Raw genomic sequence first — 72,089 nt, 5'->3', positions numbered from 1 at the left:
GAGGTGGGAACGTTAAGTTCGTTGATGCCGATGATTTTTCCTTCTTCATCAACGATCAATACAGGCTTGATCACGATGGAGGCTGGTGAGAATGGGTCGAAACTCTAGAATAAAGAGTATGTTGATTCTTTATGAGTTGGAGAGGAGAAGATGAATAAAAGAATGAAATGGTTCCTTTTATAATAAAAGCTGGCAGGCACTTTAGTATTTTTCCTTCATTTCTATTTTCGACGAAATCCTGACCATTGGACTCGAAAAATGATACTTGAGTATTCCATTTTGATTAATTTTTCGTTATGGAGCTCATGGTGTGGTTGAATTTTTCTGATTCTCCTTTATCGAAAATTCAATGTTTTGGATCCCACTTAACATGAAATTCAAGGATTTTATAACTTTCTCATCCGAACTCGAATTTGAACGTGCTTACAGGATAAAGTATATATTTTGATCATTTTGAACCTAATGGTGAAGTCGAAATTCATTAAAAATAAAATGACTAAAATTTGGGTACTCTACCCTAAGTCTTTCTTTTAGAACTTTATCAAAATTCACAATTAGATTTCCTTGAGATACAAATTAAAAACTTGGAGTGTTACATAGTGATAGAGAAAAAGTAGGAAAACTCACACGAGGACGCTCTCCGCCAACTCTAAGGGAATCAATTGTCGCAATCACTCGGGTAAATTAGGTTTGTATTTTATTTGTATTTTTTTAGGTCATTTTTAGCATTATAATAATTTTTGAGAAAATAGATACCAACGTTTGTTGGGCAGGACCAGTGCCTAACACTTTTTGATCCTGTAATGTGATCCCTAGACCTTTTCTTTTCGTAAATTAGTACATTTTTTCATTTTTGAGTCATATTTTGGTTCCCAAACCGTAAAACTTGGTGGCGACTCCAAACTCCAAAAAAGCGGATCTGCAACTCGCGGATCGATGGTGCTTTCAATTCCTCACTTCATTTTTATTTATTCACGTAACATGTGAGATTGAGCCACCATGTCCGTAACTATGTGATGATCTTGATTTCTCACAATTGAATTGTTAAGTTTCTTAAGTAACGTTGCTATTGGCTACGTGCTATAATTTTTTCTATAATATATACTAAAAAAAATGACTACAAGAAAGATTTGACAATTTATAAAATCTTTTCATATTACTACCAAATCTTTCACACATATGCTAGATTTAACAATATCCTTTGGTAGTTCACTTATCTTGATCATGCATCATTAAATTCTCAAACTTCGTAATAACGGACATGTCATAATTATATCACAGATTCATCTACTATTGTGAGGTTTGATTTTCTCACTAGACATTAACAATATCCAATATTAGTTGAAAATAGAGTAAATATTTATTAATTAATTGTCGCTTCATTTTCATTAGTTGATGCAACATGTGACATCAAGCTATAATGCCCCAAATTATTTGATGATTTTTATTTCTAACAACTGAATTATTGAGCTTCTTAAGTTATGTTTCTAATGATTACTCACATTAATTTCTTTTGTAGAGTATTGAAAGCGCTCTCGATCCGTGGGGTGTGCAGATCCGCTTTTGACCCTTGAGGTTTGGGAGTCGCCACCTAGTTATTATGGTCTAGGAACCAAACTGACTCTAAAACGGATAAACACTAATCTACCACAGAAAATCTGAATCCGGGGATCATGTTACGGGGTTGGAAGGTGTTAGGCACCAACCCCGCCCGGCCATTGCCGGTCTCTACCTATCCCAAATAAATCTACATCGCTAATGAAAAAACTAGATTAAAAAATAATAATAAAGAAAACTTCCCTTCGATCTGCAAAAGTGTTATTCCCTCAGATCTGGTGAAAACGGCTCCTTGTATCGTATTCCTTACTTCGTTCTATCTTCGGATCTGATTCCTGATCTTCGAGGTAAGGTATCTCCTTCTTGGATCTGGATGCTTTGAATTTGTTGTGGATTTTTGGGGTGTTTTTGAGAGGTTTTTGGGTGTTTTTTAGGCTAAAATCGGAGTAGGGGTGTTAGGGAAGGAGTTAGGGCTCCAAAATTAGGGTTTTGGGGAGGTTGTGGAGGCTTCTTCACCTACTTTTTCTAGGACTTTTTTCTTTGATACGAAAATAGGGTGTGGAGGCTCCTATTTATAAATTTTTTAGAAGCATTAGGGTTTGATTAGGGTTTCTTTTAGGGTTTCAATTAGGGTTTTGACTTAGTCTTTAGGGTTTTAGGGTTTTGACTTTAGTCTTATGAGATTGACTTGATTAGTTTAGATTAGGGTTTTGATTTAGGGTTTTGACCTTAGTCTTATGAGATCGACTTGATTAGTTTAGATTAGGGTTTTGATTTAAGGTTTTGACCTTAGTCTTATGAGATTGACTTTAATACTTGACTCTAGTCTTACTTAATTGACTTTAATTTTGACTTTAGCCTTATTTGATTGACTTTAATATCTTGACTTTAGTCTTGTTTGATTGACTTTAAATTTTTGGAGAACCCCCCTCTATTATATCTTTGATTCTTTGGACCCCCAAATGGAGGGGTCCTTAAATAAATATCTTGCGAACCATCCACAATTTTTCTTGAAAGCCTGATTGATCAATTTTTTGATTTAAATTTTATAATTAATTTTATTAATGTTTCACTTTACATTATTTAATGATTTATTTATTAATTTCAAAATTTTTAATTATTAAAATTGTGAAATTACCGTTTTGCCCTCGAAGAAGATTTTTTATGTTTTAAGTCGTTTTTCAATGTTCCAGGATGTTTTGGAATCAGTTTCTCGTAAGGAATTCAATGAAAAAGTTGATTTTTATCATTTATGAAATTTTTTGTGTGAAATGATCGTGAATTTTATGAGGGGTATTTTCGTAATTTTGTCGAATTTTGTGAAAATTGGTGAAATGATTTATTTGGTTTCGATTTGTTGTTTAATGTGTTTGAATGGGTTTTTCTAAGCGTAATGTAGGCTCTAGGGTTGTTTTGATGTTAGGGGTATTTTGGTAATTTGGTCATTTTTAGTGATTTTTATCGTGAAGCTTCTTTTTGATTTGCAAGATGATGATTTCTATTTTTCTGGGGTCGTATTTACCTAGCGTAGCGTGGTTTCTAAGTTTTGTCAGTTCGAAATACCTCATCCGGATTTCTGAAACAGATCTGGTAACAAAATGAAGCATTGGAATAAACATCCATCATTGGGAACCTTTGCGATCGGGTTGACGACTTGATTAATCAGGCGGATGCAAAAATGGGGTGTCTACAGATGCCCATCTTTGGCAGAGGGTTGAAGCAAACTAGATAGTAAATCTATTTTGGTAGATAGTGTGATATCCGAATGCCAAAGCTAGTGACAGTTCATTTTGCAGCCTGATTTAACAATTCGTCGGGGTATTCGGATCATTGAGCGTAAAACTCTCCCCAAACTAGAAAAATGTCAGGTTCTTGAGAGCGAGCTCTCACTGGCAGTATCAGATCCTTGAATTTTTAAAAAATTCTCCTTCATTGATGTAACAACTGTGCAAGTGTGTGGGCTCAAAATCTGAGATAGATTTCAAAGAGTTTGAGTTGGAAATGAGTCAAATCTGAGCATGAAGTAAATATAAACTAAGCATAATTCCAAGAAAACCCTTGGTGGCATCTGAGCATAATTCCGAGAAAACCCTCGGTGGTAACTGAGCATAGTTCCGAGAAAACTCTCGGCGGCATCTGAGCATAATTCCAAGAAAACCCTTGGCGGCATCTGAGCATAGTTCAGAGAAAACCCTCGGCGGCATCTGAGCATAATTCCAAGAAAACCCTTGGCGGCATCTGAGCATAATTCCAAGAAAACCCTTGGCGGCATCTGAGTATAGTTCCGAGAAAACCCTCGGCGATATCTGAGCATAATTCCAAGAAAACCCTTGGCGGCATCTGAGCATAGTTCCGAGAAAACCCTCGGCGGCATCAGAGCATAATTCCAAGAAAACCCTTGGCGGCATCTGAGCATAATTCCAAGAAAACCCTTGGCGGCATCTGAGCATAGTTCCGAGAAAACCCTCGACGGTATCTGAGCATAATTCAAGAAAACCCTTGGCGGCATCTGAGCATAGTTCCGAGAAAACCCTCGGCGGCATCTGAGCATAATTCCAAGAAAACCCTTGGCGGTATCTGAGCATAATTCCAAGAAAATCCTTGGCGGCATCTGAGCATAATTCTAAGAAAACCCTTGGCGGTATTTGAGCATAATTCCAAGAAAACCCTTGGCGGCAACTGAGCAAAATCCAAGATAACCTTTGGCGGAAACTGAGCAAAATCCAAGATAACCCTTGGCGGCATCTGAGCAAAATCCAAGATAACCCTTGGCGGCAACTGAGCATAATCCAAGATGACCCTTGGCCCCTTGGCGGAAACTGAGCAAAATCCAAGATAACCCTTGGCGGCATCTGAGCAAAATCCAAGATAACCCTTGGCGGCATTTGAGCAAAATCCAAGATAACCCTTGGCGACATCTGAGCAAAATCCAAGATAACCCTTGGGGGCAACTGAGCAAAATCCAAGATAACCCTTGGCGGCAACTGAGCAAAATCCAAGATAACCCTTGGTGGAAACTAAGCAAAATCCAAGATAACCCTTGGCAGCATCTGAGCAAAATCCAAGATAACCCTTGGCGAAAACTGTGCAAAATCCAAGATGACCCTTGGCGGTATCTGAGAAAAATCCAAGATGACCCTTGGCGGCAACTGAGCAAAATCCAAGATAACCCTTGGCGGCATCTGAGCAAAATTGGCGAAGGAATGAAAGACTTTTGGGAAAGAATGAATGAATTTGGGAAAGACTGATCAGAGTGAATTGAATAAATCTGGAAGATACTGAATCTTGAAGAGAAATGATCGAATCCAAGAATGATTAGATCTAGGAATGAAAAAATACCATATTAGTTGATCTTTGGGCACAGTCAAATGTGAGATCCGAAGTGCTTTTGTTTGAACCTCAAGGATTTATCCAAAAAATTTATGAATTTAAAACCTGAGTTTGAATCTCAAGAGTTTTTTTCGAAAAACTGTTATCAAGAGGGTAACCTTAAATTTGAAGTTCTCATTATTTATTTTAGGATTAACATTGCTCAAAAACAAAATGTCCCTAGTTTGACAATGGCATTGAAAATAATTGAACACATCATTAAAAAATGCCCCTGGTATAAGGGGGGAAATTACATATCTAGAGGAAAAAGAAAAAATGCCCCTTGTATGAAGGTTTGAAATATTTGATTACCACAAGCGTAATAAAGATCCAACTTTTAATTTTGATTAATTTTATTAAAGATTTTGAATCAGGCTCAAGAGAACAAAATATTTCCTTTTGAGACTCATCATAGAATTCACCATTCTCTCCATTGGTTCACTTGGGGAAGTAAGAATTTTCAAATCGATATTAGACAAGATACTTGTGGCTTCTGAATCTATGCCTGGTTTAAGCTGAGTATTGAACTTGATTATTCGGATTTCTGATGTTTCAGCTCGAACTGCTCTCAGCTTGGGATTTTCTTCTGTTTTTTTTTCTTTTGTATTGCTCTAACTTTTGCTTAGATCGCCTTTCAAGGTTTTCAATCTATCGAGCTTGCTCTAACTTTTGCCTAGATCGCCTTTTCAGGTTTTCGATCTAGGGAGCTTTTTCTTTTTTCTTGGCTCTGATTGTTGCCAAAGTTGTCTTTTCAGATTTTCAACTTTGCGAGCTTGCCTTAATTTTTGCCTAAGTTGCCCTTTATGGGTTTTTCAACTTAGCAGGCTTCATCATTTTTTTTTAATCTTTTTCTTCTCCTCTGAAGTTCTAGAATTACTGTTTGATCATGCTTCGCTACCCTCCTTGACTTTTTCACACGGTACTTAGGAGGACTTTTATAGGTAGGCTTGGGACTAGGCATAAAAAGAAAGGAATTTTGAGGCTCAAAAACCCAAATGCCCCTTGTGTGGCATTTCATTTAAAAAAAATTTCTTGAACTTTCTTCCCTATTTTGGATGATATTTCTTTTTCTTTTGATTTTTTTTTCTTTTTAGATTTTTCCTTTGTCGGGGAATCTATATATATTTTTTATTTTGATGTGGTCGGGCCTGAAGTAACTTCTCAGGTTGCCTACGTACCCCAAATTTTTGGGATCAGACCAAAACGTAGTTCAGATATTCCCTCCCTTAGGTTAGGTGATCGGGTTAAGAAATAAAAGGCACAATTTTTCTTTTTTTGAACAGGCTGCAAAAGGGGTTGAGAAAGGAGAATAAAGAACTAGGTAATAAGAAAATTGATTCGGCCAAAAATGACCTCCTTAAATGTAGTACCGTTTGATTTGGTCAAGGTTAGTTGGTTCTGATAACTCGATTCCATCATGATCTTGAAGTCTGACAGCTTTTCCTGACAGTATTTCCTTAATGAATGAATTTCTCCAATTGGGTTCAGACTTTCTCCTATAGTCGAGGAGGAGTGTTCAATTTTCTTTGAAGTCTGATAGTTAAATCCTTGACTTGTAAATGATGAGCTTTGACCTTTTTGTCAAATGCACAGGTGACTCTTCTTAGATAAGCTTGCACATGGTACAGGGCTTTAACTCGTTTTCTTCGATCAAGTTTAATTCTTCATACTGCTGTCGAACCCAATCTGTTTCTAACAAATGATTTTCCAACAAGACCCTGAGAGACGAAATTTCCATTTCAACTGGCAAGACTACTTCCATGCCATATACTAAGGAGTAGGGAGTAACTCCAGTAAAGGATCGAATTGAAGTTCGATATGTCCATAGCATGAATGATAATTTTTCTGACCAATCTCGATGTGATTGACATATTTTCTTGATGATAGTCTTGAGACTCTTAATAACTGCTTCAACCGTTCCATTGATCTGAGGATGGTAGGGGGATGATTTGTGCTTCCGGATCTTCAACTTTAAACATAGAGTAATGATTATGCTTTGAAGTACGACCCATTATCAGAGATCAGTTCAAAAGGTACCCCCATATCGACTGATAATATGTGATTTGAAACTCAAGATGTAGTAAGGATAGTGCTGATACATTTTATAACATCTTCTTTAATTCCATCGATATAGACGAGTATCTATTCCGTGTTGAACAACACCCAAGCTTGTACCTAACATACCATCATATGATCACACGAACAAGTCTTTTGAAATTTCTGAGTAAATTCATTATCCCCTCGTGTTCCTTTCGGGATAAGATGGTTTCTATTTGAATCTCTTTAGGAATTATTTTTTGTTTTGAGGTCAAAGACTTTTCCTTTCTCGATTAAAGGTTGAGCCCGACTCTTATCTTCTTGTTCAGAAATGAAATCTATCAAATTATTAGTTAATTCGTTAATGTGCTCGAGGTATTCAAAAATTTCTTTTATCCGATCAATTTTAGATGGGGCAACAAACACCTCTATAGACTCGATGAACTAACTTGACTCAATAGGAAAGAGTAGACTCAATCTAAGGAAGACATGACCTTGCTGGAAAAAAGGACTCGAGCTAACCCAAATGACTCATGAAAACTCAAGACAAGTACCCACACGAGTGTGATTAGGACTGAGGACTGAGATATTGCTTATAACCGGTAGGATTGAAGCACTATGATCTTCAAAGAACAACTGGACAATGTTGAAAATTTTTGAGGTCATTTCTGACTATTGATTTGATATTGACGTTTACTTTAACTGACCGGATTTACAACCCTAGCTAGACGATGGACGATTGAGCTTAGACACAATGATAACCCTTAAACCTCTTTGAAGGTGAATTTAACCAATTTCAGTGTTACCCCCTTGATAACATTTTAAATGAACCCTGAGATTTTACTGAATTTTATGCACCAATCCATTAAACAATTCATTAATGTAATGATTATTCAGAAAAATAATTTTATTGCACTCTTGAAAAATATTGACAAATAATGTTTTCATTGAATAAAAACTTCCACAAACATATTTCAATAATTTTTCATGCAAAAATAGATTTTTTGTAAACAATTTTTTTCTGAAAAATATTTTTCTTCCTTTTCTTTTTTTTAGAAAACATTTTCTTTTAGAAAACTTTTTGGGAAAGCATTTTCTTTTGGAAAATCTTATTCTTCCGGAAAATATTTTACTTTTGAAAAGCATTTCTCTTCTGGAAAATATTTTTCTTCTGGAAAACATTTTCCTTCTTTTAAAATGGGTTTAAAATCCGAATCAGAAAAAAGTTTGAATTTCATTTTGATTCAAATGGCTCGGCCCATAATGATCGTTGGATCGAGATGGACTGGGTCAAGTTTAAAATGGATTTTTTTATCGGGTTGGTGCACCCATTTTAATTTTCAAAAACATCATTATTGATCCTTGGGGACAATCATACACTCTTATCTCATCATCCACATCATTCACATACATTCATCAATCAACAGGCTCCATTTAATAAACAACCCGGGAACACTCACGATAAGTTCGAGTCGTGACCTACTGGAAAGGTTTCTAGACTCTAAGCTTACTACATGCAATGCATTTTTATTTGGCCACTCTTGCCCAAGCACACCTATATACCTTTCGATACGTGGTGACTTGGTTTGATATACCGTATAGGTGATAATCTAAAACCTCAATTCACTTCTCTGAAGCCAAAAACAGCCAGTTTGATCTCCAGTTGAGAGGTGGGGTACAATGCTGAGCAAGGGCCCACTTAAATACCTCTCATCTAGAATAGACGTAGTCTATCCCCCTCGTACAGTAGGGTACAGCGGGGCAAGATCTTGCTTAGGCACCGGTTTTGACCAAGAAGTGCAATTGATATACTTAGATTATCTTTTATACCTACAGGGTACAAGTCCAGAGTTGTAGCTTTCATAAATAATTTGGCAGGACTGACCACGTACTAGTACCACGTTGGTAATCGGGACATGTGACTGTGTGGCTCACAATAGGTCAAAGGCTCAGGTCACTCCAGCTTGGGTGCATCAATACATCTCTCAGAATCACCTGATTAGATGGTATTGATGCCCCAGTTTGATATACCCTAAGGTACGTGACTGGAGTTGTGGTTTTCATGAATGACGTCGCATCTCCGAAGAGATCGGGCCACGCACTAGTACCACGTTGACTATATAGGACGTGTAAGTGTGCAAAACAGTAAACGTGCACGTGGTGTGTGCAAAACAGGGTGGGGTGTGCCCGGGGCCTTTTTCAAACACATGGGCCAGATTATGTCATCACATATGGATATCAAATGAATATTGATCAAGAAAATAATACAAAACCCATCACATCGAAATTAAGATGAAAGCAAACACATCACAAATATATCTGTAGAGATCATGGCACATTATATGGGCATATAACACAAATAATAATTAATCTGATCCAACATTAAAAAAGCCCAAAAATTTGTTGTCTATGGTCTAATCAAGGATTATTTTTGGGTGATCCAAAATAAATCGAGATTCCAATAGATGTTACATTGATGATAGAATGACAATGGTTGAGATGAGCTCACTCTCAGGAACATTAATTGTGCTAACATTAGATAAATTCGAATTTTCTGTGAATTTGAAAAATACAATCTAAACTTACATCGATGATATCTAAGGCTCCCGATAACGAAATCGAGTGAACTCAAGTTTTAAATTAATCTACTCGATGAGGTCTACATTTTGTTAATATGTGCCTAGACTTAATTCTCAACAGAATGTTCTGTAAAAACGTTTTAACGTTGCTGTCCCAACCTTCATTCAAAAACAATTCCAGATTTACAGATTGAACTTGTATCGATGATATCTAAGGCTTATGATAACGAAATCGAGTGAACTCAGGTTCTAAATTAATCTACTCGATGAGATCTATGTTTTACTAAGAGGTTCCCAGACTTAATTCTCACTAGAATATTCTGTGAAAACGTTTTAACATTGCTGTCCCAACCTTCATTCAGCAACAATTCCAGATTTACAGATTGAACTTGCATCGATGATATCTAAGGCTTCCGATAATGAAATTGAGTGAACTCCTAAATTAATCTACTCGATGAGATCTACGTTTTATTAATAGGTTCCCAAACTTAATTCTCACTAGATTGTTTTATAAAAAAATTTTAACATTGCTGTCCCAACTTTCATTCAACAACAATTCCAGATTTACAGATTGAACTTGCATCGATGATATCTAAGGCTTCTGATAACGAAATTGAGTGAACTCAAGTTCTAAATTAATCTACTCGATGAGATCTACATTTTATTAAAGGTTCCCAGACTTAATTCTCACTAGAATATTTTGTAAAAACGTTTTAACATTACTGTCCCAACCTTCATTATTCCATCATTTTCATATGTCAATTTGAATCTTTCATTATTTAGGGGTCATCAAAAAGTGATCCTTAATTGGAAAAAAAATGCAATACCCAAAATTATCTACAATCAAGACAAAATAAATAAATAAACAAAAAAAATAAATAAAATAAATCCAACTAAATAAAAAAAAAAACTAGGTCATCTTGGCAATACTCCCATACTTGGGGTTTTTCAAGTTTGATCCACAATAGTTGCCAGTGGAGTCACCACTGAAAGCGCCCTCGATCCGTGGGGTGCGCAGATCCGTTTTTGACCCTTGAGGTTTAGGAGTCGCCACCTAGTTATTATGGTCTAGGAACCAAACTGACTCTAAAACGGATAAACACTAATCTACCACAGAAAATCTGAATCCGGGGATCATGTTACGGGGTTGGAAGGTGTTAGGCACCAACCCCACCCGGCCATTGCTGGACTCTACTTATCCCAAATAAATCTACATCGCTAATGACAAAACTAGATTAAAAAATAATAAATAAAAAACTTCCCTTCGATCTGCAAAAGTGTTATTCCCTCAGATCTGGTGAAAATGGCTCCTTGTACCGTATTCCTTACTTCGTTCTATCTCCGAATCTGATTCCTGATCTCCGAGGTAAAGTATCTCCTTCTTGGATCTGGATGCTTTAAATTTGTTGTAGATTTTTGGGGTGTTTTTGAGAGGTTTTTGGGTGTTTTTTAGGCTAAAATCGGAGTAGGGGTGTTAGGGAAGGAGTTAGGGCTCCAAAATTAGGATTTTGGGGAGGTTGTGGAGGCTTCTTCACCTACTTTTTCTAGGGCTTTTTTCTTTGATACGAAAATAGGGTGTGGAGGCTCCTATTTATAAATTTTTTAGAAGCATTAGGGTTTGATTAGGGTTTCTTTTAGGGTTTCAATTAGGGTTTTGACTTAGTCTTTAGGGTTTTAGGGTTTTGACTTTAGTCTTATGAGATTGACTTGATTAGTTTAGATTAGGGTTTTGATTTAGGGTTTTGACCTTAGTCTTATGAGATTGACTTGATTAGTTTAGATTAGGGTTTTGATTTAGGGTTTTGACCTTAGTCTTATGAGATCGACTTGATTAGTTTAGATTAGGGTTTTGATTTAAGGTTTTGACCTTAGTCTTATGAGATTGACTTTAATACTTGACTCTAGTCTTACTTAATTGACTTTAATTTTGACTTTAGCCTTATTTGATTGACTTTAATATCTTGACTTTAGTCTTGTTTGATTGACTTTAAATTTTTTGAGAACCCCCCTCTATTATATCTTTGATTCTTTGGACCCCCAAATGGAGGGGTCCTTAAAGAAATATCTTGCGAACCATCAACAATTTTTCTTGAAAGCCTGATTGATCAATTTTTTGGTTTAAATTTTATAATTAATTTTATTAATGTTTCACTTTACATTATTTAATGATTTATTTATTAATTTCAAAAATTTTAATTATTAAAATTGTGAAATTACCGTTTTGCCCTCGGAGAGGATTTTTACGTTTTAAGTCGTTTTTCAATGTTCCAGGATTTTTTGGAATCAGTTTCTCGTAAGGAATTCAATGAAAAAGTTGATTTTTATCATTTATGAAATTTGTTGTGTGAAATGATCGTGAATTTTATGAGGGGTATTTTCGTAATTTTATCGAATTTTGTGAAAATTGGTGAAATGATTTTTGGTTTTGATTTGTTTTGTTTTGTTGTTTTATGTGTTTGATGAGTTTTCCTAAGCGTAATGTAGGCTCTAGGGTTGTTTTGATGTTAGGGGTATTTTGGGAATTTGGTCATTTTTAGTGATTTTTATCGTGAAGCTTCTTTTTGATTTGCAAGATGATGATTTCTATGTTTCTGGGGTCATATTTACCTAACGTAACGTGGTTTCTAAGTTTTGTCAGTTCGAGATACCTCATCCGGATTTCTGAAACATATCTGGTAACAAAATGAAGCATTGGAATAAACATCCATCATTGGGAACCTTTGCGATCGGGTTGACGACTTGATTAATTAGGCGGATGCAAAAATGGGGTGTCTACAAGTATATTAAAAGAAGAATGACTACAAGAAAGATTTGAAAACTTATAGAATCTTTTAGCATTAATTACCAGATCTTTCCCACATCCTTAAATTTGATAATATTTTAAGATCAATTTTTTTTAATATAAACTAGACCATTTTACCACAAAATAAATTGTGAAATCATTTTTTTCTTCTTCAAATATGCAAAATCCTTTTCTATATTATTTCTCTGGTATTATTTTAGAATTGAGATATATTCCGAGTTATGATTGTATATCACTTATGAGATAGTAGATTTCATGTTGCCATGACCCCTCAAGTTCTCTCTCTTTCTCTCTCTCCCTTTCTCTTTTTCTGTGTGTGTGTGTGTGTATTTTATAACTGTACTCAAATCAAATGTTTATTTAGTCAAGTTTGAGTAAAAGAAAAAATCACTTATTGTTGGATTTATGTTTTCAATTTAGGAGTTCATTGGTCGTCCATTTTGAAAGAAAAGACTATATAAGAAACAAAATTAAAATTTTTTTTTCAAACTTAATCTGAACCATGAAATCTATAGGGCTGAGGTGCATTTTTTCCAATATTCAAGTCCACATGATCAAAATGGGGACCTTCATCTAGTCTTTACATGTTCCTTCAATCTATGATAGATTAAGATTGATATTTTTGTCAACATAACAAATATTTATTACAAAATAGAAGTCTATCGAGATTTTTATCAGACTCGATTGAATTAAGATCAAGATGAGTTAGTGAGTTGATCAAAATGATTAACTCTATGTTGAGTCAACTTGAAATTCAATTGAAGTCTGACTTGGTTTTAACTTCTAACCATATTTTTGATCCACACAGGAATTCTCAAATTGAGATGGGGTCTCCAAGCTTGTGAGCATAAAAGACAAATGTGGGTGGAAGATATTGAAAATATAAATATCTTAAAGTAAATATAAATATCTTAAAGTAAATACAAACTATCTAAATCAGACAATAAAGAAAATTTGAAAGAACTCATCGAATGAATTAAAAACTTTTCTAAACATATCTTGAAACCCATACTAGAATTCTCACCATCAAATCTGATCATTTTGAGATGACCCAATTGAAGATCAGGAACGGTACTTTTCTCAAGTCCTTATCATTGTTAATGCCCATAATGATCTCATCGTTGTCATCCTCACCATTGTTGGTGTTGTCCTCATCCACCACCTTCTCTTCCTTATCATCATCATATTGTATCACTTCCATTAATCAAACCTCAAAAATTATGGGTAGAGTCATACGATCCACATTAGAATTTTTCTCAGTTATTGGATGTGTGAAAGAAGAGATGTCAAATATCATTTTATTTTTTATTTTTATAGAGATGCTCATTCTAGAAAGCATATCAGATATAATCCATGGAGATGTGGAGCAAGGTGTTAGGAGCATAAAATTCAGTAAGTATGTTCGTATGATTAAGGAAATTTCTACCTCTTGAAGGATATTAGAAATTCCATCGTCTCTAGCTTAAAAGATGGAGCCCCTAATATATTTCAACAGGTAAAAATTCTCTTATTGTACAAACATACTTAGTGAATTCTATTCTCCTAGCATCTAACTTCATATTTTTGTACATCATATCTAATTTGCTTTCTGGATTGAGCATCTTTATAAAAATCAAAGAGGGAATGATAATGTACATCTCTTTTTTCACACGTTCAATGACTTAAATGGATTCTAACATAGGTCATATGATTTTACCCTTGGTTGGTGAGGTTTGTTTCATGATAATGATACCAAATGATTATGTTGATGAAGAGGTGCTAGTGGAGGAAAACAATTATGATGGCAACGATGAGATCTTTATGGACATTGATGAGAATGAGAATTTCATAGAAGTAACCATTGCCTAATCATCAATGAGTTATTTCAAAAGGTGATATTTGATGGTGAGAATTCTTGTATGGGTTGTTGGGTATATCAAGAAGAGTTTTTAAATCAATTGATTAGTTCTTTCTTATCCATTGATAGTTAGTTGAATCGAAAATGAATTTTGATATGAAATCAATGAATTGTTTCGATTCGTTGTTGCATACTATAAGATCTCTATGACATGCATGTTTGAATATGTGATAATCTGGATTAAATGGTTGTGTATTACCCTAAGTTTTTTATTCATATCTCGAGAAAAATAAATAGTGAAATTTTGAAACAATTCTAAAAGTGGGACTTAGGGAAATATTTTCAAAATTTTCTGTTATTTTTTGATGAAATATGACCTCACCATTAAATTCAAAATGTTTAAAAAAATACTTTAGCTTATAAGCACTCTCAAATTCGAGTTCAAACGAAAAAATTACAAAATCCTCAATTTTCAGGTCGGACCGAACTAAAAATTAAAATTTTTTCTAGAGCAAGAATTTTTAAAATTCAATTGCACCATTGGGTCCACAACAAAAAATTATAGAAAATAGAATATTTAATCATCATTTTCAGAGTCTATAAAGTTGAATTATCATAAAAATATAAACAATTTAGATTTTCGGATCGGACCGAGTTGAAAAAGTGAATTTTTGTTACAATTAAAATTTGTAAAATCTGATCATGTCATTAGATCTACAACAAAAAAAATTATGGAAAAAGAAGTATTCACTCGTTAATTTTAGAGTCTAGACGGTCAAGTCATCATCAAATGAAAGAACTTCGAAAATATCGATTTCGTTCCGTCAACTTATATAAAGAATTTTTAGATAAAAGTTACTATTCATTTTCTCTCTTAAATCAGTCCAAAACCAACCGAATGTGATTTAAAAGAATACATTAGTTTTCTACCAACTTAGCTCACAAATTCATCACGAATAGACTTTTGTCGACGCTCGACGAAGAAGAAAAAAACGTCCGCAACGTTGAACTCTAAAAATCCCACCCACCCACTTCTTTTTATTTTTCTCTTCTCTTTCTCTACATTTCGTCAAAAATCAGTTATATGAGATACAGGTTCTTCAACTCTTCAACCTCAGATTTCATCTACTTCGAGATCAAATCATCCCTCATCATAGAAGGAAAAAATGACAGCATCATCGAGATCTTCAAAACCACCGGGCATAATTAAAAAATCAATTGTCTCTACGTTAGATCCACTTCAATTTCTATGCTAATCACTTTGATTTTTGTGTATGTTTTCCAATTCTATCGCACAAAGATTAGTAGGGATGCTCATTTCCTATTGGTAATCGTGTAAATTGCATTTAGGATTTTTAAAGAAAATTTGTTATGTGACTCCATCGAAACATTTGCACAAAGTCCCAAGGTGGCACCTCAAAATTTCGACATAGTTTCCTCTGTTTATGTTAACATTTCAAAACACTAGATACATATTTTATATGAGAAACAATATACATAATATTCTACATATATATATATATATATATATATAATAATAGCAAAAGCCTATATATATCTAATAATGTATGATAAATAAAAGTGTGGAAAAAGAAATTAATTGTAACACCCCGAATTTTCAACTCATGTCTCGAGGAAATTAAATGGTGAGATTTAGAGGAAAATGTTTAAGGAGAGATTTAGAGTAAAATACTCGAATATTGCTATGATTAATTTTGAGGAAAATCGACTTCGCCATTAGATTCAAAAGGATCGGAATATATACATTAGCTTGTAAGCAAGTTCGAATTCGAGTTCGGAGGAAAAAGTTAACAAATCCTCGAATTTCGCGTTAAGTGGGATCCAAAATAGTGGAATTTCGTTAGAGTGAGAATCTAAAAGATTTGATGACACCATTAGATCCGAATCGAAAAATTATTCGAAATGGTATATTCGTTTGTCGTTTTCCGAGTCCGAATAGTTAAGTTACGATCGAAACTAGAAATAAGGGGGAAATTACAAGTATGCCCCTCAGCTTTATTATTAAAGGGATCTGATTTCTTTTATTTCATTCTTTCCTCTTCTTCTCTAAGAAAACCCCAAACGACAGCCACTTTTCCACCCTAGGGTTTCGACCCATTTCCGTCAAGTTTGTGCTCAAACGAAGCCGAGTTGAACCTCGACGAAGAAGACAAAGTTGTCGGCCACGACGAGGGCTACAACTTCACCACCTTTGGTTGTTCATTCTTGTTCGTTTTCTCCATCCTCCATCAAAAACCAGCAGGGTAGCTCGAGTAAACCTCCACATCTTCCGTCCGAGGGCTTCATCGAGTTAGGAGCTAGGTCTATACTTCATTTTAGAGGAGAAGGAAAACGTCATTGTCGGGTACCTTGCAAACCCTCGCTTGTTTCGCATCCAAGTCAGCCCAACCTCGACTCTTGAGCCATCCAACCTTGAGTTGTAGTGCTAGCTTGTATCCTTGGTGTCCACAACCAAGTAAGGGACTTCCAATTCTTATTGGTAGCTTTAGATTTATGAAATGTGCATTTAGGGTTTTGAAACAAAACTTATTGTTTGCATTTAAATCGTAGAAATTGGTGTTTGATTTCAAATTCATGGTAGAAGTAGGTGTTTTGATTAAGCTTTATCGAATTTTGATAACAAAATCGTGGGTGGGTCGAATGGAAGAAGAAATCGAAAAGGGGATCGAAAACTCGAAAGTTCGAGTGAGGTTCAGGCTGTAGGCGGGTAGGGTCGGTGCCACCGGCACCTACCGAAGGCATTCTGTCTGTCCCACCGACAGAATGAAGCTTCTGCCACCGACGAAGTTAAACAGCGCGAAAAATTTTACACTGTCGGCAGGACCGTCGGTCCCACCGACATCTGCCGATGTATATTCTGTCGGTTCCACCAACAGAATCCTGGTTCTGCCACCGACAGACACAGTTTTATTCAGAACAGTGTTCTGACTCTTGGCTTGACCTCCTCACACCTTATAAGTAAATGTCCTCTTTAATTTTTACTTTCCATTTACTTTAAGTTCTTTAATGAAATTAAGGTTTTACCCCCCATTTCGGAACAATGGGAATGGTTTTAAGATCCAAATCTCAAAGGATCAAAATCCAAATTTTGGTTTAAGAACAAAACGTAAATTTCGACGTTTTCGACAAGTTTTCAAAATATAATAATTTTCACATTACTTTGAATTAGATTACAAAAACTATATTGTGTCGAATCTCGTAAGTGAGACTTTCATTTCGAAAAACCCATTTTCAATTTTGAGAACTTTGAAAAATTGAGTTTCTGACACTTAGCCAAATTTTCACCAGCTTTCATTATTTTTAACAGCTTTTGCCCCGTGCGTCATCGGGACCTTGTTTGTGAATAAACTTTGAAGGTTTTCAATGGAAAGACCGAAATAATGACCTTGAAAGATTGGAAATGGATGGTTGATTTGAAAAGATGAAAAATGAGAATGTTGAAAGAATGGGAAAGGGATGAAACGGTAAATTATCAGAATCACACCCGAGGGGTGATGTCTGCCTTTTACATTGTATGTTGTGTGTAGGTTGGTGAAAGGATATCCAGGTTATTAATGAAAGGGTTGCATGTTTATTTTCGATTATGTTAGCGCGTGCGCTGAGTACTGTTATTTATTTTAGGCCGGGTGGCCACGGTTGCATGGTAGGAATTGGATATCCGTTCTCAACCCTGTTCTGTTAACTTCTCTTTTGTTTTAAATGAAAAATCATATATGTACGTGGCTATTTTGTGAGCTGTTAAAGGGTTTGTGAATGCCTGAAGGGATAGTGTGTCACATCATCCGGAGGGGTACACTATCCTGGGATGTACGGTAGGGACCACCAAACTCATACGTGGTATGGGACGCGTATGAGAGTGGAGTCACAACTGGAATCCGGGTCCATTCCTTTCTTATCTTTACCAGTGAACGTGTATTGTAAAGGTGGTCGTATACGAGTGGAGTGTCATTTGGGAATCACATGCACGCCTGATAGGCATAGACGAAGATGATTAGTCAGTGATCACTAACAATCTAGTAGTAGTCGAACGTTCTGACACATCGAAAAGAGACCCATTGCTTACGGTCACGTCAAACGGCCAGCCTGAGCCGGATAAATGGTCCCGCAAGCGTGGTAGACACGACCAACCACAAAATCAGGAACTACGATGTTATTGGGGAATATCATGTCCTGACTGGGAGCGATCCAGTCGTGAATCCCAACTCTTTAATTCCAATACTCCACCATTTGTATTATGTATCTGTTGTTATATTTCGAATTATAAACTAAGAAGCATGTCTATTATTTCAATGTTGTCAACATTATTTGCATAAAATGGAAAATGTATAATGAGTATGGATGATTGATGCTATGTGTTACTTTTAAACTATTTAGTTGCTCATCCCTGGCTATATATACCAGTTGATCGTATTTTATCTTGTAAAATCTTGTATGTATTAAAATGTTCAGTATGCTTTATTCGATCATGCTTAGGAAGGGTTATTAGTAGGAATTGGCTGTGGACTTACTGGGTAACCATTGTTACTCACCCTTTCCTTCTTATTTTTTTTAGTTTCAGCATTTACAGCTACCGAGGCAGGCGTAGAGTCAGTAATGGAGGAGTATCTGGTCGATCAGATCGACGATCAAAGTTTATTGCCTGGTGAGCACTAGGGCCACATCCCTTAGTGTTGTCGGTTTCACCCAGGATGTATGTAGTTTTTGGATTGAGAGTTTAGGCCTATGTTAGAGTGAGAGTGTTTTGGTAAGCCTGTATATTGATAAATCTTCCGCACTCTGATCTACTTACATGTTAGATGTAATTAGTCTTCCGCTGTTATTTTCCTGTATCTACATTTTTATATACAGGTTTTGTTATAAATTGGTTTATCAGGTTTGATTTCCGTGAAACGCTAACATAAACAGAGGAGACCATGCCGAAATTTCGAGGTGCCACCTAGTACCTTGGGATTTGGCCTTGGGATTTGTGTTAGCGTTTGGCGGGGCGCCACATTAATATACAGGATTGTATAGAAACTTTTCACTCTAACAAAAATTCTAATGCTTAACCCAAAATTTATAATACCACTTGGACGAACTAATGCTGCTAGGGGGTATAGTCCCAATATTCATCAGTAAAGGACTCTAGTCATCTATTTGACCTACCTAATAATCCTTGCTAACGCTACTCTACACCAGCCTCATCAAGCGCAAAACTTGAAACTAAAAACATAAAAGGGAAAAGTGAGTAACAATGGTTACCTAGTAGGGAAGTAAACAATTCCTATTAATAATCTCATCCTACCATGAATAAGTAAACATTCTGAATCATTTTAATATATGCAAAGTTTTACAGAATGAACTACAATTAACTGATTCATATAGCTAGGGATGAGCAACTAAATAGTTAAAACTCCAGATTACATCAATTAATAGTACTCACTAAAATATTTTCTTTTTTACACAAATCTAATTAATAAAATTGAAATAATAAACATGTTTTTCATTTTATAATCCAAAATAAGACAATATATACATAATACATAATGGTGGAGTAGTGAAATTAGAGAAATGAGATTCTATGACTAGATCACTCATAGTCGGGATATGATGTTCCATAATAAAAAATTAGTTCCTAATTTTGTGGTTGGTCATTGTTTACCACACTTGCGAGACCATTTATCCGACTTAGACTGGCCGTTTGGCATGACCGTAAGTAATGGGTCTCTTTTCGATGTATTAGAACGTTCAACTACTATAGATTTTTATTGATCACTGACTAACCATCGTCGTCTATGATTATCAGGCGTGCCTGCGATTCCCATTATACAATCATATTCGTGTATGACCACTTTTACATTTCAAGTTCATTAGTAAAGATAAAAAGAAATAAATCCATATTTCAATTATGAATCCACTCACATAAGTATCTCATACCACGTATAAACTTGGTTGTCCCTACTGTACATCCTAGGATAGTATATTACTCTGAATGATATGACAGGCTGTCCCTTCAAGCATTCTCAAGCTTTTTAACAGTTCATAAAATAATTACATACATAGATATCATTTTTTTTCTTTAAAAAAAAATAAAACTTATCATTATAGAGTTGAGAATGGATATCTAGTTTTCTACCATGCAATACTGGTCTACCGACCTAAAATAAATAACAGTACACAACGCATAATTATAAATAAATATGCAAGTCACCTTGTGATAATAGAAAGTAAAATAACCCTAAATATCCATTCATGAATCCACACATAGTATTATCATGTAAAATGCAGACATCACCTCCTAGGTGTGATTCTTATATTTTACCATTTTATCATCCTTCTCTTTTTAAAATTTTTTTTTTTTACTTTTTCTCTTTCAAGCACTGTAATAACTTTTTGAAATTCATTAAATTAACATGAGTTCATTGAATATTAAATCATTTTTTTCAAAATTTAAAATTTATTTATATTATTTAAATTGAAAAATTATAAAAATTAGATCAAAACGGGGTCTAAATAGTGTATAGGACCAAACTGGCAGAAATAACTCAGTGAAATGCCAACTCATATATAATTTGTTATAAAACACAATTAAACACATCAACATAAGGGTCCTTGTGAGAATTTGAAATAACGTAAAAAATTCTATATTTTTGAAGCACATCATAAATTTTCGTTAAAATCTTAAATGCAATTTTTACAATATACATTTAGTAATAAGAATCATAAGTCCCTGCTAGTCTCTGTGCAATAGAATTAAAGAATATACACAAAAATCAAATTGGATCTGACATAGAGATAGTTGATTTTTTAATCAAACCTAGTGGTTTGGAGATCTCGACGACGTTATTTTTTTTCTCTTCTTTGACAGAGGACGGTTTGGGCTCAAAGTATATGAAATCTAAGATTAAAAAGTTCAAATCCCCATGTATTCTACGACTAATTTTTGATGAAATAATGAGAAAGAAAAGAGAAAAATAAAAATAAATGGGTGGGGTTTATAGAGCTTGACACTGCGAACGATTTTTCTTTCTTCATCAAGCGTCGACAACGACCCGATCGCGATAAGTCTGTGATCTATGTTAGTAAAAAACCATCATTTTCATTTAAAACATTTGACTAATTGTTAGATTGATTTAAAAGAAAATGAATAAAAACTTTTATTTAAATTTTTTTATATAAGTTGATGGGACGAAATCGATATTTCGAAGTTTTTTCGTTTGATTATAACTCGACCGTCCAAATTTTAAAAGTCACAAATGAATACTTCATTTTTTATAATTTTTTTGTAGATCAAATGGCTAAATCAAATTCTATAAATTCTCATTCTGACAAAAATTCACTTTTTCAATCCAATTTGACTCAAAAATCGAAATTGTTTCCATTTTTTTTATGATAATTCAAATTTTTAGACTCCAAAAATGATGAGTAAATACTTCATTTTCTATAACTTTTCGTTGTGGACCCAATGGCGTGATCCAACTTTAAAAATTCTTATTCTAGCAAAAATTCATTTTTTTAGTCTGGTGTGACAAAAAACTTGAGAATTTTACAATTTTTTCATTTGGACTCGCAATTGAGCGTGCTTATAGCCTAAAATATATTTTTCAACGATTTTAAATCTAATGGTAAAATTAGATTTCATTAAAAATAATAAAAAAAATATCTCAAAAGTTTTACCTTAAGTTCCATTTTTAGACTTTTCTCAAAATTTCACTATTTATTTTTTCTCGAGATACGAATAAAAAACTTGGGGTATTATATTTTGTTATTCCAAATTTATGCAAAAACCATCATGTTTGATGTGTTTAATTGTGTTTTATAATAAATTATACTTGAGTGGGATATTTCATCGGATTATTTCCACTAGTTTGGTCTTGTTCACTACTTGGACCTCGTTTTGATTCAATTTTTATAATTGTTCAATTTAAATGATATAAGTAAATTTTAAAGTTTGAAAAAATATTTTAATATTTAATGAACTCGTGTTGAACTGATGAATATTGAAAAATAAGTTTTTGGTTTAAAAAGACAAAAGTAAAAAATATAATAAAAAGAAAAAATGGACAAAATGATAAAATGTTAAATCACACTCGAGGGTTAATGTCTACATTTTACATTCTGATGCTATGTGTGGGTTGCTGAATGAATTTTCAGGGTTGATTTATTTTTTATTGTCACGAGGTAACTTGCATGTTTATTTACAATTATGCACTGTGTACTTTTATTTATTTTAGGCCAATTAGCCACCGTTGTATAGTAGAAAACTAAATATCTATTCTCAACTCTGTAATGTTAATTTCTTATTTATTTTCAAAGAATAGAAATGATATGTATATGTAGCTATTTTGTGATTTGTTAAAGAGCTTGTGAATGTGTAACACCCCGTGTTTTTAACTTGTATCTCGAGGAGATCAGATAGTATTTATTCAAAGAATATTCTAAAAAGATAACTTTGAGTAAAGTACCTAGATTATGCTATGTTCATTTTTGTTGAAAATCGACTTCGCTATTAATTTCAAAATGATCAAAATATATACTTTAGCCTGTAAGCAAGTTTGAATTCTAGTTCTAGTGAAAAAGTTAATAAATCCTCGAATTTCGCGTTAAGTGGGATCCAAAATAGTAAATTTTCGTTAGAGTGAGAGTCAAGAAAATCTGATGACACCATTAGGTTCACAATGAAAAATTATTCGAAACGGTATACTCGTTTGTCATTTTTCGAGTCCGAATAGTTAAGTTACGGTCGAAACATAGGAAATAAATTACAAGTATGCCATCAACTTTTTATAAAAGAAAGTAAACTTTCTTTTATTCTCACTTGTTTCCATTCTCTCTAAAGAAACCAAACCTCAGCCATTTTCTCAACCTAGGATTTCTTCTCTTCACCTCAAGATTCATTGAGAAGGAAGGACCATTGAACCTCGACGAAGAAGACAAAGTTGTCGGCTACGACGAGAGCCACAACCTCACCCTCTTTGTTAGCCCATTCACGTCCGTTTCCTCACCTTCCATCATAAATCAACGAGTAGCTTAGGGTATCGTCATACTCAGAGCTTCACCTTGTTAGTGGAGGCTTGTCTTCTAGGGTAGAAGTGGAAGAGAGTGCCGTTGTCGAAGGAGTTTCAAACCCTCATCCTCTTTGTATCAAACTCAGCTCAACACCAACTTTGATCCTTGTACGAGTTCATCGCTTTCGAAGTCCACAAACAAGTAGGGCACTTTCAATTCCTATTGGTAACTTTAGATTTTCAAAATATGCATTTAGGTTATTTTAACAAAACTTATTGTTTGTTTTGAATCGTAGAAATCTTTGTTTGAATTGAAATTCATGTTAAAAATAAGGATTTGATGTGTTTAATCTATGTTTTAAACGTTGAATTCGTGTGTGGGTTGAAGGGTTTGAGGAACGAAACAAAGATCCAAAGACGGAATCGAAAAACCCAAAAATCACGAGTGAGGTTCAGGCTGTAGGCGAGAAGGGTCGATGCCACCGGCACCTGCCGAAGGCATTCTGTCGGTCCCACCGACGAAACCAAGAAGCCACCGAAAATTTTATTCTGTCGGCAGATGCCGTCAGTCCCACCGACACCTGCCGATGAGTATTCTGTTGGTTCCACCGACAGAACTATGTTTCTGCCACTGACAGAAGCAGTTCTTTTAAGAACTGTGTTCTGACTCTTGGCTGGACTTCCCCATTACCTATACACTATTTCTCACCCTCTTTAATTTTTACTTTCCATTTACTTTAAGTTTTTTAATGAAGTTAAGGTTTTACCCCCCCCCCCATTTCGAAACAATGGGAATGGTTTCGACATCTGAATCTCAAAGGATCAAAATCCAAATTTTGGTTTCAAGAATAAAATGTATTTTTCGACATTTTCGGCAAGTTTTCAAAATATAATAACTTTCGCAAAACTTTGAATTAGATTACAAAAACTATATGGTGTCGAATCTCATGATCGAGACTTTCATTCCGAAAAACCCGTTTTCAATTTCGAGAACTTTGAAAAATTGAGTTTCCGACACTTAGCCAAATTTTCACCAGCTTTATCTGTTTTTAACAGCTTTGGTCCCTTGCATCGTCGGGACCTTATTTTTTTTATAAACTTTAAAGGTTTTCAACAGAAAATCAAAAGAATGACTTTGAAAGATTGGAAATGGATGGTTGATTGGAAAAGATGAAAAGTGAGAATGTCGAGAGAATGGAAAAAGGGAATGAACGGTAAAATGTCAAAATCACACCCGAGGGGTGATGTCTGCATTTTACATTGTATGTTGTGTGTAGGTTGGTGAAAGGATATCCAGGTTATTAATGAAAGGGTTGTATGTTATTTTCGATTATGTTAGCGCATGCGCTGAGTACTGTTGTTTATTTTTAGGCCGGGTGGCCACGGTTGCATGGTAGGAACTAGATATTCATTCTCAATCCTGTTCTATTAATTTCTCTCTTATTTTAAATGAAAAACTATATGTATACGTAGCTATTTTGTGAGCTGTTAAAGGGTCTGTGAATGCCTAAAAGGATAGTGCGTCACATCATCCGTAGGGGTGCACTATCCTGGGATGTACGGTAGGGACTACCAAGCTTATACGTGGTATGGGATGCGTATGAGAGTGGAGTCACAACTGAAATCTGGATCCATTCCTTTCTTATCTTTACTAGTGAATGTGTATTGTAAAGGTGGTCGTATACGAGTGGAGTGTCATTTGGGAGTCACATGTACGCCTGATAGGCATAGACGAAGATGATTAGTCAGTGATCACTAACAATCTAGTAGTAGTCGAACGTTCTGACACATCGAAAAGAGACCAATTGTTTATGGTCACATCAAACGGCCAGCCTGAGCTGGATAAATGGTCACTCGTGTGGTAAGTGTAGCGACCGGCCACAAAATCAGGAACTAAAAGCCAGGTTTATGTTGTAACATCATGTCCCGATTGGGAGCGATCCAGTCGTGAATCCCAATACTCAACTTCCATTACTCCACCATTTGTATTATGTATCTGTTGTTATATTTCGAATTATAAATTGAAAAGCATGTCTATTATTTCAATATTGTCAACTGTATTTGCATAAATGAAAAATGTATAATGAGTATGGATGATTGATGCTATGTGTTATTTTTAAACTATTTAGTTGCTCATCCCTGGCTATATGTACCAGTTAATCGTAGATTTAATTGTAAAATTTACATGTTTTGAAATAATGTAGTATGATTATTCGCTCACGTTAGGTGAGGTTATTAGTATAAATTATTTGTGGACCTACTGGGAAACCATTGTTACTCACCCTTTCCTTCCATTTTTTTTTAATTGCAGAGCCTGTGCCTGGGGAAGCAAGTGTTGAGCCATCCGCTGAGGAGCATCTGGTTAGTCAAATCGACTACCAGTGTTCCTTACCCGGTGAGCGTCATGATTACTTCTACTAGGAGTCTGTTCGTCCTAGGAGGTGTACATAGTATTTTGGGGCCGAGTGCTAGGCCAATGTTAGAGTGAGGAAAATTATGTAATCCTATATAACTCTATCTCTTTTTGCGTAACTCTGACCTTACTTCTTTTGTTGTTCATAAAATCTATCATCTTCCGTTTCTTAGTCATTGTGGATTTGATGCCTTATACAAGATTGTTTGGAGTTGTTTATCAGGTTTGAGTTCCGTGAAACGCTAACACAAACAGAGGAGACCATGCCAAAATTTCGAAGTGCACTCTAGTGCCTCGAGGCAGCCTTGGGATTTGTGTTAGCGTTTGGCGGGGCGTCACAGAATGCCTGAAGGGATAATCTATCATATCATTCGGAGTGACACACTATCATGGTATGTACGGTAGGAACAACCAAGCTCATACATGGTATGGGACACGTATAAGAATGAAGTCACAACTGAAATCCATATTTATTCCTTTCTATATTTTTTAGTGAACTTATATTGTAAAAGTAGTCATACACGAATGGGGATGTATAATGGGAATCATATGCACGCTTGATAGGTATAGACAAAAATGATTAGTCATTGATCACTAATAATCTATAGTAGTCGAATGTTCTAACACATCGAAAAGAGATTCATTACTTATGGTCACATCAAATGATTAACCTAAGCCAGATAAATGGTCTGGTAAATGTGTTAATGTAATGATCGGCCACAAAATAAGGAACTAATACTTTATTATTGAAACATCATGTCCCTATTGAGAGTGAGCCAATCGTAGAATTTCAATTCTTTAATCTACCACTCCACCATTGTGTATTATGTATATGTTGCCCTATTTTGGATTATAAAATAAAAAAGTATGTTTTCAGTTTTGATTTTATGAATTAAATTCGTGTTAAAAGAAAATGTTATAATAAGTACTGTTAACAGATTTAATATAAATTTTTAACTGTTTAGTTACTCATCCCTGGCTATATGTACTAGTTAATCGTAGTTCATTCTGTAACACTTGCATGTATTGAAGTGATTCAGAATGCTTACTTATTCACGCTAGGATAAGGTTATTGGTAGGAATTATTTGCTTTCCTATTAGGTAACCATTGTTAGTCACCCTTTCCTTCTCCATTTTTTTAGTTTCAGATCTGATACTTAGCGAGGCAGGTGTAGAGCACGACTGAGGATTATCTGGTAAGTCAGATAGACAACTATAATCCTTTTCATGGTAAGTACTGGGCTATACCCTAGCAGCGTCAGTTTGTCCAAGTAGTATTATAAAGTTTGGGTTGAGTGTTAAGATTTTTGTTAAGTGAGGAGTTTCTATATAATCTTGTATATTAATTTTTTCTTCTATGCTCTGATTTATTGTACACTATTAGATGTATATATAGGCATCCGCTATTATTTTATTTTTGTGTATATATACGGGATATCATGTGTATGGCTTATCAGATGTTTGAGTGCCTTGGAATGCTAACCTAAATAGAGGAAATCATGTCAAAATTTCTAGGAGCCACCTAGTGCTTCGAAATTTGACATTGGGATTTTTGTTAGTGTTTCGAGGGCGTCATAGATGATATCAAACATATCATTAGATCCATATGGGATACGCTATGTTTCAAAGAATTGACTGATACAATAGAGAGCAAAATAATATTAGGAATCCGATATCCGAGCCCACTAATAGTTTCATATTAGGATTATGAGTTTTTCTATGCCTAGAAGTTTGTAAAGCCTCCTAAACCTAGGATAAGATTCTAGGTTCATTCTGTTAGTAATGGAAATGGTGTCCATTACTATGTTCTAGGTTACGGTAGCAATTCATAGTTATGTAAAAGTGATTTTGGTTTTATTTTGATAAGTGCTTTGTTGTGGATAAACATAAGCTAGATGAGTGGACAAAGCAAAGGCTGAGAGAGAGGCTGAACCGTAATAGAGACAATATAGGTTCTAGATCAGACTACTGACCCGATAACACAGCTAATGTCATTCATGGGACAGATGGTTGAGTCTCAGGCCAAATTCAGATAAGAGAGGATTAAGTCACATGCTAGGATAGCCGAGGAGGTGATTGAGTTGAGAAAGTACCATATTTCTTCACAAGGGGAAAATACTATTCCACCCCAAGTCCCACCATAAGGATCACGCCCATAAGTTGTGCCTTTGAGGAATGAGAGAATTCTCCAGCGCAAAGGATAGGCAGATTTGAAGATATAGTTGTAGAATTTCCAACAATTACATCCCTTAAGATTTGGGGTTTCTTCTTATCTGATTGAGGTCGAGGAGTGGATTTTGAAAACCCGAGAGATTCCAAATACCATGTAGCACCCGAGAGATCAGTGGATAATAGTGGCGACATTTCAGTTAGATGGGGATGCCAATCATTGGTGGTGTTCCGAGAGGAATGTTTAGGAAATGGACCGTTCGAGTGGGCCGACTTGGATAGGATGTTTTTTGATAGATTTATATTCGAGATGATTCGAGATATTAAGAACCAAGAGTTTTCAGGGTTGGTGCAAGGCAGCCTATTAGTTACCGACTATGAGTTGAAGTTCACCCGATTTTCGTGATATGTGACTGAGCTTATTCCGATAGATCTACACAAGACCTACATATTTTTCAGAGGATTACAACCCTACCTAAGGGCTAAGATGTCAGTGATAGAAACCACTAGTTATAGAGACACGGTGAGTTGAGATCAAAGGACTGAGTGAGAGGAGATGGAGTTGCAAACTTCGAAGGGGTTGACCAGTCGACCATAAGCTTCTTTTCCTCCCAGATCTGATCTGACAAAGAGGACGATGTATTCAAGGTTGAGTGACTCTAGGTCAACATATCTATAGTACCAAGTTCCTCTACCACCGAATTATAACTCAACCGGGGCTCTAATAATACCATCAGGGCCAAGGGAACCAACAAGGAAGGTTCAAAGACCGCAGGTTCCAATTTACCAACTGCCTATTTCATAAAAACCTACGAATACAAGATTATCGACGTGTTACGAGTGTGCTCAGGTGGGACATATCAGGAGAGAATGCCCTCTATCACAGTCACTAACAAGAGTTATGACCTAGGAGGAGGTACATGTTCCTGATGAAGTTTTAGAAGGTATGATTTTAATTTATAATGCTAAAATTCTAGTTTTGTTCGATACTGATTCCTCTAGATCATACATTTCTACTAAGATTGCATGGTTACTAAAACTAGAAATTATTGATATAGGCCAACTAATGAAATTAACCACACGATTGGGAGACCATCAGGTAGAACTAAAAATTATTGATATAGCCCAAGTAATGAAACTAACCTGTAAAACCTCGAGTTTTCGATTTGTTTCTCGAGGAAAATAAATAATGAAATTTTAAAAAATTCTGAAAGTGAAACTTAGGGGTAAGACTTTAGGATGTTTCTGATCATTTTTAATAGAATCTGACCTCACCATTGGAATCAAAATGATCGAAAAACATATTTTAGCCTATAAGCACGCTTAAATACGAGTCCAAACAGAAAAGTTGCAAAATCCTCGATTATCGAGTCGGATAAGACTAAAATAATGACTTTTTACTAGAGATAGAATCATTAATATTTGATTATACAATTGGGTTCGTAACAAAAAATTATTGAACATGGACTACTTAGTTGTCATTTTTAGAATCAGAGAGTCGAATTATCGTCAAAAATGAAAACAAAGTCAATTTTAGGGTCCCATTAGGCCAAAAATGTAAATTTTTGTTAGAGATAGAATTTATATAATTTGATCACACCATTAGATCCAGAATGAAAATTAGATAAGATAGAGTATTCATTCATCATTTTTGGAGTCCAGATGGTCAAGTTATTTTCAAACGAAACAGTAGGTAAAATACTGATTTCGTCTCAAAAATTTATATAAATAAAATTTTAAAATTTTTCACTATTCATCTTTGTTAAAAACAACCCAACAACCAATCAATGGATTTTTTTTTTAATTATTTTTTGCCAAAATTTAAACTCAGATCCGTCGCGACCGGACTATCATTGACTTTTGTCGTAGAAGGAAAAAAGGTTCGTAGTCTCGACATCTACAAAACCCACCCAACTTCTTCTCATTTTCTCTTCTCTTTCGCCTCGTATCATCAAAAATCAGTTGTATATATATACGAGATTTTCATAACTCGACCTCGAATTTCATCTGTTTTGGGGTCAAACCATCCTCTGTTACAGAAGGAAGAAAGAAAGACGACATCGAGATCTTCGAAACCATGGGGTCAGATTAAAAAATCAATCACCTCAAAATTTGATTTGTTTCAATTTTCGTGCTAATCGTCTCGATTTCTGTGCATGCACTTCGATCATCTTGCACAGAGATTGTAAGGACTCTCAATCTCGATTGATAACCATAGATTTATGAAAATTGCATTTAGGATTTTATCTAAAATTTGTTATATTTTTTCAAAATATAGAATTCTTTTTCGTTATTTCAAATTCACGTCAGAACTTTTATATTTGATATGTTTAATTGTATTTTATAACAAATTATACGTGGGTAGGATATTTGTAACACCCCGAATTTTTAATTCGTATCTCGAGGAAAAAAATAGTGGAATTTTAAGAAAATCTTGAAAGTAGGACTTAGGGTAAAACTGTAGGACCTTATTCTGATCATTTTTAATGGAATCTGACCTCACCATTAGATTCAAAATGATCGAAAAACATAGTTTAGCCTGTAAGCATGCTCAAATGCGAGTCCGAATATAAAAGTTGCAAAATCCTCGATTACCGGGTCGGACCAGGCTAAAATAGTGACTTTTTGTTAGAAAAATAATTTTTAAAATTCGATTATACCATTGGGTTCATAACGAAAAATTATTCAACATGGACTATTTATTTGTCAAATTTGGAGACCAGAAAGTTGAATTATCGTCAAAAACGAAAACGACATCAAGTTTATGAGTCACCTCAGGCCAAAAATGTAAAATTTTGATAGAGATATAATTTGTAGAAATTGACTATACCATTAGATCCGGAACGAAAAATTAGATGAAATGGAGTATTCATTTGTCAGTTTTGGATTCCGGATGATCAAGTTATTATCGATCAAAACAATAGGCGAAATACCGATTTCGTCCTAACTTTTATAAAAAAAAAAAAAAAAAAAAAATTTAATTTTTTATATAACTCATCTTCCCCAACTCGTCCTTACAGCATAATAAACGAAAAAATAAAAAAATAAAAAAAAAATTGTTTTTCCTCCGATTCTTCCACCTCAGATCTTTCACAAACGGCTCGCCGTCGACGATCGACGCAGAAGGGAGAAACGTCCGTCGTCTCATTCTCTACATAACCCACTTAAATTCCTTCCGTTTTCTCGTCTTTTTCACCCCGTATAATCAAAAATCAGCCGTATTTTTATACGGAGATTTTCGTAACTTCGACCTTGATTTTCATCGATTTCGGGGTCAAATTGTCTTTCGCCGTAGAAGGGAGAAGAGACGAGCACATCGAGATCTTCAAAACCACCGGGCCGGTTTCGAAAATCAGCCGCTTCGAAGTTCGGTCCATCTCAATTTCCGTACCGTTCGCATCGATTTTCGCGCACGTGCTTCAATTCCGTCGCCTAGTGATTGTAAGGAACTCTCAATTTCTATTAGTAATCATAGATTGTGAAAATTGTATTTAGGATTTTATTGGAAAAATTTGGATGTATTTCCGAAATATAGAATTCTTTGTTTATTTCAAATTCACGCCAGAAATTGCATGTTTGATATGTTTAATTGTATTTTTAACAAATTATACGTGGGTAGAGTATTATAACGGGTTATTTCCATAAATTGGGTCTTGTGCACTGTTTGGACCCCGTTTTGATATAAAAATTGTATTCTTTTTCAATATTATTGATAGAAATAAATTCTATAGTTGGAAAATGTGATTTAATATTCAATGAACTCATTTTGAGTTGATGAATATCAGAAAATGGATATTTTATTGAAGAGATTGAAAACTGTAAAAATTGGAAAAAAAAGGGAAAAAGGGTATGAAACGGTAAAATGTCAGAGTCACACCCGAGGGGTGATGTCTGCATTTTACGTTGTTGTGTTGTGTGTAGGTTGGTGAACAGATATCCAGGGATAATATTATTGGTTGCATGTTTATTTCCTTTCTGTTAGCGCGAGGCGCTGTTTACGTTTCCGTTATGTTATTTATGTTAGGCCAGGTGGCCACACTTGCATGGTAGGAAACTGGATATCTATTCTCAACCTTGTATTTGTTAATTTCTCTTTTATTTTCAAATGAAAATAATATACATATGTAACTATTTTGTGAGCTGTTAAAGAGTTTGTGAATGCCTGAAGGGATAGTGCGTCATATCATCCGGAGTGGTGTACTATCCTGGGATGTACGGTAGGGACCACCAAACTCATACGTGGTATGGGACGCGTATGAGAATGGAGTCACAACTGGAATCCGGGTTTATTCCTCTCTATCTTTACCAGTGAACTTGTAATGTAAAGGTGGTCGTATACGAATGGTTTGTATATTTGGGAATCACATGTACGCCTGATAGGCATAGACGAAGATGATTGGTCAGTGATCACTAACAATCTATAGTAGTCGAACGTTCTGACACATCGAAAAGAGACCCATTGCTTACGGTCACGTCAAACGGCCAGCCTGAGCCGGATAAATGGTCAACCAAACGTGGTAAGGGCAGCGACCGGCCACAAAATCAGGAACTAAAAGCCAGAAAGGAATTGTAACATCATGTCCCGACTGGGAGCGATCTAGTCGTGAATCCCAACACTCTAATTCCAATACTCCACCATTGTGTATTATGTATCTGTTGTTTATTTTGATATATAAAATGAAATGCATGTTTATTATTTCCATTTGATCAATTAGATTTGTATAAAAAGAGAATGTTATAGTGAGTACTGCTGATCGATGTAATGTGAGTTTTAAAATGTTTAGTTGCTCATCCCTGGCTATATATACCAGTTAATTGTAGGTTTCTTCTGTAAAATTTTATTTATTTTAAAATGATTCAGTATGTTTATTCGTTCATGTTAGGAGAGGTTATTGGCAGAAATTGTTGCTTCCTTACTGGGTAACCATTGTTACTCACCCTTTCATTCTCCATTTTTTTTTTAGTTTCAGATCTGAAGCTTGGCGAAACAAGTGTAGAACAAGAGCGAGGATCATCTGGTTGGTCAGATAGACAACCAGAGTCCGTCACCTGGTAAGTATTAGGGCTATACCCCCTAGTGGTGTCAGTTTCTCCAGGTAGTCTTATGGATTCTGTCTTGAGTGTTAGGAATTATGTTAGAGTGAGGAATTTTGTATAATCCTGTATATAATTTTTCTTCTTCCGCACTCTGATCTATCGGACATTATTAGACGTATATAGGCTTCCGCTAGTATTATATTTTGTTTGTTATATGCAGGATTGTATGTCGTTTATCAGGTGCAGGTTGAATCGCCTTGGAATGCTAACATAAACAAAGGAGACCATGCCGAAATTTCGAGGTGCCACTTAGTACCTCGAGATCTGACATGGGGATTTGTGTTAGCGTCAGCGCGGGGCGCCACAATATTTCACCCGGTTATTTCTGTCAGTTGGGTCCTATGCACCGCTTGGACCCCATTTTGATATAAGTTTTGTATTTTTTCAATGTTATTGATAAAAATGAATTTCATAGTTGAAAAATGATTTAATATTCAATGAACTCATATTGAGTTAATGAATACCAGAAAGTGGATTTTTTGTTTGAGAGATTGAAAATTGTAGAAATCGAAAAAAGAAAAAAAGAATATGAAACGATAAAATGTCAGAGTCACACTCGAGGGGTGATGTTTGCATTTTACATTGTTGTATTGTGTGCAGGTTGGTGAACGGACATCTAGAGATAATGTTACTGGTTGCATGTTTATTTACTTTCTATTAGCGCGAGGCGCTGTTTACTTTTCATAAAAAAAATAGCCAAAGGATACACGAGAGTTTCAAAACTTCGACTTTATATTTCATCTACTTCGAACCCAAATCGTCCTCCAACAAAAGAGAAAAAAGATGACGACATCGAGATCTTCAAATTCACCTAGCCTGATTCAAAAATCAACCGCCTCGACGTTCAATCTTCCTCGATTTTCATGTCGATCATCTCGATTTTTGTGCACGTACTTCAATTCTACCGCATAGATATTGGTAGGGACTCTCAATTTCTATTAGTAACCGTAGATTGTGAAAATTGCATTTAGAATTTTGAAGAAAATTTGTTATGTCTTTCAAAAACATATAATTCTTTTCGTTATTTCAAATTCACATCAAAACCTTCATATTTGATATGTTTAATTGTGTTTCATAACAAATTATACGAGGGAATGACGTTTCACTGGGTTATTTCTACCAGTTTGGTCTTGTGCACTGTTCGAATCCCATTTTGATCCAAATTTTTTAATTTTTTAATTTAATTGATAAAAAATGAATTTTAAAGTTTAAAAATTACTTTAACATTCAATGAACTCATATTGAGTTGATGAATATCGAAAAATAAATATTGTGTAAGAAAGACTGAAAACTACAAAAATCAGAAAATAAAAAAAGGGTATGAAACAGTAAAATATCAGTTACACCTAAGAGGTGATGTCTGCATTTTACATTGTGATACTATGTGTGGGTTGATGAATAGAAATCCAAGATTAATTTACTTTCTATTGTCACGAGGTGACGTATATGTTTATTTACTTTTTGTTAGCGCGAGGTGCTAATTTACTTTTTTGTACTGTTATTTATTTTAAGCTACATGGTCATAGTTGCATGGTAGGAAACTGGATATCCATTCTCAATTCTACACTGCTAATTTCTTATTTGTTTTGAAAGAAAATTTCTAATTTGTTTTCAAAGAAAAGAAATGATATGTATATGTAGCTATTTTGTGAAATGTTAAAGAATTTGTGAATGCCTGAAGGGATAGCTATTATATCATTTAGAATGATTGACTATCTTAGGAAATAAGATAGGAACAACTAAACTCATACGTGGTATGGGACGTGTATGACAGTGGAGTCACAACTAGAATCTGGATTTATTCCTTTCTATCTTTTTTAGTGAACTTATACTGTAAAAGTGGTCTTACACAAATGAAAATGTATAATGAATCACATGCACACTTGATAGGTATAAACGAATATGATTTGTCAATGAGTACTAACAATCTATAGTATTCGAACGTTCTGACACATCGAAAAGAAACCCATTACTTACGATCAGCCACAAAATCAGGAATTAATACTTTATTATGGAACATCATATCCTGATTGGGTGCGATCCAATCATGAATCCCAACTCTCTAATTCTACTACTCCACCATTGCATATTATGTATCTGTTGTTTTATTTTGGAATATAAAATGAAATGCATGTTTAATATTTTCATTTGATCAATTAGATTTGTATAAAAAGAAAATATTATAGTGAGCACTGTTGATTGATGTAATGTGAGTATTAAAATATTTAGTTGCTCATTCTTAGTTATATGTACAAGCTAATCGTAGTTTATTTTGTAAAACTTTGCATATGTTAAAATGATTTAGTTTGTTTATTCATTCATGTTAGGAGAGATTATTGACAGGAATTATTTACTTTCTTACTGTGTAACCATTGTTACTCACTCTTTCTTTCTTCATTTTTTTAATTTTAAATTCGAAACTTGGCGAGGCAGGTGTAGGATACGAATGAGAATTATCTGGTGGGTCAGATAAACGACCAGAGTCCGTTACTTGGTAAGTATTAGGGATATACCCCATAGTGGTGTCAGTTCATCCAGGAAGATTATAGATTTTGGCAAAGTGTTTGGACTTTTGTTAGAGTGAGGATTTTTTGTATAATCTTGTATTTTATTTATCTTTCTACACTCTGATATATCGTACATTATTAAATGTATATAAGCTTCCGCTAGTATTATATTTTGTATAAATATATACAAGATATAATGTATATTATTTATCAAGTGAAGTAAGTATTTAGTGCCATGGAATGCTAACATAAATATAAGAAACCATGTTAAAATTTTAAGTTACCACCTAGTACCTCGAGATTTGATATGGGACTTTGTGTTAGTGTTTCGAGGATGCCAAATTGGTCAATGACTAGTCTGAACCGGATAAAAGGTTCCAAAATTGTGGTATGTCAATCGACTAAAAATTAGAATTTTACGATGGGATTCCATATCCAATTTGAAATTTGGAATATCAAATTACCATGCCAAGGCAGTTGTATCGACATGTTCCTCTACTTTCTGATTGACTACATTGTTAGGTTCTTATTATGTATCTTTTCTTTATTTTGTAATGTTGATAGATGTTTTCTATTTGAAAATTATATATGTTACTTTAAATGATATATTGAAATCAATTACAACTGTTTACTGAGTATGCTTAGATATTTATCGTATGACATTTATCCTACAAAGTAACATTTTCCTACTATTCACCCCATATTTCCCCTTCAGATGCTACAACTTTTGGAGAGTCTGCCTACGAGGAATCATTCGAGGAGGTTCCTGTAGAGGATTATGTCATGGATCTGTAACCTTCGTTAGCTTGAGGATTATTTTAGTAGTTTAGCAAGTGTGTGAAAATTTCAAATTGTGAGACATGATGTAAATTCTGAGAAGTTATGTTTCGAAGATGGTTTTGATGTTAAGGATTGTTATAAATTATATTTAACTGTTTAGCTTCTACTACTTTGATTTGAAATTATACGGTCTATATTCCACTACATATGTTTCATTTTGTAGTATTATTGTCTATGATTGTTCTGCTAGGTTGTGTGTATATTTATCTCACACCTCAAAACTTTGACTGATGAATCCTCAGGATTCATGTTATGTAACACCCCGGATTTTCAACTCATATCTCGAGGAAAGTAAATGGTGAGATTTGGAGGAAAATATCGAATGAGAGACTTAGAGTAAAATACTCAAATATTACTATGATTAATTTCAAGGAAAACTGACTTTGCCATTAGTTTCAGAACGATCGTAATATATACATTAGCCTGTAAGCAAGTTCGAATTCGAGTTCGAGGGAAAAAGTTAACAAATCCTCGAATTTCGAGTTAAGTGGGACCCAAAATAGTGGAATTTCGTTAGAGCGATAATCAAAAATATTTGATGACACCATTAGGTCCGTAGTGAAAAATTATTCGAAGTGGCGTACTCGTTTGTCATTTTTCGAGTCCGAATAATCGAGTTATCGCAAAAATTATAATCCATGAAGGGAAATTACAAATTTACCCTCAAGTCTATTATTTAAAGGAAAGTGGAGTTTCTTTTATTTCATTTCTCTTCTCCTCCAAAGGACCAAACGACAGCCACTTCTCCACCCTAGGGTTTCGACCCATTGCCATCAAGTTTGTGCTCGAACGAAGCCAAGTTGAACCTCGACGAAGAAGGCAAAGTTGTCGGTCACGACGAGGGCTACAACTTCACCACCTTTGGTTGTTCATTCTCGTTCGTTTTCTCCATCCTCCATCAAAATCAGTCGGGTAGCTCGAGTAAACCTCAACACATTCCATCCGAGGGCTTCATCGAGTTAAGAGCTAGGTCTATACTTCATTATAAAGGAGAAGGAGAATGTCATTGTCGGATACCTTGCAAACCCTCGCTCGTTTCGCATCCAAGTCAGCCCAACCTCAACTCTCTAGCCATCCAACCTTGATTTGTAGTGCTAGCTTGTATCCTAGGCGTCCACAACCAAGTAAGGGACTTCCAATTCTTATTAGTAACTTTAGATTTCCAAAATATGCATTTAGGTTATTTTAACAAAACTTATTGTTTGTTTTGAATCGTAGAAATCTTTGTTTGAATTGAAATTCATGTTAGAAATAAGGATTTGATGTGTTTAATCTATGTTTTAAATGTTGAATTCGTGGGTGGATTGAGGGATTTGAAGAATAGAACAAAGATCCAAAGAAGGGATCAAAAAACTCAAAAACCGCGTGTGAGGTTCAGGCTGTAGGCGGGAAGGGTCGGTGCCACCAGGCTCAAGAAAACAAAATATTTCCTTTTGAAATTCATTGTAGAATCCATCATTTTTCCTCTTGGTTCACTTGGAGACGTAAAAAAATTTCAAATCAATCATAGACGATGCTCGTGACTTCTGAGTCTTTGTTTGGTTTAAGTTGGGTATTGAACTTGATTATTCGGATTTCAAATGTTTCGGCTCGAACCGCCTTTTAACTTTTCAACTTTATGGAGATTTTCTTCTATTTTTCTTTGTTGCTCTAACTTTTGCATAGATTGCCCTTTCGGATTTTCAAACTAGCGAATATGCTCTAGCTTTTGCCTAGATCGCATTTTCAGGGTTTCAATCTAGCGAGTTTTCTTTTCTTTTTCCTTTACTCTGATTGTTGCCAAGACCGTCCTATCGGATTTTCAACCTTGCGAGCTTTCCTTAACTTTTGCCTATGTCGCCTTTTTTAGGTTTTCAACTTAGCAGGCTTTTTATCTTATTTTTTTATTTTCCTTCCCTTCTGAAGTTTTGGAATTACTGTCTGATCATGCTTTACTACCTTCCTTAACTTTTTCGCACGGTACTTAGGAAGACTTTTATGGGTAGGCTTAGGACTAAGCATAAAAAGAAAGGAAATTTGAGGCTCAAAAACCCAAATGCCCCTTGTGTATCATTTCCTTTTAAATGGTTTTATTTTTCCTTGAATTTTCTTCCCTATTTTGGGAGATATTTTTTTTTCTTTTGAATTTTTTTTTCTTTTTAGATTTTTTCTTTTTCGGGGAATCTATTTTTTTATTTTGATGTGGTCGGGCCTGAAGTAACTTCTCAAGTTGCTTACGTACCCTAGAATTTTGGGATTAGACCAAGACGTAGTTCGAATTCTTCCCTCCCTTAGGTTAGGTGATCGGGCTGAGAAATAAAAAGGCATAATTTTTTTTTTTGAAAAGGCTGCAAAGAGGTTGAGAAAGGATATATTGAACTGGGTAATAGGAGAATTGATTCGGCCAAAAATGACCTCCTTAAATGTAATACCATTTGATTTGGTCAAGGTTGGTTGGTTCTAGTAATTAGATTCAATCATGATCTTGAAGTCTGACAGCTTTTCCTGGTAATATTTCCTTGGTGATGAATGGACCACCCCAATTTGGTTTGAACTTCCCTCTAGGGTCAAAAATAAGTACTCGATTCTTTGAAATCTGATGGTTTTCAAAGTAGTGTTTCCTTGCTAATAGATGAATCTCTCCAATTAAGTTCAGACTTCCTCCTATGGTCAAGGAGGGGTGGTCAATTTTCTTTGAAGTTTGATGATTAAATCCTTAACTTGTAAGTGGTGAACTTTGACTTTCGCGCGGGTGACTCTTCTTCAATAAGTTTGCACGTGGTACAAAACTCTAAGTTATTTTTCTGCAATCAAGTTTAGCTCTTCATACCCAATGATGAACCTAATCTGTTTCTAGCAATTGATTTTCCATCAAGACCTTGAGATATGGGACTTCTATTTCAACTGGTAAGACTACTTCCATATGAAAAACTAGGGGTGTCAATGAATAGTCGAAATCCGAATTCGAATTCAAAAAATCGGATATTATCCGAAATTTTCAGATTTCAGATTTGGATTCAGATGTCATTTGAAAATTCAAATGCGTTTCGGATACGAATTCGGATATCGCGATATCCGATTCGATAATATCCGCTCCGATATAATATATATATCATGTATTTATGTTTTACAACAAAATTTTTACATATGTATATATGGTGATGCGTATTCGTGTTATACAACGAAATGTTATCTTTTAAACTTTATCTTCTCTAACCAGAGAATACAAGACAAACCAGTGATGGATTCGGAATGATGAATTTCAATCGAACTTCGCAACACTCTCTTCTCCTGCCGGCGAGCATCAGGTACCTCTCTTTCTCTCTATCTCTCTCTCGCTCTCTTTCCGATCTGATTCGAACCAGTCGTGATTTTTTAGGAGGAAATCTGAGGGTTTGGAGTTTCGATTGTGCGAACTCCACAGGTACATATTCACTCACACACACACACACACTCTCTCTCTCTCTCTCTTTCTCTCTCTCTCTCTCTGAACCAGTAGGAGTAATTTTTCGGGGTTTTCGACTGTGCGAACTCTGACAGATCGAAGACGATGGTATTTTGCAGGATTTTTTTTCGAATCGGATATTATCGGTGTATCCGATATATTTTTCAGATTCGAATTCGAATGTTTGTTAGGGATATCCGATCGGATTCGAATTCGAATTCGGATAGTATTGTTTTTGTTCGGATTCGAATTCAGATATAGTAGTATCCAATCGGATACATATCCGTTGACAGGCCTATGAAAAATTGTATTGAAGTATGATACACCTAAAGTGTGAATGATAGCTTCTCTGACCAATTCCGGTACGATTGGCACATTTTCACGATGATTGTTTTGAGATTCTTATTGGCTGCTTCAACCTTTCCATTAATCTGAGGACGGTAGAAAGATGATATCGAATCTTAAACTTTGAACATAGAGTAATAATCTCGACTTTAAAATGTGACCCGTTATCAAATATCAATTCCAATGGTACCCTGTATTGACTTATAATAGATGCAGTGAGGACAACATTGATATGCTTTATCGATATTTTCATCTCATCGAGCGAGTATCTTTTCTGTGTTGAACAACACCCAAGCTTGCACCTACCCTATCCTCATCAGACCACGCGAACAAGTCTTTTGAAATTTCTGAGTAAATTCATTGCCCTTCACATTTCTCAAGGGATTAGATGGTTTCTATTTGAATCTCTTAAGGAATTATTTTCTATTCCGAGGTCAATGACCTTTGCTTTCTCAATTAAAAGTCGAGCCCAACCCTTATCTTCTTGTTCAAGAGAGAAATCTATCCTTGAAGTTAATCTGTTAATGCGTTCGAGGTATTCAAAAATTTCCTTTATCCAATCAAATTCATATGGAACGACAAATACCTATATAGACTCAATAAACTAACTCGGCTCAACAAGGAAGGAGTAGACTCGATCTAAAGAAAACATGACATTGATGGATTAATAAAAAAAAGTAGATTCAGACTAACCCACATGACTCATGAAAACTCAAGACAAGTACCCACAACGGGCTTGATTACGGACTGCAGACTCGAAATATTGCTTTCAACCGGTAGGACTGAGGCACTATGATCTTTAAGGAACAACTGGGCAATGTTGAAAAATTTTGAAGCCATTTTTGACTATTGACTTGATATTGACGTTTGCTCTAACTGACCGGATTTACAACCCTAACTAGATGATGGACTGATTGAGCTTAGGTACAATGATAACCTTGTAACCCTATCAAATGTGGATTATCAATTTCAGTGTTACCCCCTTGATAACATTTTAAATGAGCCCTGAGATTTTATTGAATTTTGTGCACCAATCCATTAAACAACTCATTGCAATGATTATTTTTAAAAATAAAAATGATTCTTTTGAATTATTGAAAATCATTGACAAATAATATTTTCATTGAATAACAACTTTCAACAAATTTGATTTAAACTATTTTTTTTTTTTGCAAATCATTTTTTCATTTTTCTAGAAAAATATATTTTAATAATTTTCTAAGGTCAATGCAAAAATAGATTTTTTGTAAGTCATTTTCTATGAAAGAATAAATCATTTTGTAAATTATTTGTCCCTTATTTTCTTTTTGAAAAACATTTTCTGAAAAACATTTTTCTTTTGTTCTTATAGAAAACATTTTCTGCAAAACATTTTTTCTAGAGAATACTTCTTTTGGAAAACACTTCTTCTAAAAAATACTTTCCTTTTGTAAACCATTTTTTTCTTAGAAAATGGGTCAGAACCCGAATTTAGAAAAGAATTTGATTTCCATTTTGATCTAAATGGCCTGACCCATTATGATTGTTGGATCGAGATGGACCGGGTCCTTATGAATTACTGCAACAAATGGATTCGTTATTGGGTCGGTGCACCCATTTTATTCAAGTAAAAAAAAACTTTAATCCTTGAGGACAACCATACATTTTGATCTCATCATCCACATCATTCACATACATTCATCATTCACAAGGTCTCATTCAATAAACAACTTGGGAACACTCATGATAAGTTCGGGTCGTGACCTATAGAGGAGGTTTCTAGACTCTAAGCTTACTATGTGCAATACATTTTTATTTGGCCACCCTTGCCCAAGTACACCTATATACCTCTCGAGTGAACTCCATCAGACGGTACGTGGTGACTTGGTTTAATATACCGTATAGGTGATAATCTAAAACTCCAAGTCACTTCTCTAAAGTCAAAAATAGCCAGTTTGATCCCCAGTTGAGAGGTGGCTCACGACACTGAGTAAGGGCCCACTAAAATACCTATCATCTAAAATAGATGTAGTCTATCCCCCTCGTACAGTAGGGTACAGCGGGGCAGGATCTCGCTTAGGCACCGATTTTGACCAAGAAGTGCAATTGATGTACTTGGATTATCTTTGATATACCTATGGGTACTTTAGTTTGAAGTAAATAAGAACGAAATTTATCTAAAGCGAAAATCACAGCAAGAAGCTCTTTTTCAGTTGTGGAATAGTTCAGTTGTCCATTATTGAGCGTCCTAGAGGCATAGTAGATAGCATATGGCTTCTTGTCTATTCTTTGTCCCAACACAACCCCAATAGCGTAATCTGAGGCGTCACACATCAATTCAAAAGGTAAGGACCAATTAGGTGAAAACATAATTGGAGCAATAATCAATAACTCCTTCAACTTATCAAAAACCTTCTTGCACTCCTCATCAAACTCAAAGGGAGTGTTCTTTTGGAGCAACCGGCACAAGGGCCTTGATGCTTTGGAAAAATCCTTGATAAATCTCCTGTAAAATCCTGCATGACCAAGAAATGACTGAACCTCTCTCACACAAGTGGGAGAGGGTAAGTAACGCACAAGATCTACCTTAGATTTATCAACCTCAATCCCCCTAGTAGATATAATATGTCCTAAAACAATCCCTTAAGTCACCATGAAGTGACACTTTTCCCAATTCAGAACCCAATTCAGAACCAAGTTAGTTTCAACACAACGTTTTAAAATAAGTTCCAAATTTCCTAAGCATGCATCAAAATCTCTACCAAAGATACTAAAATCATCCATAAACACCTCAATGATATTCTCAATGTATTCAGAAAAAATGGAAAGCATACAACGTTAAAACGTACCTAGTGCATTGCACAATCCAAATGGCATACGTTTATAGGCATAAGTGCCAAAAGGGCAAGTGAAGGTGGTCTTCTCTTGATCCTCTTGGGCTATAAAGATCTGGTTGTACCCACTATATCCATCCAAAAAGCAATAAAAAGGGTAACCAACTAACCTCTCAAGCATCTGATTGATGAAGGGTAGAGGGAAATGGTCCTTCCTTGTTGACGCATTGAGCTTCCTATAATCTATGCAAACTCGATAACCAGTCACAACTCGTTGAAGTACCAGCTCATTCTCCTCATTCTTTACTACAGTAACTCCAGACTTCTTTAGCACAACTTGAACAGAGACACCCACTTGCTATATGAAATAGGATAAATAACACCACAATCAAGTAATTTTATTATCTCATCTTGCACTACCTTCATCATGGATGGATGTAGGCATTTCTGGGCTTCTCTGGTGGGTTTGGCACCATCTTTCAATAAGATTCTATGGACGCACATGGTTAGGCTGATTCCCTTGATATCTGGCAAAGTCCAACCAATGGCGGTCTCGTACTTCTTAAGAATGTCCACAAGCTTCTTCTCTTGTTCTTCTTCCAACTTCGAGGATATAATAACAGGCAACGTCTCTTTATCCCCCCAAAACACATACTTCAAGTGATCTGGCAAAACCTTAAGCTCAAGTATAGGGGCCTGTATCACTGAAGGTAACATCTTGTTAGTAGAAATAGGAAGGGACAAAAGAGGAATAGACCTTAGTAAAATGGGTTGGGACTCAAGGGAGGCCACGGTTCTGATCACAATGGGCTCTTCAACCTTCTCCAACTCAACTTTAGAAATGGAATCTCTATTCTTAGTATAACCAACTCCTTGAGAAAGTGTTACTTTCAACTCATCCTCTTCCATTGCTTCCATAAACCTCTGCGCAAATGAATCAATAATATCAATAGAAAAACAGGGTTTAATGTCAGTCGATGGATACCTCATAGCTTCAAAGATGTTGAAGCGTATAATTTCATTATCAAATTCCATGGTCAATGTTCCTCCATAAACATCGATCTTTGTTCTTACAGTCCTCATGAATGGGTGCCCTAAAAGTAATGGAGTGGAATTTAGGGGCGTCTCTTCCATATCAAGGACATAGAAGTCAGCAGGAAAAATGAGTTGATTTACCTGCACAAAAACATCATCAACATATCCTTTAGAATACTTGTTAGATCGATCAACCAATTGAATAACAACATTATCACTTTTAAGTTTACCCAGATCTAAAGAAGCATAAAGACTATAAGGCATCACATTAATTGAAGCTCTTAAGTCTAACATGACATTATCAAATTTATTGGTACCAATCACACAAGGAATAGAAAAACTCCTTGGATCCTTAAGCTTTGGTGGCAATTTCCTTTGAATGACAGCAGAGACTGTCTTATTCATCTTTATTACCTCTTTCTCACGAGTTTGCCTCCTTGTAGTGCAAAGCTCTTTCAGAAATTTGGCATATTTTGGCACTTGCTTCAAACACTCAATCAAAGGCATGTTGACTTGTACCTTCTTAAAAATTTCCAAGATGGCTTGATTAGATTCATCCTTCTTGGTTTTGGCAAACCTACTAGGAAAAGGCACACGAGCAAAAGGATTAGAATCGAAAGAATTTTTAGGGTTTTGCTCATTACCTCCAGGTTTTAAAGCAGTCTCATATGATGAAGAACCAATCACCTCTATCTTTGATGTGGCAGGATCTTTCTCTTTGTCATTTTCCTCATTGTAGGTCACTTGGGCCTTCTTTAGGATTTTGGGAACATCCACAAGGGTCTTACCACTCCTTGTGGTAATAGCTTTAGCTTGTTCGATATTTGGGTTAGGAACAATGTTGCTAGGCAATTTTTTGCTCTCGGTTATCTTTCCCATGAAGTGTACCACTTGTCCCAACTATTTTTTCAACTCTACAATGTCTTTAGTGTGAGCCTACTGACCTGTAATAAGAGCTTAAGTAGTAGTAGTTAAATTATGTTGCCCTTGAGCAAGGGACTTAAAAATCTCATCATAATTAGGAGTAGTAGAATTTGTAGGCACATGAGGATTAGATACAAGGTTTTGAGGTACCTGAGGTGAGACAAAGTTTTGAGGTACCTGAGGTCTCATCAGAAAACCTGGAGGTCGTGGAAACACTTGCCCTTGTCCTTGAGGGTTCTGAATATTATCATTGTTGGCTCAACGTAAATTGGGGTGATCTTTAAGTCCAGGGTTATATGTGTTAGAGAAAGGGATGTACCTTTGTCCGCCTTTATTACCTTGGAACCCAATAGCGTTAAGAGACTCCTATCCACCATTATTGATCAGTTGGGGACATTGGTCAGTTGGATGCCCTTGAGTGCAGCACATACCACAGATTTGAGCAACTTGTTGTACTTGTGCTCCATTCACGTTCAATACCTGAGACAGAAGAGTAGACATTTTATTAAGTTTTTCCTCAAGAGTTGAGTTAGAAGATACCTCATTCACCCCACGAGTGGAGTTTAACACTCCCTCATATTGTTGATAATTAAGAGCACGATAAGCGAGCAACTCCTTAGTAATTTCAGGTGTCTTATCCACAAAAGAACCTCCAACAGTAGCATCTAACAATTGACATTCAAAAGGGAGGAGTCCCTCATAAAAGTAAGTAAGTAGATTTCCTTCCTTCATCCCATGTGAAGGACATGATGCAACTAAGCTCTTGAATCTCTCATAGTAGGCATAAAATGCCTCATCCTTCCTTTGCTCAATTCTAGTTATTTGCTTTCTCAAGATAGTAATCCTTGAGGCGGGGAAGTACTTAGTCAGAAACTCAGTCATCAACTTCTCCCATGTGTTGATATAGCCTGAAGGTAGATCAAACAACTAAGTCTTTGCCCTATCTTCAAGTGAGAAAGGAAATGACTTCAGCTTCAAAATGTTGAGATCCGCATTCTATGGGCACATACTTGAAAATACAAATTGAAACTCCTTGAGATGCTTATGAGGATCTTCATTAGTAAGCCCATGGAATTTGGGCAAATGGTGTAAAAACTCACTCTTCAGTTCAAACTCAGCTACTTTGTCGATTGCTGGTTCTGGATAAGTAATACAAGTTGGCGCGGTTCCCCCATCAGTTGAAGAAGACATTTTTCTAATGGTTTCAGCCATTGGAAATTCTTCTTCTTCACTTTCTTCTTTTAAATCAGGTATGTTTTCTTCCTCGTCTGACAAGGGATAGGAAGAGTTATCTGACTCTTCTGAATCTTCCCTCTCCTCTTGGTGAGGTAGGGGTTGATGTGCAACTTCTTTTAGCAAGGCCAAGAGTTTTGCAAATTCTTGAGTCTTTCTTCTAACTGCGGACATTCATGGACCTGAACCCAAAAGTAAAGACAACAATATATAAGTTAGAGTTGAAAGAATAATAATAAATTTCCCTTCCTAAAAACATCACAACGTGATCGCCGTAGTGATAAGAAAGATTCATGCTAAAATTTTAATAAGTGTAACATAAGATATATTACATGCAAGCTTAACAAGTAAAATAGAATATTAACAAGTTAAATGACACCAAAACATAGGGATTTTGCAATCCCCGGTAACGGCCATTTGATAGACCATATTTTTAGTAATCAATAAATCCTGTAGAAGATTGTAGTAAAGTGATTTGTAAGGTATCGTTATTGGCCGGGGATTCCGGGTACTCCTATTCTAAAGAGTCATAATAAATTTTAGTTAGTTTAATTAACAATTTGGAAACAAACATATTACACAATTTTAAGGGAGTTTCAATTGTGGCGATTCGGATTTAAAAAAATAATAATAATAAAAATAAAAATTAAAGAAATAAATATTTACAATTGATCATCTTCTCTCACAATTCAAAAAACCAAATTCATTAAATGACTAATCAAATTGCTTCAACATAGACAACGAATTTCATGCCTTAATTACATATCCGAATTGAATCAAAGTGCAAGCCTAAAGAGATCATGCATTTTATAAATTCCTTCTTAGATAAACCCTAGGATTTTGGAAGAGTCCATCACCTAGTTATTTTGATTAAGGAATCAAGTTAATACTCAGTGTATCCTTACAACTTCTTAAACAAATCATTAAGACTAAAAGGAATTATGATTCAATAACCTACTCCTCAAACCTATGGAAAAGTCCATGGCTAAAGAACATGCAATTTTCAGATCACAACTATTGTTCATAGTTTTTACCACTTTTAAATCATACCCAAATCAATTAGGTGATTAGAGATACAACTATGGTTTCAATGACAATTAATATCAAAGTTTTCAACATAACCGAACTAAAAATTCGACATACATAATTAAGATCACCAATTCATGTGTCTATATCTCACCAATCCGAAAACATCAATTAACAAATCTAAAAGTTATTAACTCATTGAATTAACAAATTTCAATATAAAAATCCAATAAAACAATCTTTAATCTAATAAAAATCATGGTTGAAACAAATAAAAAGACTAGTCATAAGGGTTACACTTTTTAATACAACCAAATAAGATTGTGATGTGTAGGTGGTGATTTTCGCAACTTGTTAATTTCAGCAACTCTTCCTTATGATAGAAATTTATCTTCTTTTTGACAACTAGTTCACAAAAATTCAGCAACTCTTCTTCTTATGGCCGCTAGTTCCCCAAGTTTTAGTCACTTCTTTCCTAAAGAAAAGATTAAAATAAAATAATAGAGAGAAAGAGAGATCAAAGAGATATCCTCTTCTCCTAAAAATATTATAAATCTTATCCTAAAATAACAATATTAAAATCTGACTAATTAAGAAAAAATTATTAAAAATAAAATAAAGTCCTAATATAATTAGAAAAGTGGTGTTTTCAATTGGAATTTTCGTGCACCAAATTTGGAGACTTTCGAAAATAAATCGCGTCAAATCCGTGTCAAATTCATGTCAAATTTGGGTCAATAGTGTACGTGCAGCAACTTCAAGTCTGATTTTGACCATGATACAGCCACTATCTCTCAAAACTCAAAACACGAAAGTCCATGTCAAATTCGCGTCAATAGTGTACATGCAGTAACTTCAAGTCCAATTTTGACCTTGATACAGCTAGTATTTCTCAACAATCAAAACACAAAAGTTGTATATATTTTTCTCAACGTTCCACAGCATTTTAAATCATCTCAATCAGAGTTTAGATGAGAGAGTTATGCCCAAATTACGAAGTGATGTCAAAACTATCCAAAATCGCCTAACGTTTTGCACTTAACACCTCCATTTACATTCTAAATCAAAATAAAAGAATAATCAGTATATTTAGACACTAAATATATATAAAGGACTAAATATTAAAAGAGAAAAATATGACATTTTGCATTCTTATCAGGTCTTGTTCCCTCAGATCTGGTAGAATAGTTCTTCGTATAACACTCCTCATTTCGTTTTGTCACCAGATTCGTTTCGGATCTCCAAAATAAAGTATCTCCTTTTGAATTTTTCTAATTTTTTATAGATTTGTGGGATGTTTTGGAAGGATTTCTAGGTATTTTTTGAGTTAAAGTTGGGGTATGGATGTTAGGTAAGGAGTTGGGACTTCAAAATTAACGTTTATGGGAGGCTAGGGGAGCTTTTTGACCTATTTTTTCTAGAGTTTATTTTTTGATACGAAAATAGGTTGTAAGGACCCCTATTTATAGATTTTTTTAAGTGCTTGTTTTGATAGAGTTAATGTTTAATTAGAATTGTTTTAGGTAGAGTTATATTTTAATTAGAATTACATTAGATAGTTTTAGAGTTTAATTAGAATTCTATTAGATAGTTTTAGAGTTTAATTAGGTTTCTTTTATATAGTTTTAGAGTTTAATTATAATTGTTTTAGATAAAGTTATATTTTAATTAGAATTATTTTAGGTAGAGTTATATTTTAATTAAAATTCTATTAGGGTTTTGACTTTTAGTCTCACTTGATTGACTTTAAGATTTTGACTTGAGTCTTACTTGATTGACTTTTATTTTGATTTTAGTCTTACTTGATTGACTTTTATTTTTTGACTTTAGTCTTACTTGATTTACTTTTATTTTGACTTTAGTCTTACTTGATTAACTTTAATTTTAATTTTAGTCTTACTTGATTGACTTTAATTTTTTGGAGAACCCCCCTCTATTATATCTTTAATTCTTTGGACCCCCAAATGGAGGGGTCCATGAATAAATATCTTGGCAACCAAAACAATTTTGCCTGAGAGCCTAATTGATCGATTTTTTTTGTTTAAATTTTTAATTAATTTTGTTAATGTTTCACTTTAATTATTTAATTTTTTATTTATTAATTTTAAAATTTTAATTATAAAAATTGTAAAATTATCGTTTTGCCCTCGGAGAGGACTTTTTGAGTTTCAAGTCGATTTTTGATGTTCTGGGATGTTTTAGAATTGATTTTTCGTAATAAATTCAATGTAAATATTGGTTTGTGTCATTTATGAAATTTTTTATGTGGAATGGTCGTGACCTTTATGAGGGCTATTTTTGTAATTTTGTCGAATTTATGAAAATTGACGAAATGATTTATTTGGTTTCGATTTGTTATTTTATGTGTTTGAATGGATTTTCCTAAGCGTAACGTAGGCTCTAGGGATGTTTTAAGGTTAGGGGTATTTTTGTAATTTGATAATTTTTTAGTGATTTTTATCGTGAAGCTTCTTTTATGTCTGAAAAATGATGATTTCTATGTTTTTGGGGTTATATTTTCATAGTGTAGTGTGGTTTCTACAGTTTTGTTAGTTTGAGATACATCATCCGGATTTCTAAAACATATATGGTAACAAAATAATACATTGGAATAAGCATCCATCATTGGGAACCGTTACAATCGAGTTGACGAGTTGATTAATTAGGCGACTGCAAAAATGGGGTTCTACACAAGGCTTGACAACTTTTGAGAAAGAATGTAGGAATTTTGAGGAACTAGAGTTTGGTTCATCTACCTAGGAAAATGGCACTCTCTAAGTTCATCCAAATTTAGAGCTCTGTTCTACTCTATGCTAAGGTGGTTTCTTTTAGTTGTTCGATCTTAAAGAAACCCTATAGCAAAAACACCCAAATTTCTTATTGAAAATGATAAAAAAAGAGAATAAAAATAAAGAGTATCTAGGATATCTAAATAGTAAGAAAGAAAGAGAAAGAGATAGAATATAAATAATCGAATGGTGAACCTTCATCCATTGTTTTTGTTAAAAGAGAACATGAACCTCGAAAAATTAGGTGAGCTTTTTGTTGCCTCATATTTTTTATTCCCTCGTTCATTTTTTAAAACATTATGACGTTTTGCATTTAAGTGTTATTATATTTATAGAGTTTAAATAAATAAATGTAAATATAGAACATGCATAGCATTTTTAAAAACCAACGTTATTAATCATTCTTGAACATCATGCCTAAAATGTTACATAAAACCATTGCATAAAGGAAAGGTTACCTTCTCTTAAAAAATATAGAAAAATTGATCTCATCTTTCTATTCTTATCTATAAAAATCGATTGGAGATGTATTTTGCGGATTTTTCTTATTGGTAACATTTTCTTCTATTAGGCATATAAATATTATTTATTTATTGGATTGCAAATCATCAAAGAGTTTGCAAATCCATCACCTAGCAGTGCCTATTAGTGATAGATAGATCATTGGATCTTGGGAAGTGATTATGATTTCTTAATAATTTCTTCCTCATGAGTGAATCTGAATTAAAGGAAAATGAGCAAAGCACATGCCTCTATCTTCATAACCGATAAGCTTTCTACTATCTTTTGTTTACATATTGGAGAAATTGATTGGATAGAATATAAATTGACATTCAAGATATGAAAATTGACATTCAAGATATTGCTTTCTTAAACCTAGGTTCTATGGTTCTTACTCAATTTATCAATTTATTTTAGACCAAATTTCTAACATACTCTTCAATCACATATATTCAAAAATTTAGAAAAAAAAGGATGACTTCCATAATCCAAAATATCCTACTTTCAATTTGTCTTGATGTTGGTCGGTCACCTCATAGACTTTAATGTGTCAAACTAACTCCATTCAATGATCCAGAGTCATGTACAGAAATCTCTCACCATTAAAACCTTTGCTAAGACGTTATGACTTTTGGTTTAATTGTCACAAGAGTACATTTGGTACGAAACAATTTCAACCCTTTGATGAGTTATCTACATTCGGCTTTATTTCTTGATATTTTTCCAAAACAATCATTTTGAAATAAATCACCATTTTCCTATTTAAATTTCTAACAGTTCCACTAGGTGCAAGATCACTACTATCTATTTCATCAATGTCGAACTTAATCCAATGAATCGTATTTTTGTTCCAATAGGTTATTTTAAGTTATGGAATAGTGATTTATGCAACATCAATTTTCCTCGAAACCCGAAGGATTGGGCTTGATTAGGGTATTGATCTCATATATCCAAGAAAAGATTTTAAATTCTCTTCTGTCTCGAAATATCTCTGGATTTTGAGCCAACTAGAATCTCATACATGAACTAGCAGACATTAGACGTACAAGAGCCGTGATATTCACTTTTGTAACTGCACCATTTTTTAATAAATCAGTGAATCACCAAATTTTAGTCATTTGATTTGATCTATATCAAATGTCAAAAATGGCATTTAAACTTAGTTTATGAAATAAAGTTATACTCAACAAATCAATAATAATGAGCATCAACATAGGAGGCTAAAATCTTTCTTTTTTCTGAGCTCATCCCCACAACATGCATGCTCCAACATAAAGCTTTTATTGTACACTTTAAGACTTTTCACTTGATCTATTTTGGAAGGTCGCTTCTCTTGATCTTTCATCATTAAATCTTCAAACTACGTAGCAATTGACACGTTATTATTCTATCTCATATTCGTTTATGATCGTGTGGTTTGATTCTCTCATTAGATAATAATAATTTTCTAACTAAGCTTAAAATAGATTAAATATTTATTAATTATTCGTCATTTCATTTACATTAGTTTACGCACCATGTGATATCGAGTTGTCATGTCCATAATTGTTAGATGATTTGTATTTCTCACAATTGAATTGTTGAGCTTCTTAAGTTATGTTGCTATTGGTTACACATTATAATTTCTTCTGTAATATGTACTAAAAATGAATGACTATAAAAGAGACTTCACAACTTATAAAATCTTTTGGCATTAATTATCAAATCTTTCACACGTCAGCTAAATTTAACAATATTTTTAAAAAGATCCGTTTCTCTTGATTTTGCATCATTAGATCCTCAAGTTTCACAATAATTAGTATGTCATGCATCTATCGCATATTCATCTACGGCTGTGAGATTTGATTTTCTCATTAAATATTAATAATTTTTTAAATCATTTTAAAATTGAGAAAATATTTATAAATTATTCATCACTTCATTTTAATTAGCTCACACAACTGTAACATCAAGCCGCCAATGCCCGTAATTGTTCGATGATCTTAATTTCTTATAATGGAATTACTGTACTACTTAATTTATGTTACTATTGGTTACGTACTATAATTTCTTCTCTAATGTATACTAGAAAAGGATATTTACAAGAATCATTTGACAACTTATATAATCTTTTGGCATTAACTATCAAATTTTTAACATATCAGCTAGATTTAGCAATATTCTTTTAAGGTCGCTTCTCTATATCTTGCATCATTAGATCCTCAAGCTTCGTAATAATTGACATGTCATGATTATACCACATATTCATCTACAATCATGAGGTTTGATTTTCTCATCAGAAATTAATAATTTCCTAGATTAATTAGTTTAAAATGGCGTAAATATTTATTAATTTTTCGTCGCTTCATTTTCATTAGTTCACGTAACATGTGGCGGCTCCATAACTATTTGATGATCTTGATTTCTGACAAGTGAATTATTGGACTTCTTAAGTTATGTTGCTATTGGTTACGTGCTATAATTTTTTCTATACTACATATCAAAAAAAGAATGACTACAAGAAAATTTTGATAATTAATAAAATATTTTCGCATTAAATACCAAATCTTTCACACATCTGCTAGATTTAACAATATCTTTTGGAAGTTCACTTCTCTTGATCATGCATCATTAGATTCTCAAACTTCGCAATAACATAATTCTATCGCATATTCATTTACTATTGTATCATTTGATTTTCTCATTAGACATTAACAATATCCTAGATTAGTTGAAAATAGAGTAAATATTTATTAATTATTTGTTTCTTCATTTTCATTAGTTCGCACAACATGTGCATCGAGCCATAATGTCTGTAATTGTTTGTTGATCTTTATTTCTAACAATTCAATTATTAAACTTCTTAAGTTATGTTACTAATGGTTACATGGTATAATTTCTTTTGTAGAGTATACTAAAAGAAGAATAACTACAAAAAAGATTTGATAACTTATAAAATCTTTTAACATTAACTACCAAATCTTTCACATATCTTTAGATTTGGTAATATTTTAAGATCAATTTTTCTATATAAAATAGACCATTTTACCACAAAATGAATTGCAAAAGAATTTTTTTCTTCTTCTTCAAATATGTAAAATCCTTATCTATATTATTTCTTTGGTATTATTTTAGGGTCGAGATATATTCATAATTTTGATTGTTCATCAGTTATGAGATAGTAGATTTCATGTTGGCATAACCCCTCAGGTTCTCTCTCTCTCTCTCTCACTCTCTCTATCTCATTCTTTCTTTTTGTCTAAGTGTGTGTACGTGTGTGGTATATGTTTTATAACTGTACTCAAATCGAATGTTCATTTGGTCAAGTTTGAGTAAAAGAAAAGAACTCTTACTATTGGATTTATGTTTTCAATTTAGGAATTCTTTGGTCGTCTATTTTGAAAGACAAGACTTTGCAAGAAAAAATATATTTTTTTTAAAGTTTTTTCAAACTTAATCTGAACCATGAAATCTTGAGGGCTGAGCTGCCTTTTGTCCAACATTTAAGTCTTCATTACCAAAATGAGGACCTTCATCTAGTCTTTACATGGTTCTTCAGTCTAAGATAGACTAAAATTGAATTTTTTTTCAATAGAACAAATATTTATTATAAAATAGAAGTCTATCGAGATTTTAATCGAACTCAGTTAATTTATGACTTAATTGAATTAAGATCAAGATGAGTCAGTGAGTTGATTCAAATAATTAGCTCTGTGTCGAGTCAACTTGAAATTCATTTGAATTCTGACTTGGTTCTAATTTCTAACCATTTTTTATCCAGACAGGAATTCTCAAATTGAGATGGGGTCTCCAAGTTTGTGAGCATGAGAGACAAATGAGGGTGGAAGATATTGGAAATATAAAAATCTTAAAGTAGATGCAAACTATTTAAATCAAAAAACAAACAATGTTTGAAATAACTCATCAATTGCATTAAAAACTTTTCTAAACATATCTTGAAACCCATCCTAGAATTCTCACCATCAAATCTCATCTTTTAAGATGACCCAATTGATGATCAAGAAGGGGTTACTTTTCTCAAATCCTTATCATTGTCAATGTCCATAATGATCTTATCATTTTCATCCTCGCCATCACCGATGTCATCCTCATCCACCACCTCCTCATCATCATCATCATCATATTGTATCAATTCCATTAATCAAACCTCAAAAACTATGGGTAGAGTCATACGATCCACATTAGAATTTTTCTCAGCCACTGGATGTGAAAGAAGAGATGTAGAATACCATTTTCTCTTTGATTCTATAAAGATGTTCATTCTACAAAGCATATCAGATATAATTCACGGTGATGTGAAGCAAGTTGTTAGAAGCATAAAATTCAGTAAGTATGTTTGTATGATTGAGAAAATTTCTACCTCTTGAAGGATATTAGGAACTCTGTCGTTTCTAACCCAGAGGATGGAACTCTTAATATACTTCAAGAGGTAAAAGTTCCCTTATCATACAAATGTACTCAGTGAATTCTATTCTCCTAACATCTAATTTCATATCTTTGTGGATCACATCTGATATGCTTTCTGGATTGACCATCTTCATAGAAATCAAAAAAGAAATGATAATATAAATCTCTTCTTTCACACGTTCAATGACTAAGATGGATTGTAATGTAGGTCGCATGATTCTATCCTTGGTTGTTGAGGTTTTTTTCATGACAATGATACTAGATGTTTACGATGATGAAAAGGAGATAGTGGAAGACAATAACTATGATGGCAACAATAAGATCTTTGTAAACGTTGATGAGGATGAGAATTTGAGAGCAGTAACTACTGCCCGCTCATCAATGAGTTATTAAAAAAGGTGAGATTCGATGGTGAGAATTCTTGTATGGGTTGCTGTGTATATCAAGAAGAGTTTTTGGTTCAATTGATAAGTTCTTTCTTATCCATTAATAGTTACTTAAATCAAAAATGTATTTTGATGTGAATTGTTTCAATTCATTGCTACATATTATAAGATCTCTATGGAATGAATGGTTGAATATGTGATAATCTGGATTAAATGGTTGATACATTATTGAAGAAGAAACTTAATAGTAGGAAGGAGTGGAAATAAACATATATTAAATAACCTCAATGACATTTCTTATTTGTCTTATCTTCAGTTAGTAGAAGTAAAAGTAATTCTTAATTACTGCTTACAATTCATTTGTATTGTTGGAAGCTTTACTTATTAGTCTATTGTGGATAGAGAGTCAGCTACTCTATTTTCTTTCTTTTTCATTATTAGTCTAAGGCTTCCTTTTTATTTTTCTTTTGTATTATTTTATTCTTATAATTCCATTTTTTTTCACCAACGGAGTATCCCTGCCTTTGGTGAGACCAATCTACCTTGGACTGCATGCACCATCCAACACCCTGTCACATAATATGTCTTGGCATATCAAGACTATCAAGGATTAAGGTAATAATTTACATTTAAGATTTCTAGGGAATTCTTTAACAGATTCTAAAGTTTACTGGATAATTAAATAGTTTATTGTAAGAATAGATTAACCTTATTCATAATCAGGATGTCTTAGTAGGAATTTACCACCTTACGTGTCTTGGAAAATAAGATTATTCTGAGGTTAAAGTGATAATTTAACTTTAAGATCTTTTTATAGAGATTTTTATGAGTTTATACGTTTTAAATCTAATTAACTTCACTAAGATTCTTGTGATATATTTCAATTTTAGAATTGGGGTGGGGGCAAAGAGGTAATTTACCAACCTAAGTGGTGTTTTAGGGAATAAAGTTATAAAGGGGTTAAGGTGGTCAATACACCCCAAAGATATTTATTTGAAGAGGTAAAGGAGTCTAAAATGGTATGTGTGAGATCATGATAAACTTGGATTTGTTCAGACATGCGCCTGAAAGGGAACATTTTTATTAGTGTAATGATTTTGTAACTCAACCTGATAGGGTAGCTTTAAAATTCAATTGACGTGTACCCTGCAAGAATTGTAAATATTTTCCCTTGGTATACACAGCTGCACATCGACATAAAACTTGTGCAGCAGTGTATCCCGAGACTAAGGGAAAAATCAATGATTTTTGCACCTGCCACATAACTGAGTTTTTGAGTTACCTATCAGGTTGAGTTACAAAATCAGCCCTTTTTTATGACAAAGTGTCTTTATAATGGCCTGTCCAATCCAATCCACTACGTGGAAGTTGGACTATGTCTCTACCATATGGGACCCAAATCTACGTACGGAATTTTAGAAGGGACAGAGCCCTAAAATGTCCATTGATCCTGCATTGACTTCACTTATTTGATGGATTTAGATAATTCGGGTGTCTACAATCTTCAAGCTCTTCAACCTCTATGGTGAATTATTTTTAATATATTGATTTTATCTTCAGTCCATTTTTATTCTAACCTTAAGTCTCTTAACCTTTTGTAGAAAAAGGTTGTTTTTCCTACTTTCCAAAAATCCTATCTTGTCTTCCGGTTTGAATGTTGAAATAGATACAATTTTAAGGTTGAAGATGAAAATAAAATAATTTTACCCAAGAAATTACAATGACTGGTTCGGGGAAGAAAACTTAAGGATTTTTTACTACAGCTTGAAGACAAGGGGATTTAAGTCGTCATGAGGGGCATATGTCATAAATTTGATAACATACAGAGTTATCTCTAATATAGATCAAAACATAAGGGACATGTCTAAGTCACCCATATATTAAACATGAAAACTGAATTGTCCAAAGAAAAACTGAAACCTCTCTCAATGAACAAAATTAGTAACAAAGTTCACCTTCTTGATATAGATTGAATGCCATTGGAGGGCCGAGGTAGGACCAAGACCTTTCTCTCATTTACCTAACTTTCTAACCTTCCATTCATACGGCATCACTAATTGATTCTTCCACTAACCATTGTCTTTCATTGATTCTTACTTATAATGGGATTGGAAACATAAATGTTCATAGGCATATCATTAAGACTCAAGATGAAGGTATCCCGTTCTTATAGAATAGGAACGGTGCCTATATGTGGCATGTTTTGGTAGGAGTTTTGAACACATTGGACTCCTAACCAAACTATTTTGTTCATCCCATGCAGTCCGATGTGTTTAATCTCCCACAAAAATGTGCCACATAGAATGGAAAACCACTCTGGCCCGTGCCACTCTATCATTATTAGGGATTTGCTAGAGCGACATTATTTCAGAAATATCACCCTCATTTGACTCCCTCTTTAGTTAGGATTTGCTTCTATTCTTTTCTATATAAATTCTATGAGGATTCTTGTAATTAACAACTAAGAGAATGGTTCCAATTCATTCTCCATCAACCCCAACTTATTTTGGGGGTGTTGGTTCAATTACTCAAGGATTTGTAAAAGTGTTTCACACGCCTGCTTTGGGGATGAGGACCCGCATTTATGAAAAACTAGAAAACCACCACTATATCAGTAATGATGTCAGCGTTTCCATTTCCCACTTTGGAATGTTTATGAATTATTTAGTAGGAAGAACTGCAGCCTTTTTGACTTTAATCCTTCCATCCATCACTTCAAAGTTAAAAGACATTAACTTAAGAGATGTCTTAGTTGACTTGACTCGGTTGCCTTACAAGTTGACTCGGTCTTGATATTGAAGCTGAACTTTTTAGTTGTTGAAGCCCAATGGTAAGGTCTTTGCGCATGTCGCGTGGCAAGTGGCACTTAGGGTAGTCCCTCTACCACCTAAACCCTATTTTATGATCATTTGATGCTAGTATTACGTCTACAATATTTCTTAGACGTTCAATGCTCTTATGAGCATGGCGTATGGTGCCTTGGCTGATACTTGAATGTGTCATGCCGCCTTCGGCGATGTGGTCATACCATTTTGTATGTACAAAGAGAGAGAGAAAGTACAATGCACAATTTATTCATTGGCTTCGTCCAAAATTTGGATTACGTCCTCGGGCTTTGAATTGAGCCCCTTCTTTGTTCCACTCAGTCTTATTTATAGAAATAAATGAAAGTGAAATGACTTAATTGCCATTCTCCCATTGATTGTGTTTTTCTAATATGTGATCAGTCCGCGTGGCACACATGTGGACCCATTTATGACATTATATTTAATAAGAAGGTGGCATGTGCAGACGCACATGTATGTATCTGAAGAATTTATTTGTATTTTTAAAATATTGATTGAAGGGTGATTTTGAAGATTACATAACAAAAATGATATTTTTGTAATTTTGAAATCTAACTAAGATGATTTAGGGATTGAGGATTGCAATTTTCTTCATTTTTGACAAAAATGACATTTGATTATATGAAATTTAAATGTAAAAATGGGTGTATTTTTGGAATCTCAATTTTGGTGTCGAATCACTTCTATTTCTACTTTGCCTTTACTCATTATGATAATAAGGATATTTTGAAAGTAGAAGGGATTATAAAGAGAGTTAGAGAAAATCAACTATAGTCTGATTTTAGGAAATAGGGAAATTAAACTAATGAGCAAGCTAAAAATAGAAAGTTGCTTGTTAGAATTTTTTGTAAGTCCAGATTTTGGTCAAAATCCACATGGATTTCACCATCTTGGTGATATTCTGGACTTTACACCGTGTCTAGACCTAGAAGGGGTGGATATGTAAAATAAAAATTCCTTTCAATACTCCTTGATTATCTAAGTCAATTAATAGGAACAAAAAATCAAGATAAATTCACCACCCAAGAAGTTAACAGTATGACTATTGTTGTTCCTCTATCTATCCAAAGCCACATATCTTTACTATTATAATGAGAGGAGTTGGATTTGAAGTGGTTCAAACCCAAAATTTGGATTCCCAAAATGCCACCACCTTAACATTTAAATTTAATATAATCATTTTGGTCTAAAAAAAATTGCAATTGCATGTCCCTAAAACTATGTTTGTTAGTTTTAAAAATTACAAAAATATTCATTTTTTTACTATATGTAATATTAAAACCACCCTTTAAATATATTTTAAATTACAAATACGCCCTTCAAGTACATGAGCATTTGCACATGCCAACTTCTAGATCTATTAATTTAAAGGTATCCTTCCATTCATTTGAAACCTTTTAACTTGTATGTTCTTTCTAATTGAATTGGGATTGCAAATGGCCCATTGTTGCCCATGGTTAAATAATCTCAATCAACTTTCCTTCATTATATTTTATAAAAATTTATTATTAATTACTAGAAAATCATTAAGAATGGATACATAGAGGAGGGTTTTAGAAATTTAAGAAAAAACAAATTTGGCACTAAGGTCGCAACTTTCGCAACTTTTGAATTACTCAAGGAACTCGTTGCGTATATAATAGAGACAAAACAAACATCCTATCGAAATATCTTACAATCCCATTAAATTTAAGTTTTAACTATAAATCCTCACTAAAAAAGAAAAACCAGCATGATCAAAATATAAGATTATTGCTAACATGTTAATTTCTTCGAGGGCTACGTCGATGCCTCCTTGTTGCCAAGCTAAAATACCCAGAAATGTAAATGGCCACCACTGCCGAGAGGAACCCAATTGGATAACCGATCCCTGCTCTCTCCACGAAAACCATTTCTCCTCAAAATCTTCTGATCCAAGTGAAAATTTCGGCGGTGGCGAAGTTACTGAACATGACACCCGAATTTGCATACCGCATAACCCACTATTGTTTGCAAAATAATTCGGATCATTCATGACATCCATCTGACCACCCACCGGAATCTGACCCACAAGTTCATTGTTGCTCACATCTAATGTACCAAGTTCTTTGAGATCTACCAACGTTCCTGGCAATTCTCCTGAAAGATGGTTATGAGACAAGTCCAAGCTCTCTAGATTCTCTAATCCACCAAAACTTGAAGGAATCTCACCCGACAGTTCATTATAAGAAATGTTGAGTAACTTCAAACCTTTAAGACCTCCCAATGAAGAGGGAATCTCGCCCGACAATTTGTTTCTTGACAAGTCTAAGAAAGAGTAAATGTCAAGGTTTTGATTTGGTAGACCTTGCATCGACTTCTTCCAATTCACAAACAAATCATTGAACTCGATCAGGAAGGAAAACACACCGGGTGTTGCTGACAATATCTCTGGGGTTTCAATCATTCCAATGAGCTTTCCAAGTCCTGGAGGGATTTTCCCAGTGAGGTTGTTTGTAGAGAGATCGAGGATGCGAAGTGTACTAATATTCGATAGAACACTGGGGATAGGACCCTCGAGGGAATTGTTCCTTAGATTGAGAACTTGAAGAGTGGAGATTCGGGAGAGAAACTCTGGAAATTCACCTGTGATGTAGTTGTTGTGGAGATCAAGGTGCTCGAGTTCTCTCATCTTAGTAAGATTCTGAGGCAAGGGACCCGAGAACTCATTTTGGCCTAATGCAAGTATCCTTGCTGCTACCCCAAAGTTTACGGGAACATCACCAGACAATCTATTGTGGGATACATCGATGTAAGCCAGTAACGACGTTTTTGGATTGAAGCTCGGGAACTTGTTTCCCGAAAATTGGTTTCTTGACAAGTCCAACAATAATAGACGATAAATCTTAGAGATCGATTCTGGAATTGGGCCTGAAAATTTGTTGCTAGCCAACATAAGTATCATAATTGAATCTGTATCTCCAATGGTTTTTGGTAATTCTCCTGAGAAATTGTTCCTCGACAAAGCGAGAACAGATAGATATGGAGATTGAAAAAGACGAGGTGGAAGAGAACCAGAAAGTTTGTTATCTGATAAAACGATGCTTCCAAGATTCAATTCAGCAAGCCATTGAGGGAAGATTCCTTCAAGTTCATTCTTGCTTAGATCCAAGAAATCAAGATTCTTTTGAGTGGAAAGCCAGTGAAGAATGGGTCCGGAAACATGACAAGATCTCAAATATAACTAAGATAACATAAACTTGGGAGATACATTCACCATATTGTTCCATGTTAGGTTGTTTCCTCCAAGATTCAAAATCTTCAGCCCTTCGAAATCAAGAAACCACAATGGGATCTCACCCGAGAGGAAGTTATCATTGAGCTAAAACATTTCCAACTTGCGCAACCTTTGTATCGATCGAGGGATTCCACCATTCAACTTGTTCATGCTTAAGTCCAAAGTTGTAATGTTAGACAATCTTCCAATCTCGATTGGGATCTTGGATGAAACAAAATTATTTCGTAAGTCCAAGACTTCCAACTCCTTTAATAGCAAAATCGACATTGGAATCCCACCAGAGAATTTATTTTGGCGAAGCGATAACATCTGCAGTTTGGTGAGGTTTCCGATCTCCATGGGAATCCTTCCTTTGAGAAAATTCTCATCCAAGTTCAATACTTTCAAGTGCTGAAAAACACCCATACCAGGACTGAGAATCCCATCAAACAAATTCCTACTCAAATCAAGGAATTGTATATTTCTTAGACCAAACAATTGAGAAGGAATGGACCCAATGAATCGATTTTCTCTCAAGTTAAGATGGATCAATTGGGTCCAGTTGGCAATCCCATTTGATGGAATTTTGCCTTTAATGTAATTGAAAGAGATGTCAAGAATCATCAAGCTTCTTATACGAAAGAGTGGCACTATGACAGTTGAGTTGGTAAGAAATATAGGGTTATTTATTGTTTATTAAGGGTAGAATAGTCTTTGCAATTTCCTTTGACTTAACCTATATATAGTCTCTTTATATTTAGGTTAAATCATCTTTTTGAATTCAATTGCATTATGTAAAATCAATGAAATAGTAGCCTTTTTCTTTTTCTTTGTGTGTTTTTTTGGATTGTTTAACATGGTATCAGAGCGTTCAGGAACGAGGTTTAATTTTGAGAGGGTTTTCGTTTAGTTTTTTGCAATCTGAAAAGAGACGATTTCAAGAGGGTTTTCGTTAGGGTTTTCATTCAGTTTCTACAATCTGAAAAGAGACGATTTCGAGAAGATTTTCGTTCAGTTTCTGCAATCTGGTATTTGGTTTTCCTTTCTTTTACGATCTGGTAATCTTTTTTTTTTAGTATGGCTATTGAAAGAAACGATTCGCTTCAGTCTATGAGTGTGAGGTTGGATGGAAAGAATTATTCGTATTGGAGTTACGTGATGAGAAATTTTCTTAAGGATAAAAAGATGTAGGGATATGTTAATAGAACTTCTGTGAAACCTAGGGATACCGATGAGGGTTACGCTGCTTTGATAGATACCTAGGAAGCAAACAATGCAAAAATTATTACTTGGATTATCAATTCTGTTGAGCATTCCATAAGTATACAATTGGCGAAGTATGAGACAACAAAGGAGGTTTGGGACCATCTGCAAAGGTTATTCACTCAGTCCAATTTTGCAAAGCATTATCAATTAGAGAATGACATACAAGCTCTTCAACAAAAAAACATGAGTATTCAGGAATTTTATTCTGCTATGACAGATCTTTGGGATCAATTGGCTCTTATAGAATCAACAGAATTAAAGGCATGTGGTGCCTATATTGCTCGTAGAGAGCAGCAACGGTTGGTACAGTTTTTAACGGTCCTTCGCAGCGATTTTGAAGGACTTAGAGGTTCAATTTTGCATCATTCTCCACTTCCTTCAGTTGACTCAATTGTTAGTGAGTTATTGGCTGAAGAAATACGTCTTAAGTCTTATTCTGAATAGGAAATTCTTTCTACTTCTAGTCCTTCTGTGTTAGCAGTACCTTCTAAGTCCCTCTCTAATAATCAAAATAAGCCTTACACACAAGTTGCCTTCGATGAAGGATATTGGAAGGCTCAGTGTCCTAAGTTGAGACAGTAAAATCAATCGTAGCAGCAATTTCAAGCTTGGAAGCCTGGCAACCAGTCACAATCTAATGCTCATAGACCATCTCAAGGTTATAAACCACCACAGTCTAATACTGCAGCAGTAGTTTCATCAGATCCCTTTACTGATCCTAGTACTCTGGTTGAGCAATTTCAGAAGTTTCTCTCCTTACAACCACAAGTTATGTCTGTTTCTTCTTCAGTAGGTCAGTTGCCTCATAATTCTTAAGGTATGTCACATTCTGTATGGATCTAGGATTCTGGTGCTTCACATCACATGTCTCCAGATTTTTCATATTTTGCTTATGTGTCTCCTTCGACTCCTATTCCTGTCATGACTGTTGATGGCACTCCTATGCCTTTAGCAGGTGTTGGTTCTGTTGTCACACCTCACTTGTTTCTCCCTAATGTTTATCATATTCCTAAACTCACATTAAATCTTGTTGTGTGCAGGATCTGCAGTCTCAGAAGCTGACTGGGACAGGCTGTAGGAAGGGAGGACTATATATTTTGGATGAGTTAAAAGTGTTAGTTGCTGCTGCTACTAGTGTTGATTTGTCTTCTTTTTGTTTAAGTTCTTCTTCTTCTAGTTTTTATTTATGGCATTCTCACCTAGGTCATGTTTCATTTTCTTGTTGTGCCAGTTGCTGCTGCTATTAGTATTGATTTGTCTTCTTTTCGTTTAAGTTCTTTCTAGTTTTTATTTATGGCATTCTCACCTATGTCCTGTTTCGTCTTCTCGTTTAAGATTTTTGGTTTCTACAAGAGCTTTAGGAAATTTGCAAACGTCTGATATTTCTGATTGTAGTGGATGTAAACTGGCAAAATTTTTAGCTTTACCTCTTAATCGAAGTATTTCTATTTCTTCTTATCCATTTGATTTGATTTATTTTGATGTATGGGGACCTTCTCCTGTTGCCACAAAAGGAGGGTATCGATATTATGTTTCTTTTATTTATTATCATACTCAGTTTTGTTGGATTTATTTAATGAAACATCGTTCTGAATTCTTTGAGATATACACAGCCTTTCGTTCTCTTGTCAAAACTCAACATTCTACTATTATCAAATGTTTTAAGTGTGATTTGGGTGGGGAATATACTTCTAATAAATTTTGTGAGTTCCTTGCCTTAGATGGAACTATCGATCAAACTTCATGTACAGATACTCCTGAGCAAAATGGTGTTGTTGAAAGATAACATAGGCACATTGTTGAAACTGCTCGTTCTTTCTTATTGTCTGCTTCTGTTCCTAGTATGTTTTGTGGTGTAGCTATTCTTACTGCTGTAAGTTTGATTAATACAATTTCATCTTCTCATATTTTAGATTTCTCTCCTTTCGAAAAGTTGTATGGGTATGCACCTGATTATTCTTTCTTTAGAGTTTTTGGTTGTATTTGTTTCGTTATTCGTCCTCATGTAGAACACAGCAAATTGTCCTCTCGATCTATTATTTGTGTTTTTCTTGGTTTTGGTGAAGGTAAAAAGGGGTATCGTTGTTTTGATCAAATAACTCAGAAACTTTATGTATCTCATCATGTTGTTTTTCTCGAGCATATACCTTACTTTTCTATTCCATCCACTACTCATAGTTTGACTAAATCTGATCTTATTCGTATAGATCTTTTTTCTGAGGATTCTGATAGTTTGTCATTTCAGATTCCTAGTACTTCAAATACCCCTTCTCATGTTCTTACCCCGTTATCTTTACAACCAATTTATATTGATCATTCTGTTGGTACTTACACTTTGCTCTCCGGTACACCTGAAGCTTCCTCTTCTCCTATGGTCTCTCAAGCTCCGTCTGAGATTGTAGATCCTACGTCAATCCATACGCACTCATAAGTCTACAAAGTTACCAAATTTTGCTTATTCTTGTTATTCTTCATCTTTTACTTCCTTTTTAGCTTCTATTCATTGTCTCTCTAAGACCTCTTCCTATAAAAAGGCAATTATTGATCCTCTTTGCCAACAAGCTATAGATGAGGAACTTTCTACTTTGTATAAGACAGGTACTTGGGATTTGGTTCCTCTACCTTTTGGTAAGAGTGTTGTTGGTTGTCGTTAGGTATATAAAATCAAGATTAATTATAATGGATCTATTGCGCGATACAAAGCTAGGTTGGTAGCAAAAGGGTACTCTCAACAGTATGGTATGGATTATGAGGAGACATTTGCTCATGTTGCAAAAATGACTACTATTCGTACTCTTATTACAATAGCTTCGGTTCGTCAGTGGCATATTTCTCAACTTGATGTTAAAAATGCCTTCTTGAATAGAGATCTTTAAGAAGAAGTTTATATGGCGCCCCTCCTGGTGTTTCATATGATTTTGGGTTTGTTTGCAAGCTTAAGAAAGCACTATAGGGTCTCAAACAAGCACCTCGTGCTTGGTTTGAAAAATTTTCTGTTGTGATCTCTTCCCTTGGATTTACTTCTAGTAGTCATGATTCTGCTTTTTTTGTTAAGTGCACTGATGCAGGTCGTATCATTCTGTCTTTATATGTTGATGACATGATTATTACTGGTGATGATATTGATGGTATTTCAGTTTTGAAGACAGAGTTAGCTAGACAGTTTGAAATAAAAGATTTGGGTTCTCTACGATATTTCTTGGGTATTGAGGTAGCTTGCTCACCCACAGATTATCTTCTTTCTCAGTCGAAATATGTTGCAGATATTCTTGAGCGGGCTAGACTTACGGATAATAAGACTGTTGATACTCCCATTGAGATTAACACAAAGTATTTCTTTTCTGATGGTTTACCTTTGTCAGATCCTACTTTATACCGTACTATTGTTGGGAGCTTGGTATATCTCACTATTACTCATCCAGATATTGCATATGTTGTTCATGTTGTTAGTCAGTTTGTTGCTTCTCCTACTACAGTTCATTGGGCAGCTGTTCTTCGTATTTTGCGGTATCTTCGGGGTACAATCTTTCAGAGTCTTTTACTTTCATCCACCTCTTCCTTTGAGCTACGTGCATACTCTGATGCTGATCATGGCAGTAATCCCACAGATCGCAAGTCTGTTACTGGTTTCTATATCTTTTTTGGTGATTCTCTTATTTCGTGGAAAAGCAAGAAACAATCTATTGTTTCTCAATCTTCAACCGAAGCAGAATACCGTGCAATGGCATCTACTATCAAAGAGATTGTTTGATTACGTTGGTTACTTGCAGATATGGGAGTTTCTCTTTCCCATCCCACTCCTATGTATTGTGACAACCAGAGTTCTATTCAGATTACTCACAACTCAGTTTTTCATTAACGAACTAAGCACATTGAGATCGATTGTCACCTCAGTCGTCATCATCTCAAGCATGGCACCATTACTTTGCCCTTTGTTTCTTCTTCTTTGCAGCTTGCAGATTTCTTTACCAAGTCGCATTCCATTTCCCGTTTTCATTTTCTAGTTGGCAAACTCTCGATGCTTGTAACTACCGCATCGTGAGTTTGATAGGAGATGTTAAGAAATATAGGGATATTTTTGATTTATTGTTTATTAAGGGTAAAATAGTCTTTTCAATTTCCTTTGACTTAACCTATATATAGTCTCTTTGTATTTAGGTTGAATTATCTTTTTGTATTCAATTGCATTACGTAGAACCAATGAAATAGTAGCCTTTTTCTTTTTCTTTATGTGTTTTTTTGGATTGTTTAACAGAGTTCACGACAAAGTCAAGACGTATTACTGAGTAGAGATTGAGACCAATGATGGGTCATGAAGACAAGATAGAATTGCACGTGACCAAGTCCCATTGACAACAATTTGAACTAGAATTCCATGATTCTAGGAGAAAAGGTGGTGTGTACATGCAAGAATTACTGATCGGTTTATTGTTGAAGAAAGTTTTGAACTGGAGGAGGGCCTGCTTCTGATCTTCTGGTCATGAAAGAGAAGGGCAATAAAAGAAGGAAATAATGGAGAAGATGAAGAAGTAAGAAGAAAATTTTAGGCTTGGTTTGGCCGTGGCTTCTATCCTTCTTACTTTGTTTGAGCAAGTTGAGAGATGCTTAACGAATAGGCTTGGTTTGGCCGTGGCTTCCATCCTTCTTACTTTGTTTGAGCAAGTTGAGAGATGCTTAACGAATTGAGAGAGTTAATACTAAAGAGACTAACTATAGAAAGTTTATTAAGGACTGTGAAACTATGGGTAGGTAGAAGATTGAGTTGGATTCGAATGGTGGAGGAAAAGTGGTCAGAAATTAAGTTGATTTGTCTCTTTGTTGTTGACTTCGAAAATTTAAAGAAACGTAGAAATTGGAAAAAAGAGGTTTATGAATGTAAATAAAGGAGGTTTATGAAAAACTAGATGGTGACATGTGCAAATGCACATGTATTATAAAGGTAAATTTGTAGTTTAAATTATTATCGAAGATTATATAGTAAAAGGGTATTTTGCTAATTTTAAAAATTAATCAGCATGTTTATAAGGTTATAGGATTGCAATTTTCATGATTTTTGACCAAAATGATCTTTTGATTCTATTAAATTTAAATGTAAAGGTGGGGGCATTTGTGAGATTCAAATTTTTATTTTTGGAACCACTTCTACTCAGCCTTCTCTCATTATAGTGTTAAAGAAGATGTATACCTATTGTTTAAGTTTTTTAATTAATTAAATAATCATACATTGGTTGGATTAAATTAAACTACGGTCTGAGCCACGTTCAACCAATTTGAAAAATGTTTGATTTTTAAAACATTTGTCCATAGAGTTCTAGTTACAAAACTCATTTGAAAACAATATAATGACCTAAAAATTTTAATCCATATCTTGAGGAAAGATTTATAGTTTTTGATGTTGATTTTAAAAGTATGGATTATTAATTTCAAACATTTGAAATAAACTAACTTTACCAATAGATTTAAAAATATCATAAAACACATTTTAGCCTGTAAACACGTTTTAATTAAGAGTCGAGCGAAAAAATTATCGAATCCTTGAATTTCGTGTCAATTTTTACCCAATAGGTAAAAAATTAACTTAGAGACATCATTTGAAAAATCCGATCACACCGTTAGTTTCGTATTGAAAAATCACCAAAAATATTGTATAAGAATGTCCAAATCGGTATTCGGAAAAAATAATTCCTGAAATGACACTTACATCCCCACTTGAGTATAAATATCAAACCCTAGAGAAAAATTTGATTTTTCTTCTTCTTCTCCAAACAAAACTAAACCCTATTTTTCTTGATCTTACAACTTAGATCTATAACTATTTAGGACGATTCAAGTTTTTTCGCAAGAAAAAAAGACGTTCACCTCGTTGACGGTAACATGTGGACCCAAGGAATTCCGTATTTCATCGAAGGAAAATTTTCGTGATCAACCAAACGTAATCATCAACTCCGATCAACTGTCGAAAATAATCTGAAGTAGTATGCGTTTCCTTCTACCCTCTAGTTATATGAAATTTTCATAGAAAATTCATTTGATCTTTGATATTGTTGTTGTTTTTCCAATTATTGATTATTTCATTAATTTCTTGCATTTTTTTAAGAATCAAATCGTAATTAGTAATCATTTCATATGATGTATTTTTCAAATTCATGATTTGATCATATCAATTTGTTGAGATTTTTTGTAAATCTATAGTTTAGATTGTACATTGTGAAAATTGATATCAAATTGGAGACCAAATCAAAGTATTTCTTCCCAACTCGCGTGATGAACCACACTAAACACATCATACTTGTAAGTGATGGATTCTTGGACGTTGACCTCACAAATGATGGAACGCTTCTTGAATGAAGTGCATCGAGAAATGTAGCTTGCACGATCCACGGGGTGCTTATCATCCAAGTTTGATTTCGACTCTGACTCCACAACAATCATATGAGACGGTAAAGGCAAATGAGGAGGTGGTAGAGCGGTACAGGAAGAGGAAGCTAAATTTTTAGACTTCTTCGAATGCGAGGAGCATCGTAAGGGGGGAGGTTACTCCCGTTTAGTCATCACAACGATGAGCAATTAGATGGATAAAAAAAAAGGAAAGGAAAGGAAAAACATGGTGATGAAGAGATGAGCGATGGGGAAAATGCTGGAGGAAATGGAGAAATCACACCTAGAGGAAAGAGAGAGCAAGAGAAAAATGAGGGAGAGAACAATGGAGGAAGTGGTTGAAAAGCTAAATTATGAAAAATGAAAAACTAGTGGGAAAAAGTGGATTTTATGGTGTTTTAACGTTGCTGGCGGCACCACCATTAATTCCAAAATTGCTTCGAATATTTCTTTTTTGAATTCCTCATGTTTTCAACCTAGAAAAAACACTATTGATATGCCCCAAAACTCTTTCAATAAGTCACAAAAAATAAACAAAATTTTGTCAAAATGTGAAATTTTTGGAAATTTGAAAGAAATGAAACGAGTTGGAAATGAGCAAGGAAATCGATAGGAGCTCGCTAATGAACTTAGGAGAAGTCCATAAACCCGAATCTACCAATAATCCCAAGTTCGAGATGGGTTCAAGCATTGGCGAAATTGCTCAAAGACGTCAAGAAAAAATGACGTAAAAGAAATTTTTACGCAATAGAGGTTAGAACCTCGGATATGATTAAAAAGCATAATGATAGAGTCTAGGGACTCGAGTGTGCTCATATTGGGCGAGAAGTCAAAAATTGAGAATTTCTGGGAGTGTAATTTAGCACTCGACAAAATATCTCGAATTGGGGGCTCACATGGAGCACACCCTAATGGATTTTCTAAAATGTTCAAAACACATTGAATCCAAATGTGAGAATGTCAACAACTAACTCTCAGTCGGAAAATATTCAAGACAAATAGCGTGATCTTCAATAAATTCACATATGAAATAATGTCGAAAATCGATATGTTTTGTCCAAGAGTATTGGACGGGATTCTTTAAGATATTGATGGCACTAGAGATAAGTTGTAGTCCAAAAGTATTTGCTTCATTCATAGAAATTGTGCACAACATCTTCCAACAGCAATGTATTCGGCCTCGACTTCCTGGATAGGGTTAGATAATATTCGCTTTTAATTATTCGGTTCGGTTGGGTAAATTTGTTAATTAGATAAGGAATTTGATTAAAAATATTTGTAATTATTTATTTGAATTTTTTAGGGTTGGATATGGATATTTGTCATATGGATCCGAATATACCTTTATCCAAATTTAAAAAGGTAAATCACACATGCGCACATTCCCCCTCCACCATCCACCTGCACATACACACATACACACGAAGCCGTGTAAACATAAAATCTAGCGGTTGGGATAAGACTAGAGGTGTCAATGGGTTGGTTCTAGGTCGATTCTACATATACCCATAATCAGATCCTAAATAAAGTCTCAATTTCAATTCCTAATATGAAGTCTGTGGATCCAAAGCCAACCCTATAAATACTTGATACCTATCAGGTACCCAGTAGGATAGATAATATTTTTTAATGAGAAAAATAACTATTATAAATGTGAAAATTTAACTTATAATACTTCAATTGAAAATTAAGATCAACAATGAATTCTTCTTGGTTGAAGAATTCATTGTTGATCAGGAACTCGAATTCGGAATTGGTTCTGGCTTGTAGCATCTCCATTGGTGCCGCCTCAAACAATACCGCAGAATTCTTGGCTCTATTGAAGGGTCTGCGTCTTATGAATGATATTCCACCTTTGCTTAGCATCAAATCAAATTCAACCTTGGTGGTCTCTGATTTAAATGGAGGATTTATTGCATGGGAATTGGAAGACATTGTATTGCAAATTAAATCTATATTAGGTAGATTTAGTTGGAAAATCCACCATGATTTTCTCGAAACTCTAGTGACAAGAACAAGTTTAACCAAAGAATTTATATATGAAAATGTGAACCCAATGACTTTGAAGAGAGAACATGCCCAGGTAGAGGTAAATCCAACTAAGGCTTCCTTTTTATTTTTCTTTTGTATTATTTTATTCTTATAATTCCAATTTTTTTTTTTCGCCAAGGGAGTATCCTCACCTTTGGTGAGACTAATCTACCTTGGACTACATTCGCCATCCAACACCCTGTCACATAATATGTCTTGGCATATCAAGACTATCAAGGATTAAGGTAATAATTTACATTTAAGATTTCTAGGGAATTCTTTAAAAGATTTTAAAGTCTATTGGATAATTAAATAGTTTATTGTAAGAATAGATTAACCTTACACATAATCAGGATGTCTTAGTAGTAATTTACCACCTTACGTGTCTTGGAAAATAAGATTATTATGAGGTTAAAGTGATAGTTTAACTTTAAGATCTTTTTATAGAGATTTTTATGAGTTTATACGTTTTAAATCTAATTAACTACACTAAGATTCTTGGGATATATTTCAATTTTAGAATTGGGGTGGAGGCAAAGAGGTATAATTTACCAACCTATGTGGTGTTTTAGGGAATAAATTTATCAAGGGGTTGAGGTGGTCAATACACCCAAAAGATATTTATTTGAAGAGGTAAAGGAGTCTAAAATGGTATGTGTGAGATCATGATAAACTTGGATTCGGACAATCATGCGCCTATGAGGGAACATTTTTATTATTGTAATGATTGTGTAACTCAACCTGATAGGGTAACTTTAAAACTCAACTGACGTGGACCCTGCTAGAACCGTAAATATTTCCCCTTGGTATACATAGCTGCACATTAACATAAAACTTGTGCAGTTGTGTATCTCGAGACTAAGGGAAAAAATCTATGATTCTTGCACTTGCCACATAAGTGAGTTTTTGAGTTACCTATCAGGTTGAGTTACAAAATTAGCCCTCTTTTATGACAAAGGTGCTGTTTGTTAAACTGAAAAAAAAAAAAAAAAAAAAAAAAAAAGTGTTGAATAGCATTAAGCGTTGAATTTAAGTGCTGAAAAAATGATTTGTTTAAACGCAGAATCATGTTTGTTACACATTGTTTAAATTGGTAAATTATCTTTTTTACCCTTATAATCATATTAGACATTATTTGCATGTTTCAACTGCCTATTTCTTATTAAATACATTAAAATATATTATTTTTTATAAAATTAAAATACAATTCATTTTTAAATAATAAGTAATACTC

The 72,089-nt window shown here is 34.4% G+C and overlaps 1 protein-coding gene, 1 long non-coding RNA gene and 1 pseudogene across 2 annotated transcripts; 1 reads left to right on the top strand and 2 right to left on the bottom strand.

The window, feature by feature from the left end:
- Nucleotides 1-30,894: 30,894 nt before the first annotated feature.
- LOC147400418 (uncharacterized) lies at nucleotides 30,895-33,022 on the top strand. Its single transcript, XR_015179000.1, has 2 exons — nucleotides 30,895-31,213; nucleotides 32,737-33,022. It is a non-coding gene; the product is annotated as an uncharacterized LOC147400418 (long non-coding RNA).
- A 7,515-nt stretch (nucleotides 33,023-40,537) lies between these two features.
- On the bottom strand, nucleotides 40,538-44,712 carry LOC147400417 (uncharacterized). The gene is made up of 5 exons (XM_086444585.1): nucleotides 43,219-44,712; nucleotides 42,969-43,156; nucleotides 42,814-42,926; nucleotides 42,158-42,480; nucleotides 40,538-40,624 (listed from the first exon to the last, which is right to left on the bottom strand). Exons 1-5 carry the CDS (start codon nucleotides 44,710-44,712, stop codon nucleotides 40,538-40,540), a joined length of 2,205 nt encoding a protein of 734 aa, XP_086300711.1.
- A 14,996-nt stretch (nucleotides 44,713-59,708) lies between these two features.
- On the bottom strand, nucleotides 59,709-62,548 carry LOC147400416 (uncharacterized; annotated as a pseudogene).
- Nucleotides 62,549-72,089: the final 9,541 nt, after the last annotated feature.

Source organism: Akebia trifoliata, chromosome 6 (genome assembly GCF_017979445.1).
Source record: "Akebia trifoliata isolate Shusen 1 chromosome 6, ASM1797944v1, whole genome shotgun sequence".
Taxonomy (NCBI): Eukaryota; Viridiplantae; Streptophyta; class Magnoliopsida; order Ranunculales; family Lardizabalaceae; genus Akebia; species Akebia trifoliata.
This window is presented reverse-complemented; position numbering and strand designations above follow the sequence as displayed.

Bases quoted from the DNA above. Each gene is read 5' to 3' on its own strand.
- LOC147400417 (XM_086444585.1), bottom strand. From the start codon at position 44,712: ATGGGAAAGATAACCGAGAGCAAAAAATTGCCTAGCAACATTGTTCCT. The intron at 42,481-42,813 runs GTACGTTTTAAC...TTGGTCATGCAG, and splicing joins TGGATTGTGCAATGCACTAG to GATTTTACAGGAGATTTATC. The intron at 40,625-42,157 runs GTGATTTTCGCT...TGTTTTCTTTAG, and splicing joins CTGAAAAAGAGCTTCTTGCT to ATCGAGTCTACTCCTTCCTT.